This window comes from Leptodactylus fuscus, chromosome 1 (assembly GCF_031893055.1).
Source record: "Leptodactylus fuscus isolate aLepFus1 chromosome 1, aLepFus1.hap2, whole genome shotgun sequence".
Classification (NCBI taxonomy): Eukaryota; Metazoa; Chordata; class Amphibia; order Anura; family Leptodactylidae; genus Leptodactylus; species Leptodactylus fuscus.
This window is the reverse complement of record NC_134265.1, coordinates 34,738,766-34,810,854: the sequence shown is the minus strand read 5'-3', so window position 1 is coordinate 34,810,854 and position 72,089 is coordinate 34,738,766. Positions and strand designations below refer to the sequence as shown.

Below are 72,089 nucleotides of genomic sequence, written 5' to 3'. Positions count from 1 at the left end.
GGCCTAATCTGGAGCAGAGTGCGTGACTGGAGGCCGGTGCAGTGCACCGGCATTCAGTCGCGGCTACTCGACTTTTGGTCCGGAACCTGAGGCGGCCTCTGCCTCAGGTTCTGGACCAAAAAAACCCATGTGAACTTAGCCTTATACCTATAGGGAAACTGCAGGTGTTTCTGTACATATAAGTGACATGCTGCAATTTCCAAAACTGCAACAGTTTTGGAAATTGCAGTGTGTCTGCCGTGTGTGTTTTTCTGCAATGTGTGGATGGGATTGCACTCACTATATACCTACACACTCAGGCCTGGTTCACATCTGCGTTCAGTAATGCATTCGGGAAGTCCGCATGGGGACCCTCCCAAACAGACTACCAAACGCATTAGCAGACGGTGTGCAGTGAAAGCACACATAGACTATAATGGGGCCCATGTGCTTTCCGTGCGGTGTCCGCATAGAACATGCGGACAGAAAAGTACTTTACAATCTACTTTCCTGTCCACATGACTCGTGTGGACACCGCGTGGAAAGCACACGGACCCCCATTATAGTCTATGGGGTCCGCGTACTTTCACTGCACACCGCTTGCTAATGCGTTTGGTAATCCGTTCGGGGGAAGGGGGAGGGGGTTCCCATGCAGACTCCCCAAACAGATCACCGAACGCAGCTGTGAACCAGGCCTTATACATATACTATATATATATATATATACTCACATATATACAATACTATAGCACATATACATTTATATACATTCATATACCATATATAAGTCATATATATACTTGTATGAATACTATATATACACACACACACACATATATACACAAATTATTATAGCATACTGTATATACTCACACATACCTGTATACAAACATACAGTACTCACACAGTATACAAGTCACATACTTTACACAAATGTACATATATACATATTAAACATACAGATTTTACGAAAAGAGTTTACTCACCTATTCCAGCAGTAGTGAACTCAGGAGTCGGCTCCCTGTCCTCCCCACACGCTGCGATGTAAGAGGACTCAGTGTGAGGAGGAGGGGGAGGGGGAGGAAGTCCGTGCCAGCAGCAGGGGGAGACCTCACAGGAGAGCAGCAAAGCAGCTGCAGGTAAGTGAAGGGAGCGACAGTTAGCTGATGCTGAAGAAAGACACGTTGTCCTCCGATGTGTACTTCTTCAGCATCAGCTAATGGGGGCCCCTGTGTGTGGAGGCAGATGCATTGGCCAGGTGCCCGGTTGGGGCCCCTGGCCATCCCGATCGGGCCCCGACCAATGCATCTGCATTGGTAAAAATCAAAACTTTAAGTCAGGGCTCGGGGGCCCACCGGGGGATACCCCGGTACACCGGTGGGCCAGTCCGAGCCTGCTAACATAGGTGGTAACTTTTAGTATTGAGTATGTCTTTGCTCTCTTTTCTTATTTACCTACATGACATTAGTTGGTTCTTTGAGTTTTATTACATGTAATGTATTTAATAAACATTTGTTGTATTAGTCACTGGCGGACCGTCTCCTATTCTCGTTGTTGGACTCTTTTCCTTTTTTTAGGCTTCTATATAATGGGGGCAAAATTGTGCTTCACAAGTATAGAACAAGCCCCTTTTCGTCACATTAGCTGTATTTGATGTGGACACAGGAAAGGGTTAAACCTCTGTCTAGACTGCTCTGGTTAGAGTTGCGAGTGCGCAGTGTTGGTCAATTTAGTGTTGTGTTATAACATGTGTTATGATGTACTTGCGCTGTGCTGCATGATGTACTTTATACTTGCTTTTGTTGCAGGTCATGGCAGGTCAACTTATTGTTGGAACGAGGCAACAACTTGCAAAGTCAGGCAAACTAGGAGAGTCATCCATTCTGCCTCAACAAAGGGATGGACACCTATACTGAAGATGTTAGCCAGTTCCACAAACTGGTGAATCTCAATGCACACCTGGAATGGTGGAGCCCCAAGGCAAACATTTTGACATGCCCCATCCCAAAGACCCTGAATGACCGACAAACCGTCCACCGCATTCCTGCATACACTGTTATGTCCCATAGTGGCCCCTGCACACAGTATTATGCCCCATTGTGGACACCAATGAACAATTATTATACTCTCAGGTCTTTTCAGACCGCAGAGTATAATAAATGGAGACCCAGGGGAAGATGCAAACATAAAAAACACTGTTACTTACCTCTCCCTGACTCTGGCGCACTCCCTGCTGATGTTGGCTGTCTTCAATGATGTATGGGACGTCATGTGAGCAGGGGCTTGCTTTGTGATGCATAAACATGTAAGCCCTGGCCCAAGTGATGTCTGGGACATCACCTATTAGATCTGAAGCCCTCCAGAGCCAGGAGAGGTAAGTATCTGTGTTTTTTATGTTTCCTCACCTCTCCTGGCCCTCTGATCATTATACTCGGGGGTCTGAAAAGACCTCCTGAGTTTAATGATAGCAGGGTTTGTGGGGTTCGCGGGCCTGCATCCTCACTTACTGATCCTTGTTCCTGTTCACAGCTGCCTCCGCAGAAAGGGAAGCGCTGTCGGCCATGGGCAGGAGCCAGGATTTGTAAGTAAATAGGGCCCAGAAGGTAACGGCCTATTAAAAAAAAAAACTGCAGCGGTAGCGGCTGCCATCAGGCCCCCTAATGTCCTGCCCTGTGGCAACCGCTACTGTTACTACCCTGGTAGTTACACTCCTGACACCTGCTTAGTGTTAGCCCGGGACCTGTTGTGACAGACAGCGCATCCCCAGAAGAAGTGCGTCATTCATTGACAACTGGAAGAGATGTGATATACCGTAACATTTGCAGAGTCTGCGGTGTGAAGCCAGGTGTGGGTCCTTTCTCTGCCAGTGAAGCTCCAGGTGACTTATCATAGTGTCTGGTTAGCGGCTCTGTGAATAGGGCCATAGCGTTCCAGCAGAAGACAACCCCATTTGAAAGTAAGTTTGGAACCAAATGCTTGATTCTAGGGGATATTTCTCATGGGTTCATGACATCATAAAAAAACTTAATAGGCGTGTCCACTATGTGAGCTAAGAAGTCCAAAGTTTACATGGGGCTTCCCTCAGTAAAACATTACCTATTTTTTTTGCTCTTTAAGAGATGTAAGTAAAATAATATACCCTAATATTGTCAAGTATAGTATGATATGGCTTAACGACTTCACACTGCAGCTATTTTTAGATTTTTTTTCTCCAAGTCTTCCAGAAGCCATAACTTTTTTTTTTTCCAACCACGGAAGTATATGAGGGCTTCAATCTGTGGGACGGTATGATTACTGCGATACCAAATTTATATATTGTGGGGAAGGCAGCGCCGCACCTCCCATGAGGCTACCTGAAGCGACCGCTTCAGGCGGCGCTATGCCAGGGCCCCAGGGAGGGCGGCATTTTTGCTTACCTAAGCACCGAGCGGTGGATTTGGGAGGCCATTGGAGCAGCGCTGCTCCAGCAGCCTCCCCTCACGCTCAGGCAGAGAGCAGGTCCTCTCTGTGCCTGCTCTCTTCCTGCGAACGCCGCTAAGCCCCGCCCCTTCGCTTAGCCACGCCCCCTCCGCGCCACTACGCCTCTCCGCTCCGCCCCCTCCTCCCCGGGGGGGGGGGCTTTCTGTCGTTCGCCTCGGGCAGCGAAAGGGGCAGGTTCACCCCTGGGGGAAGGTAGCTCGGTAGCAGCAATAGTGCAGACCCAACCAGCAACTAGGTTTATTTTCAAAAATATGGTAAAATAAATAAACCTTGACCTCAGGAACAAAAAATGAGCAAAATAAAATACAGCCTTAACTTTGGCAAAACAGAAAGAAACAAAATCCTGCTCGTCTGAGCTACTAACTAAACAGTGATAATCAGCTAATTATACGTGTGGCTTACTGACACGGCCACACGAACAAACAAATAAGCACAGTCTCACTGGACTCAGAGTGTCAGGAAAGACCCAGGCACCTCCTCTCACTCCCTGGATCTGTGCTGAAGTGCAGGATCTGCAGCCCGTTTCGGGCCCAGTAATAAGCCTAGGACCCACACCTGGGACTGAGGCATACTCAAAATCTGCACTGGACCGCACATAAGTTAAAAATCTGGGGAATATATAGTGAGATTCCAACACTCTGCCTGCCACCTTCTTACACCTTCTCCCCCCCCAAAAAAAATTTGAACACCCTTAACTTTTTATATTTTTTGTGTGAGTATGCATAAGGCATCTTTTTTGTGGGACGAGATGTATTTTTTTTGTTTATACCATTTTTGAAGAATTCCTGTTGTTCTGACCACTTTTTGTCCACATTTTTGGAAACAGCGACAAAAACATTTATTATTATTTTTTTACACTTTTATTGTTAGAACCCTAATCACTAATTTTAATTGACTGCAAAGCTAATGAATTACAATGTATTAAGTAATTCCTAGACTTCTATTGCAGGTTACCTAGCGCAGTCTGTAATAGTTACATAGTTACATAGTAGATGAGGTTGGATAAAGACATTAGTCCATCAAGTCCAACCTATAACCCTACAATCCCCTACAGTGTTGATCCAGGGGAAGGCAAAAACCCCCATGAGGCTCATGCCAATTGCCCTATTTCAGAGGAAAAAAATTCCTTCCCGACTCCAAATCTGGCAGTCAGTATAAAACCCTGAATCAACGTGTCCTTAAAATCTAGAGACCATAACCCATTATATTTTTTTCTTCAAGAAAGGCATCCAGGCCCACTTTGAACTTGTTCAGTGAATCCGCCATCACCACTTCCTGGGGCAGAGACTTCCAGAGCCTCGCTGTTCTTACTGTGAAGAATCCCCTTCTATGTTTCTGGTGAAACCTTCTCTCCTCCATACGTAGTGGATGTCCTCTTGTCACTGTCACTGGCCTAGGAGTAAAAAGATCCTTAAAAAGTTCTTTGTATTGTCCCTTCATGTATTTGTACATTGTTATTAGATCTCCCCGTAGACGTCTTTTCTCTAACCTGAATAACCCCAAGTTTGTTAATCTATCATTGTACTCCAGTCCACCCATTCCCCTAATCATTTTGGTTGCCCGTCTTTGCACTTTTTCCAAGTTCACTTATGTCTTTCTTGTATATCGGGGCCCAAAATTGCGCACAATATTCTAAGTGTGGCCGTAGCAGTGATTTGTATAGAGGCATAACTATGTCCTTGTCATGAGAATCTAGACCTCTTTTGATGCATCCCATGATAGAAATAATAAGGCTGGGAACCTTTAATAGGTTCCATCAAAAACTGACAGCACCAGGAGTGAGATCCACCGAAAAAATGATGCCTTGGTCGACTTTGCTGGAAATGTTAGGAGGATTCAATACCCACAATCAGGTCGGGCACTAGTTATGGGTATTGCCAGTGACAATGGTTGGCCGTTCAGCTCCTTTATATTCACATTCCATTTCAATAACTCCTTTGTGGTGCGGTATATTTTATTTTTGTAATATAATGCTATGTTATTCTCATTAGGAATCTTATACGGTTGTTTTGTTGCTTAAAACTTGTTAAGCTTCATATGAGGAAGTTTTTACAGCTATAGAGACAAGCCATAATCTCATTTACAATCTCTCATTTCGATAACAATCTAACTGAATTCTGTTGCCGCCTGTATTGCGCTAGCTATCAAGTCTGCCCAGAGATAAACCATAAACTGACATTCTATATACTTGGCACTGTGCTAATATTTAAAGTAAACCCATCAGTACAAAACCAAGTTTTAAAAAGAACAAGGAGAAGTGTCCACTAGGGGGCTCCCCTACAGCTTTTGTCACTTGGCTGAACTTAAAGGGGTTATCCACTTTCTAACATTGATGGCCTATTCTATTTGTAGGAGCAACACCTGGGATCCCTGCAGATCAGCTGCTCTAGGACAACGTTGTTCCCAGTAATTCTGCCATAGGAGAGGTCATTAATATTAGAAAATGGATAACACCTTTAAGTAGACATACAAATAATGAGAAATGTGTCTCTTAAGCCAAGCCATGCGGGGATAAACTGGGAGGGAGCTGCCCTGCAGACACTTGATCTCTTGCCCATATGTCATTGAACCTCATGGTATTTTATGTTGTGCATGGTGTGAGAAGGTGAAAGGCAAAGTGCTGGAGTCCCAGATTCCTGACTTATGTGTGGTCCAGTGCGGGTCTGAAATAGGTTTCAGCTCCAGGTATGGGTCATGAGGCTCATTACCGTCCCATAAAAGGTTGCAGAGCCTGCACTTCAGGGCAGATCTAGGAAGTGAGGAGGTGGCTGGGTCTTTCCTGTAACCCTGAGTCTGGTGAAACCAATTTGTGCTTGTGTTTTTCTTGTGGCTGGTAGTAAGCCACGTGTATAGTTAAGTCACTACTTCTGTTTAGTTAGTCGCTCGGACAAGCAGGGATTTGTTTTATTTTTTGCCAGAAGTTAAGGCTGTATTGTTTTGCTCATTTGTGCCTGAAATGAAGGTTTATTTATTTTCTTTCTTTTTTTTTTTTCTAAATGTTTTGTGCCCCTGTCTTGACTGTTTGGGTTTGCACCACTGCTTCTACCGGGCTACCTTCCCCACATATGGTGGAGAATGCAGGCAAACCCAAGTCACACAGTCTTAAAAAGACATGCACCCATTTTTATCTCTCCTATGTCCTGGGTGAAAGCTGCAGGGGAGATTATAAAGGAGACCGTCAGCATGGAGGACTTTGTCAAACAGTTTGGGCAGGTCATCCTACAGCAGCAGCAAATGTTGTCACAGCAGCAAAAAGCCCTGATGGAAGACGAGAGGTGACAGCAGGAAGCTCAGGCACAGCAGCAAAAAGCACTGGTGGAAGCTGAGAAGCGACAGCAGCAAGCACAGCAGCAGGAGCTGAACTTACGGCTTATGGAGAAGCTGACACTGCTCAGCCAGGCTTTGGTCGAACTGAGGACGGCAGTAGAGATTACTGATGTAAGAGAGACCCAGAGAGTATAGACCGCTGCCCGAGCTGAACTTCAGAGTACCCTGCAAAAGATCACATCCACAGATGACGTGGAGGCATATCTTCGGGTCTTTGAGAGAGTTGCCGAGCGAGAAAAGCTGCCAAGAGATCAATGGGCCGATGTAGTAGCACCTTTTCTCACAGGGGAATCTCAGAAGATCTCTGTGAACAGGAGGCTAAAGACTACTTCAAATTGAGAGGTGAGGTCTTGCTGTGAATATGCATAAACATGCCGGGAGAGCGCACCATTGGACTTCCACCCCGATCCCAGTTGAATTATTTGATCTATCTGGTATAGAATGGCTTCAACCTGAGGAGGCCACTCCTGCACAGATGGTGGAGAAAATGGTACTTGACAAATACACCAGATCACTTCCATCTAAGATTCAGCACTAGGTTGGACAAGCAGGACCTACAATGGCTGATCAGTTGGTGTGCTTGATGGAATGGCATTGAGCCACCGAGGAGCTACTGCAGGCGTCTCCAGGATCTACTAACCCCAAGCTGGGTAAGACTGCACCTACTACTGTGGGGATGGGGAAGGTTGTGATGGGAAGATGCTCCGAGGGGGAACAGGCAGCTGGGACTGAAAGTGTTAAGCCCAGGCCTCAGAATGGAGACTCATACTGCCTCAGGTGTTGGTGGTGCTATGAACTGGGTCATGTTGCTGTCCCCTGATGACTCAATCCATTGGCTGCAGCAGTTCCAGGTGGGTGTCTGTGTTTGCCCAACCCACCCTTTGGGCAGAAACTGCAATGGAACCATAGATGTGTACTGTGACTGTAGCACAGCGTGTATTACTGGCTCTCCTGTACTCTGGGTGCCTGTAAACCTGGTGCACCATGATTTGGTCAGCCCTCCACTGTACAATGGACAAACTATTGGAGTCTTGTGTATATACGGTGAAACTAGAGGGTATCCTATTGCAAAGGTCGCGATTAAAACTACCTGTTTGCACCGCCTCTCACAAAGTGGGCATAGTTAAGTCCCTGCTCCATAATGTGATCATAGGGAGGGATTTTCCTCTATTTTGGGATATGGGGAAAAACATAGTTTACCATGTCCTAAAATTGTGAATGCTGATGATATCTTGCCTAAGGTTAACCCTGAACCCTTTAATCCTGTAGGGGTGACCCAAGATGGTAATGATTTTCCTCTGTCTGTATTAGCTGGTGATTCTGAAGGTCGGGAGGGAGTTCCTGAGATGCCGGCGCTTGAGGTCTCCAGTGACAATTTTGGGACTGCTCAAATGAGAGATCCTAATCGGGCTCAAGCCAGAGAATATGTAAAGGTAGTAAATGGTGAACCCCAATATCCAGGGGCAGACAAGGAGTTCCCCTATATGTCCATGATCCAGGACCTACTGTACAGGGTGAACCAAGTATGGGGAGAAATTGCTGAGCAATTGGTGGTGACCCGGCCCTATCAAATGGTAGTTTCAGATTTGTCACATAAGTATGTGTTAGGAGTAGAGATGAGTGAATAGTAATCAAAACTCTAGTTTCGAATACCTCGCTCTCATAGGAATGAATGGAAGCGGCCGAACACCAAGGGGTTAAGCAGCGGCCGCGTGCTGACCGCTTCCCTTCATTCCTATGGAGCGAGGTATTTAAAACAAGAGTTTCGAATACTATTCGCTCATCTCTAGTTAGGCGGACACCTGGGGTACGAAAAGACCAAAGAGCGCACTCTACAGCATTTCTATTGGCCAGGAATTAACCGTTCCTGTGTCACACTGCAGGAGTCCTTTCGTACCCCTACCCATTGTAGAGGTACCATATGAAACAGTGGCCATGTACTTGGTAGGTCCAGTGGTGAAGTCTTCTTCTAGGAGGCATCAATATATTCTAGTGATTATGCTACACGATACCCTGAGGCTGTACCCTTGAGACCTGCATACCTCTGTATATCACCCCCAGACAGATGGCCTAGTGGAGAGGTTCAATAAAACCCTTAAGAAAATGCTAAAGAGGGTGGTTAGGAAAGACGGCAAAGATTGGGATTGCCTACTTCCATATTTAATGTTTGCAATCCGGGAGGTACCTCAGTCCTCCACAGATTTTTCCTCATTTGAGTTGGTGTATAGTAGACACCCATGTGGTCTCCTAGACATAGCTAAGGATACCTGGGAGCAAGAGAAAACTACTTACAGGAGTGTAATTGAACACATTACCCTGATGCAGGACAGATATGCAGCAGTAATGCCTATTATTAAGGAACATATGGAGCAGGCCCAAATGGCCGAGAACCATGGCTAAAACTGAACGGTTAAACTTAGATCCTTTAGTCCAGGTGATTGGGTGTTGGTGCTGGGTCCCACGGTTGAAAGTAAATTTCTGGCCAAATGGCAAGGGCCATATGAAATTATTGAAAGAGTGGGGGAAGTAAACTATAAGGTGTACCACCCGGACAAGAGAAAACCCAATCGAATATACCATATAAATTTACTAAAACCCTGGAAGGACAGGGAAGTGTTGACGTCAGTAGGTACCCCTAGTAAGGTTACTACAGAAGGGGTAAATATTCTTGGGTAGGCTTCACCCAAGGTGCAAATAGCAGAGTCCCTGTCTAAGGCTCAGAAACAGGAGTCAAAAGAGTTGGTACAGAAAAATAATGATGTATTTTCTGAATTGCCTGGACACTACCATGTATCAGACATGACATTGTCACCGCAGGTACAGTTTAATCTAAAACCGTACAGGGTACCTGAAGCTTGTAGACCAGCCATATCCGAGGAAGTCAGAGAAAGGTTGCCACTTGGGGTAACTTAGGAGTCTAAGAATGACTGGTTCACCTGAAATGAATCCCAAAAGTTTCTGATGGCCATCCAAAGAAGATCTGCAGGATTCCTGGGTATCTCGCTGATACAGAACCAAGCTATGCTATAGAGGCCCCATTACTTATTTTGCATTGGGACATGTAAGGGATTTAAGTAAGACAAGGTAGCAATTGAGCAGGTATTGTTCACAGCTCAGTTCAATGGCGTATCCAGCATGGAGGAAACTCCATGGTGGATACACCATTGAACTGAGCTGTGAACAATACCTGCTCAACTGCTACCTTGTCCCCTGTGTTTTTAATTGTATATGAAACTAAGGACACCCCAAAAACATGATCCAGGAGACCCACAGTAGGAGGTCGCCCTGGTGTAAGTCCTACCTTCTTCATTGGTACATTCCCCTCATCATTGTGCCACCTGGATCTGTGGGAGGTCACAATGACAAGGGGTAGAGAAACCAGACACCATTTTAGGTCTTCTCCTTGAAGACATATTCATACAGTTTCCTCTCGGATACTGAATAAAACTATCTTTAAAGATCTGTAAAAAGTCAATGTAATTTACAGTCCTATGAAAAAGTTTGGGCACCCCTATTAATCTTAATCATTTTTAGTTCTAAATATTTTGGTATTTGCAACAGCCATTTCAGTTTGATATATCTAATAACTGATGGACACAGTAATATTTCAGGATTGAAATGAGGTTTATTGTACTAACAGAAAATGTGCAATATGCATTAAACCAAAATTTGACCGGTGCAAAAGTATGGGCACCTCAACAGAAAAGTGACATTAATATTTAGTAGATCCTCCTTTTGCAAAGATAACAGCCTCTAGTCGCTTCCTGTAGCTTTTAATCAGTTCCTGGATCCTGGATAAAGGTATTTTGGACAAACAATTCAAGTTCAGTTAAGTTAGATGGTCGCCGAGCATGGACAGCCCGCTTCAAATCATCCCACAGATGTTCAATGATATTCAGGTCTGGGGACTGGGATGGCCATTCCAGAACATTGTAATTGTTCCTCTGCATGAATGCCTGAGGATTTGGAGCGGTGTTTTGGATCATTGTCTTGCTGAAATATCCATCCCCGGCGTAACTTCAACTTCGTCACTGATTCTTGAACATTATTCTCAAGAATCTGCTGATACTGAGTGGAATCCATGCGACCCTCAACTTTAACAAGATTCCCGATGCCGGCATTGGCCACACAGCCCCAAAGCATGATGGAACCTCCACCAAATTTTACAGTGGGTAGCAAGTGTTTTTCTTGGAATGCTGTTTCTTTTTGGACGCCATGCATAACGCCTTTTTTTTATAACCAAACAACTCAATTTTTGTTTCCAAAATGAAGCTGCCTTGTCCAAATGTGCTTTTTCATACCTCAGGCAACTCTATTTGTGGCGTACGTGCAGAAATGGCTTCTTTCTCATCACTCTCCCATACAGCTTCTCCTTGTGCAAAGTGCGCTGTATAGTTGACCGATGCACAGTGACACCATCTGCAGCAAGATGATGCTGCAGCTCTTTGGAGGTGGTCTGTGGATTGTCCTTGACTTTTCTCACCATTCTTCTTCTCTGCCTCTCTGATATTTTTCTTGGCCTGCCACTTCTGGGCTTAACAAGAACTGTCCCTGTGGTCTTCCATTTCCTTACTATGTTCCTCACAGTGGAAACTGACAGGTTAAATCTCTGAGACAACTTTTTGTATCCTTCCGCTGAACAACTATGTTGAACAATCTTTGTTTTCAGATCATTTGAGAGTTGTTTTGAGTAGCCCATGATGCCACTCTTCAGAGGAGATTCAAATAGTAGAACAACTTGCAATTGGCCACCTTAAATACCTTTTCTCATGATTGGATACACCTGGCTATGAAGTTCAAAGCTCACTGAGGTTACAAAACCAATTTTGTGCTTCAGTAAGTCAGTAAAAAGTAGTTAGGAGTATTCAAATCAATAAAATGATAAGGGTGCCCATACTTTAGCACCGGTCAAATTTTGGTTTAATGCATATTGCGCATTTTCTGTTAGTACAATAAACCTCATTTCAATCCTGAAATATTACTGTGTCCATCAGTTATTAGATATATCAAACTGAAATGGCTGTTGCAAACACCAAAATATTTAGAACTAAAAATGATTAAGATTAATAGGGGTGCCCAAACTTTTTCATAGGACTGTATGATGGTGTCAAATGGGGCCAGTCACATGGTGGGCTGATGGGGCCAGTCACATCTTTCCATCTCTATCGGATTCTTATATTCTATGTATCGGAGCAGTGTCCGGCTGCAGATAAATCATTCATGAACCTATATCGGGTCCATCATCTCATCAGTCTGCAGTCATTAGATTATAGCTTAGTATCTCACACAGGAGAAGTCTTTGACGGAAACGTCTGTGGACTGTTATTGATATGAATTTAGCTCAGTAATATCACATGATATATGATACCATTTGCTATCATACAATTGTCCCATGAGCTGTGTGATTTGTTGGTGTTCAGTCCAGTCGAGACCTCATCAACGTGTATCAACCGAGCTGTGTCTGTGACTTTTATTGAGCGAATACTACTCTTGTAGTGTGGTGTGACCATTGCCCTTTGTCTTCCATCAGTTCTTCTCAGTACTTGCAGACAGTTTTTGGCAGAACTGGGCAGGGAGGTTGTTCCCGCCATCTTGGAGAACTAAGCACAGATCTTCTGTGGATGTAGGCTTGCTCCGATCCGTCTGTCTCTTCATCGCAGACAGACTGGATAATGTTGAGATCAGAGCTATATCTGTGGGGGCCATATCATCACTTCCAGGAGATCTCCTCCAAAGGGGGCTCACACCAAATATTGGTGGGATTTACATTTCTCTGTAGAGCGGCTCCATATTTTATTTTAGACAAATTGTAACAATAGAAAAATAAAATGAACAGAGGTGAACATAGATTTTACAGGGGTATCCCCATTCTAGACATTAATGTCTCATAGATGTAGGTCCCACCCTTGAGACCCTCACCTACCTCATAGTCCACCTCTCCACTCACTATGGGGTATCTTCTGAAAATACCTTAGCGGTCGTGCCAAGTGGTGAGTAGGGTTCAGCCGATCTTGACTTTTCAGGATCGATTTTGAAATCCGATTTCCGATCATTTTTCATTCGAACCCGATCTCGATCCCAATTCCGAACCCAATGCAAGTCAATTGGATTTTTTTACTAATCGGAGATCGGGTTTTTAAAAACAATCCTATTCATTATACAGCATGGAATCTAACAATTGAACACTTTAATTGTTAGAATCCACGCTGTGTAGTGATTTTTTTAAATCACTAAGTAGCCAGAGGATTTTTTTTTAATCCTCTGGCTACTTAGTCTCCCCTGGTGTCCACTTACCTGCAGAGATGGCTGGTCCGGTGCCCGGTGTTCTCGTTCTTCTTCGCCTCGCTGCCCCCTGCCTCCCAGGTTAGGAGAGTGTGGGCGGGTACAGGGTGGGGAGACGTGATGTTTCCCCTCCCAGTACCCGCCCACACTCTCCTAAGCCACAAGCCCAGCCTTCTTCTTAGCTCTTTAAACACTAACCAGCCATCTCTGCAGGTAAGTAGCTACTAGAGATGTTAGCTAGTCTCTCATTAGAATGAATGGACACAGCCGGCGCACAGGGGGTTAAGGCTGTGTGCCAGCTGCTTCCATTCATTCCTATGGAACCGCAGCGAAGCCTTCACACTGAGTATACACTCCGCTTAGAATGAGTGGAGCGTATACTCAGTGTGAAGGCTAACATTCTTAGCTTTTCCCACAATGCTTGGCCAGTAGCAAAGCATTGTGGGAAATAATCACCGATCTCGATTCCACCTAAAAAGATCGTGTTCGGAATTCCGATGGTGATCATGAAATTTTCTCAATCGCCGATCGGAATCCGATCTTTTCCGAACACGATCGCTCAACCCTAGTGGTGAGACCCACATCTATCTGGCATGTATATAACATATACTATAAACATTTTCAAGATGAGAATACCCCTTTATATACAGTACCTGTATTTTCCAATAATAACATAAAAACCTATTGTGTATACAGGAGGTTCTCAGTCTCTGTCTTGGGTCCAGGATCCAACTGATGAGCATATATGATGTAGGTCCTGCCTATAGTTTTCCGTGAATGTGGGTGGGCTAATAGTTCTCCTAGGTATGATACTATATGTTGGTCCAATCTTTCTGGCCTCCGTAGGCACTGTATTACAGGCATATTGTGGACTATACACAATCTAACTGTAGGCCTGTATGTGGACACATGCATGTGGAGGTATAGTAGGACCTTGTGCACCTTTATGGGTGCGCTTAGGTTACTCAGAATACCATAAAGCCATTACGTGCATTACATACATGAGGTTGTACAGGTATGTATAATATCAATTTTATTTTTTAAGATTAGAAATGTGTACAAAAGTAAGATTATGTTCATACAGGGCATCTGCAATGTCTTTCCACAACATATTTCACAATAAGGTAAACAGTGACAATTTTCCAAAAAAACAAACAAACCCCCCCCCCCCCCCCCAAAGAAATACTGTGGTAACAACACATGTGACTATGTCCTTGTGGACCCCAAGGCCTGTTTAGATCTCACCTGCTACTGAAGGTTTATTCTGGACGCTCCATGGTCTGGTCTGGGTGCGGTCTGTGTTCATTCTCGGGTTTTGTCTGTGGTCTATATTTATTATGGAGTTGTTTGGAACTATATTTATTTTGGCTGGGGTCTTAGCTAGGCTCTGTATTTATTCTAGGGTCTTGTCTAGCACTATATTTATTTTGGGTGGGATCTACTTATTCTTGTGTCTTGTCTGAGGTCACTATTTGTTCTGTGGGCTCGTCGGAGTCTCATCTGGAGTCTGTTTATTGTGGGTTCTTATTTGGGTCAGTTTTTATTTTTAGGACTGGGAGGGGTCTGCTCATTTTAGGGTCTGTATTTATTTTAGAGTCTTGTCTGGTGTCTTTTCATATTTAGGGGATTGGTCTGGGGTCTGGATTCATTCTGGGTTTGGTCTGAGGTCCATATATACTCTGGGGCAAGCATGTCAAACTCAGGGTACCCCGAGGGCCAAATGAGTAACAAGAGGTTGTTGCGAGGGCCGCATACAGCAGCTAATGGCTAGGGCCTAGGGGACTGATCACTAATACCATGCATCGCAAAAATCCGGCATTTCTATTGCAGGCTACATAGAGTAGCCTACAATAGAAAGTATAGAATGACAGGCTGGAGCCTCACAAGGCTCCCGGCTGCCATAAAAATGTACGCAGGCCCTGAATCTTGCTCCGGGTGCCTGCGATTGCCGGTAAAATGGCACCTCAATTAAAGCTGGCAGACACCATTATTTTGTTGGAGTGCTGGGGAAGGGTTGGAGTGCTGGGGGAGGGGGGTGCTGGGGAAGGGGGGGCTGGGGGGCTTCTGGATGTCTGGCCCTTCCTTGGGCCTGAGGACTGTTTTTACCCACCTACTTGCAATTCTTGCACTTGGGGGTTAATAGGGGCCCTACAGACTGTAATGCTCCAATTAACCCCCAAGTGAAAGAATTACAAGGTAGGTGAGAAAAAAAACAGTCCTCAAGCCCAAGGAAGGGCCAGACAGACATCAAAAAGCCCCCCTCCCCCAGCACCCCCTCCCCCACCACTTCAACCCCCCCCCCATCATCATAAATCTAGTATTTTCTTCTGCAGAAGCTTACCTGCTTCTGCTCTTCAGCCTGCGCAGCGGTCTTGTGAGACCGCGTAGGACGCAGGCACACGTCGGGTACGGGCCTGATTACGTGGCCACGTCACCCGGCGTGTGGGGAGGAGGGGGCGGAGCAGAGGGAGGAGTGGAGCAGGCAGAGAGCAGGCAGGGAGACCTGCTCTCTGCGAAGGGTGAGGGGCGGCCGCTGGAGTAGCGCTGCGTCCAGCAGGGCCACCCCAATCCACCGCTCACTTTCCTTGTACATCTGCGGCCCGCACAAAAGTCTCAAACTTTGTCTCTAAAGTTTAGAGACAAAGTTTGAGACTTTTGTGCGGGCCGCAGATATGCCTGTAAAGGGCCGCATGCGGCCCCCGGGCCGCATGTTTGACATGCCTGCTCTGGGGTCTTCTCTGAGGTCTGTATTTGGGGTGTTGTCTGGGATCTGTACACATTTCAGTGATTGGTCTGGGGTCTGTATTCATACTGGGGTCTTGTCTGGGTTTTATATTTATTCTGGGATCTTTTATGGGGTCTATTCAGATTTTTTTTCATTGGTCTGGGGTCTGTGAGCACTCTGTAGTCTTATCCCGGTTCTGTATTGATTTTAGGGTCTAAGGTGTCTGAATTTATTTTGGGGTATGTGGTCTATATTCTAGGGTCTGGCCTGGGATCTTTATTAATTTTGGGGTCTGTATTTTATATTAGAGATGAGCGAGTACTATTCGAAATGGCCATTTCGAATAGCATGCACCCATAGGAATGAATGGAAGCGGCCGGCACGCCGGCTGCGTCCATTCATTCCTATGGGTGCGTGCTATTCGAAATGGCCGTTTTGAATAGTACTCGCTCATCTCTAGTCTTTCTATATTTTGAGGACTTTATCTATTCTGTATTTTCGAGACTATCATTACTACGGGATAGGTTTGTGTATTCTAATATTTGATTTCTTGAGTCTGGGGTCCATAAACATGCATGACTTGTGAATACATTAGGGTAGTGATGTTTGGGGGCATGGCTTATGTAAATGGGATAAATTCTGCATCTCCCTGATGTAACTATTGTAAAGTTAATACATATAGCCATTCATTCCATGTGAAGCCCCACAATCCACACCCCTTACTTCTTGCATTGACTTGCCTGGTATTTTTTAGGGTAAATGTGGCAATATTAGGTAAAGCTGATTTATTTGGTCCTGGATTATTGAACCTCTTTTGGGAACATCATAAAATGAAATATTGGTAAATAATTCAGGGCTGATGCTTTATTGTATTCTTGATCCAGGTTACTTTCTCCTCAGTTAGACGAGCATACACAGCGACTCCATTTTGCCTTCCACAAGGTTCAGTTCCAAAAGACACAATTCCTCTTAAGACCCCGTCGCATATTAAGGGGCCACCTGAATCCCCCTATAAAAGTAAAAATCTTAATTTTATTGTCCTCCTGATTTTTGTCCCAGTATATAACTTATGTAAGGTTCACACTACGTTCGGGTTTCTGTCCTTTGGGTCTGCTTGAGAACCCAAAAAATGGAATCCCTATCCGCTTAAAAAGTGTTTACCCATGGAAACCCCCAGACCCCATTTACTATAATGGGGTCCCGGTTTCTGCCAATTAATTTTACAGTGAAATTGGCCGAGAGAAAAGTCCTGCTTGCGGTAGCATACAGCAAACACCTATTCCTCATGAAATAAAAATTCTGGAGCATTTTTCATTCTAAGGGCTAGTTCACATGGGAGGCGGTGGGGCGGATTTTGACACCAAGAGTGACGCGGGGAGCCTCGGGTCAAAACCTGCCTGCCACGACTGTCGTGGTCGCGGCTTCCCCCTCCAGAGTCGGCTCAAATGAATGGGCTGACACCGGAGGTTGCTGCCGCCAGGCGGACACCACGTCTCAACGAGCCGTGGATTCCGCCTGAAGAAAGGGAAGCTCACTTCTTTTTTCCGCTAGCGTCAACAGGCCGCTAGCGGGAAAAAGAATGCTAGCAGTCTCCATAGACCACCATTGTGAGGGGGCAGATTATGACGTGTATTACACGCCATAATCCGCCCCCTCTGTGCCCGTGTGCACGGGCCCTTAACCTGCATTGTGCCATCCCTTTGTTATTCCTCCTAGAAAGTTATGAATGCATTGACAACTGGGTGTTACCATTCCCCTTGCCAGTGGGTCCCTACACAGTCTGACACTATCAGGCTAGGTTTACACCTGCGCCTGGATTCCGTTTGGGGTTTCCATTATCAGGTGTGAACGGACAGTGTGATATTGTGCAGTGGAGCTCCCCCAACTGATAATGCCCTGTTATCAATTTAGGCAGAAAATTCTAGAGTTATAGAACATGCTCCAGAATTGTTACACAGTAATATAAAATCTAATTTTTTCTTAAAACAGGTTAGGGCGGGTTCACACCTGCACCCAGTCTCCGCTTTGTGGGTTTCCGTCTTGTGCGGAGAAACTGCACAGGAGAAGGAAACCAGTCAGTCAGTGTCCGCCCGTGAGCGCCCGTGAGCGTCTTTTGGTCTCCGCGGCGAAACCGGTTTTTTTTAACCGGACACTAAGTCCTGCATGTCCAACTTTGTGTCCGGTTAAAAAAAAAACTTTTCACCGCGGAGAGGCAGAAGACGCTCACAGGCAGACACTTTGCAAACCCATTCAAATGAATGGGTTTGCAAACTGACTGCCGGTTTCCATCTCCTGTCCAGTTTTTCGGGCAGAAGACGGAAACCTGCAAAGCAGAGACCGGGTGCAGATGTGAATCCGCCCTTAGGGTCACCAGAATCAAATGGTGTTTTCCCCTTGTGAGTTGGCACCTCTGTTGCTGGCATATTGCTGTTTTTGTCAAAATGCAAGTGAGCTCTTTGGAGCAACGATGGCATTACCATTGCTCCGAAGAGGTGAATGACAATGCTCTATTAGAAACTCATTTCTTCCACATCTCTCCATACTTACTGTACAGGTGTCTTGCCCTGTGGGCCCCACAATGGTGCACATCATGTTCTCCGTAATGGTCGCTTCGTTTCTCAGACGTTTCTGACATTGTTTTGTGCTTAGGACTGTGACATTTACTTCCATGAGATGGTCAGCATATTTTTTTCCCATCCACCCCCATCCAGCCGCTGCACAAACTGTTCCTTCTTTAGTATCTTCAAAACTCTCTGGCAAAGGCATCTTTTTGACACATTCTCCAAACTCTGCGCTGGTATTCAACTGCAAAAGAGATTAGTAATGATGAACATTTCACATTGTCAGTGGCGCAACTAAAATCTTGTGGGCCTCGCTATAAACTTTTTTCCGGGGCCCCCTACCCCCTTCCTAGAGCAAATTCTTGATAGTAGTGGTTACGGATGCTGCAGCGATATCTCAGATACGTGAAAGGGGTACCACTTTAGTACCCACAACTGCAGTTATCAAGAATACGGTGAATGAACAGCGCAGTGGCTGGCATGTAAACAATACTGGAACAGTATTACTTGCTCCACAGTGGCCCCCACACAGTATTACGTGCTCCACATTGATTCCACACAGTATTACGTGCTCCACATTGATTCCACACAGTATTACGTGCTCCACATTGATTCCACACAGTATTACGTGCTCCGCAATGGCCCCCACACAGTATTATATGCTCACAGTGGCCCCCACACAGTATTATATGCTCACAATAGCTCGACATAGTATTATATGCTCCCAAGAGCTCTTAACTCCTAGAGCCGGTGCTATTATTATACTTTGGGGTCTCCTCAGACACCAGAGTATAATAAGTAGAGGTGCAGAATAAGTGATTAAAAATACTGACCTTACCTCACCTCTCTGGGGCAGCTTTGCTCCATCCTGTGGTCTGCGGCATCCTCTTCGGTGTTACGACTCAAGTCTTGCACACCAGCAGTCACGTGTGGTGTGATAACATCATTATGCCGGCACGCCCCATGTGACTACTGGCGTAACCTCAGTTACTGACAGGAAGAGCCCCGGAGCTGATGCTCAGCCCTGGACAGATGAATATATGTATTTTTTTAAATTTTTATACATCTCCCCTGGGCCAGGGAGGAAATGGCCCAGGGGAGATGTATAGCGGTCAGGAAACAAGGCTTTCTCCGACCACTGTCATGGTGGTCCGGGGCCCTGGCCATTTCCAGCTGGCCGTGGGCCCTGTACCCATCCGGGCCTGGTTACACACCCTGTAACCACAATCTTTACGCCATTGCATAGTATGTGGTGAACCTAGCCTCTCTGCTGCCTGAGGCGAACTATAGAAAGGCACTATAGGCACATAGTATAACACCCCCTTTTTTCCCCATCACAGCTTGCATAGCTATCATCTATTGTTTGTTCTTAGCATTACACATATATACCCTTCCATTTTACTTGTATCTTGCCTCCTGATGAAGAAAGTGCGTGGCGAAATGCGCGGCGGGGTAGTGTTCCTTACATCCGTTTTTAAGTAGTTGAGTCCTGCTGCTATATGTGGTTGTCCCTCATTTATGGGGCACGCTACATAACCATTTACCTTTCACATCTAACATAACATCGGCTGAGGATAAAGGATACAGTTATACAAAGCATAATGAGAATTTTTCATGCCAAGTTTTATAAAAAAAATTAAGAAGTTTTGTTACTTTCATCAGTAGAGCGTCATTCTCGTTGGTATCTTGGTTGTACTTCGGGTACTTGATGAATTCTGTGACATGGAATTTCTGCCTTCCTGTTTCTGCTGCGTCTTCATTACCAGAATCCGCACCCAGAATAACCATGGCTTTACTTTTAGGGCTACATGAAGGAAGGAAAGAAAAGGATTTGACAAACTTGTATTATGGAGGAAAAAGGCAATGGATGTGCTTGCCGCCTCCAACATAACCTGATTTAGATGAACAGGACTCATTTTTAGTTGTAGAACTTTCTGCAACAAAATCTGCTGCATGAGAACCATCCTTCAAGGGATTCAATCATTAAAATTCAATTTTGTGTTCCTAACACGTAGGAATTAGAGATGAGCGAACGGCGTTCGAATTGATATTCAATCTAATATCAGGCCGTTCAAGGTACTGGATTCCAATTGAATATCACGCGGCAAACGCAGTAAAAATTCGTATCCCCTCCCAACTTCCCTGGCGCTTTTTTTGCACCAATAACTGCACAGGGGAGGTGGGACAGGAACTACGACAACGGAGGCATCGAAAAAAAAGTGGAAAAAGTAATTGGCGGCCGAAATTAGGTGACCTCCACTTTATACGAATGGTGGATTTCAGATCCGGGTCATATGAGACTGTGAACTAGACAGGGATAGATCTACAGGCAGGGTTAGCTAGGGATTACTTTTATTTAGGTGGGAATGTTACTCAAACAGCTCTTTGGGGCTCTATCTCGTCAAGATCCCTGTCAGCTTGCGTTATGCGGGAGCTGACTTTTTCTCATAGGAATGCATTGACCAGCGTTGATTGGCTGAATGCCATACAATGTACAGCATTCAGCCAATCAACACTGGTTCTGCCGGGGGAGGCGGAGTCTAAGATCAGTCCACAGCAGTTTCCATTGTGGTCCGATCTCAGATGTAGCAGGGCTGGCCATGCGCTGAGCTTTGCTACACCTGAGATGCAGCAATGCTGACTGACTGAAAATTGCCGTGGGCATGCGCTTTTGGATCTGCCTGAGGCCCAACGACAGAGCCGACTGCGCATGCCTAGAAGTTTGAAGCCAGCGCTGGAAGATGACGCAGGGAGAGGCCGTTCCAGGCGAAGATAGAGGTGGCGCTGTAGAGTTCTCTCATAGCATTGGGGATGCCCCCAGTGCTGTTTGAGCACTGGGGACTGCCCCCAGCGCTGCGAGAGAACTCATTTGCATACAGAAGAAGAACGGGATTTCTACCGACGGCGACGCGGAGAAGACATTTAATGGTAGGAATAGAATAGCTTTTCTTAAGGCTATTCCTACGTATTAGGGAGAAAAAAATAAATTTTAATGATTGAATCCCTTTAAAGGTGTTGTCCGGGATAAAATGATCTTGCTACACTAAGCTAAACACCCTCCCCCTGTCTAATTTCTAACTTACTTGCTTTATCAAAAATGTATATTTACCCAGATCTCCAGGGTGGTCTAGTGACCGCTCCTGGCACATTTTCTGATTTTTACAGTGATGTTCTGTTTCCCTGTTTCCATCATCAATACCACACCTCCACTCCATCATACTTACCTGTCTTCCTGTCCGGATCTTTGGGGCATGAAACATCACTTCCTTCAGAGGAGACGGCTCCTCCTCTCCTCTGACGTCTGCTGATCTACACACAAGCACAATAGAGCCGGAGTGCTGTCATGCCGACATTCTCTATTGCGTAGGCGCCGGCAGAAGTCAAAAGAAGAAAGAGCCAGTGGAATAGAAGAAAGTGATCTCCAGGACAGGAATACAGGTAAGTATGAAAGGGTGGGGAGGTTGGCTGAGTTATTTAGTTAGGAAGAGCTAGTAGTGGAAGGGCTAGCTAGGGAAACAGGGAGGGGGTGTGAGAGGGGGATCTGAGTGAAAAGCAAGCCATCATGGTGGTTGTAGGATAAAAGAACAGGAAGCTACCTATGTAAACAAATGCAGAGGATGCCAGGAGCTCCCAGAGAAACCCAGAAATCACTCACAACACTGCTAAAGGTATTTGAGTGCACTTATTAACCCATTGACATTTTTTTTTTTAATTTTTTGTCCATCTTATAAATGGTATTTTCTGCTAGTTATAATTCTTGTGATATTCCAGAAACATAAACTGATGATGGGTCATCCCAATGCTGGGACACCTTGTTGAAATCTGTAAAAGAAATGGCCCTTTTTCCAGATTAACCGAAGGACATAGATGTGAATGAGCCCATACTCTGCAGCGCCACCACAGGACAAATGAAGCATTGCATAATATCCATTGAAGATAATAGATTGTCTATGTAATGCATGGACTTGCTGAGTCCTCCAAAGCAGTAGACACTTTTTCAATTTTCTCCCTTTTCCAGATATTTGATTTATGTGATGAACAAGGGATTACTCAGAACAGCAGATACTAGAACATGTTTCTTTCTAACCCAAACATTATATTTAGGTCTAACATTATGTTCATTAATTTTTCAAAGAGGTCGGTCTACTTTTTAATGTTATCCTATTAGAGATGAGCGAACACTAAAATGTTCGAGGTTCGAAATTCGATTCGAACAGCCGCTCAATGTTCGTGTGTTCGAATGGGTTTCGAACCCCATTATAGTCTATGGGGAACAGATACTCGTTAAGGGGGAAACCCAAATCCGTGTCTGGAGGGTCACCAAGTCCACTATGACACCCCAGGAAATGATGCCAACACCTCTGGAATGACACTGGGACAGCAGGGGAAGCATGTCTGGGGGCATCTAACACACCAAAGACCCTCTATTACCCCAACATCACAGCCTAACAACTACACACTTTACACACTCAATACCACCTCTCTGACAGTAGGAAAACACCTTGAAACATGTGTATTTGGCACTTGCAGTGAGGAGAGCTTGTCACCAGCAGTGAATTTGGCCCTTGTAGTAAGTTGAGGTTGGCACCAACATTTGTTTTGAAAATCAGGGTGGATTGAGCCTCTAACCAGCAGAGTTTGGGCAAATTCATGGTGGAGGGAGCCTCTAAACACCCCAGTTTGGGCAAATTCATGGTGGAGGGAGCCTCTAAAAACCCCAGTTTGGACCAATTCATGGTGGAGGGAGCCTCTAACCAGCCCAGTTTGGGCAAATTCATGGTGGAGGGAGCCTCTAAAAAACCCAGTTTGGACCAATTCATGGTGGAGGGAGCCTCTAAACAGCCCAGTTTGGGCAAATTCATGGTGGAGGGAGCCTCTAAACAGCCCAGTTTGGACCAATTCATGGTGGAGGGAGCCTCTAAAAAACCCAGTTTGGACCAATTCATGGTGGAGGGAGCCTCTAAACAGCCCAGTTTGGGCAAATTCATGGTGGAGGGAGCCTCTAACCAGCCCAGTTTGGACCAATTAATGGTGGAGGGAGCCTCTAAACAGCCAAGTTTTGGGAAATTCATGGTGGAGGGAGCCTCTAACCAGCCCAGTTTGGACCAATTCATGGTGGAGGGAGCCTCTAACCAGCCCAGTTTGGGCAAATTCATGGTGGAGGGAGCCTCTAAACAGCCCAGTTTAGACCAATTAATGGTGGAGGGAGCCTCTAACCAGCCCAGTTTGGACCAATTCATGATGGAGGGAGCCTCTAACCAGCCCAGTTTGGGCAAATTCATGGTGGAGGGAGCCTCTAAACAGCCCAGTTTGGGCAAATTCATGGTGGAGGGAGCCTCTAAACAGCCCAGTTTGGGCAAATTCATGGTGGAGGGAGCCTCTAAACAGCCCAGTTTGGACCAATTCATGGTGGAGGGAGCCTCTAATAAACCCAGTTTGGACCAATTCATGGTGGAGGGAGCCTCTAAACAGCCCAGTTTGGGCAAATTCATGGTGGAGGGAGCCTCTAACCAGCCCAGTTTGAACCAATTAATGGTGGAGGGAGCCTCTAAACAGCCAAGTTTTGGGAAATTCATGGTGGAGGGAGCCCCTAAAACCCCCAGTTTGGACCAATTCATGGTGGAGGGAGCCTCTAAACAGCCCAGTTTGGGCAAATTCATGGTGGAGGGAGCCTCTAAAAAACCCAGTTTGGACCAATTCATGGTGGAGGGAGCCTCTAACCAGCCCAGTTTGGACCAATTAATGGTGGAGGGAGCCTCTAAACAGCCAAGTTTGGACCAATTCATGGTGGAGGGAGCCTCTAAAAAACCCAGTTTGGACCAATTCATGGTGGAGGGAGCCTCTAACCAGCCCAGTTTGGGCAAATTCATGGTGGAGGGAGCCTCTAACCAGCCCAGTTTGGACCAATTAATGGTGGAGGGAGCCTCTAAACAGCCAAGTTTTGGGAAATTCATGGTGGAGGGAGCCTCTAACCAGCCCAGTTTGGACCAATTAATGGTGGAGGGAGCCTCTAAACAGCCAAGTTTTGGGAAATTCATGGTGGAGGGAGCCCCTAAAAACCCCAGTTTGAACCAATTCATGGTGGAGGGAGCCTCTAAACAGCCCAGTTTGGGCAAATTCATGGTGAAGGGAGCCTCTAACCAGCCCAGTTTGGACCAATTAATGGTGGAGGGAGCCCCTAAAAACCCCAGTTTGGACTAATTCATGGTGGAGGGAGCCTCTAAACAGCCCAGTTTGGGCAAATTCATGGTGGAGGGAGCCTCTAACCAGCCCAGTTTGGACCAATTAATGGTGGAGGGAGCCTCTAAACAGCCAAGTTTTGGGAAATTCATGGTGGAGGGAGCCTCTAACCAGCCCAGTTTGAACCAATTCATGGTGGAGGGAGCCTCTAACCAGCCCAGTTTGGGCAAATTCATGGTGGAGGGAGCCTCTAAAAAACCCAGTTTGGACCAATTCATGGTGGAGGGAGCCTCTAACCAGCCCAGTTTGGGCAAATTCATGGTGGAGGGAGCCTCTAAACAGCCCAGTTTGGGCAAATTCATGGTGGAGGGAGCCTCTAAACAGCCCAGTTTGGACCAATTCATGGTGGAGGGAGCCTCTAATAAACCCAGTTTGGACCAATTCATGGTGGAGGGAGCCTCTAAACAGCCCAGTTTGGGCAAATTCATGGTGGAGGGAGCCTCTAACCAGCCCAGTTTGGGCAAATTCATGGTGGAGGGAGCCTCTAAACAGCCCAGTTTGGACCAATTAATGGTGGAGGGAGCCTCTAACCAGCCCAGTTTGGACCAATTCATGGTGGAGGGAGCCTCTAAACAGCCCAGTTTGGGCAAATTCATGGTGGAGGGAGCCTCTAAAAAACCCAGTTTGGACCAATTCATGGTGGAGGGAGCCTCTAACCAGCCCAGTTTGGACCAATTAATGGTGGAGGGAGCCTCTAAACAGCCAAGTTTGGACCAATTCATGGTGGAGGGAGCCTCTAAAAAACCCAGTTTGGACCAATTCATGGTGGAGGGAGCCTCTAACCAGCCCAGTTTGGGCAAATTCATGGTGGAGGGAGCCTCTAAACAGCCCAGTTTGGGCAAATTCATGGTGGAGGGAGCCTCTAACCAGCCCAGTTTGGACCAATTAATGGTGGAGGGAGCCTCTAAACAGCCAAGTTTTGGGAAATTCATGGTGGAGGGAGCCTCTAACCAGCCCAGTTTGGACCAATTAATGGTGGAGGGAGCCTCTAAACAGCCAAGTTTTGGGAAATTCATGGTGGAGGGAGCCCCTAAAAACCCCAGTTTGGACCAATTCATGGTGGAGGGAGCCTCTAAACAGCCCAGTTTGGGCAAATTCATGGTGAAGGGAGCCTCTAACCAGCCCAGTTTGGACCAATTAATGGTGGAGGGAGCCCCTAAAAACCCCAGTTTGGACTAATTCATGGTGGAGGGAGCCTCTAAACAGCCCAGTTTGGGCAAATTCATGGTGGAGGGAGCCTCTAACCAGCCCAGTTTGGACCAATTAATGGTGGAGGGAGCCTCTAAACAGCCAAGTTTTGGGAAATTCATGGTGGAGGGAGCCTCTAACCAGCCCAGTTTGAACCAATTCATGGTGGAGGGAGACTCTAACCAGCCCAGTTTGGGCAAATTCATGGTGGAGGGAGCCTCTAAAAAACCCAGTTTGGACCAATTCATGGTGGAGGGAGCCTCTAACCAGCCCAGTTTGGGCAAATTCATGGTGGAGGGAGCCTCTAAACAGCCCAGTTTGGGCAAATTCATGGTGGAGGGAGCCTCTAAACAGCCCAGTTTGGACCAATTCATGGTGGAGGGAGCCTCTAAACAGCCCAGTTTGGACCAATTAATGGTGGAGGGAGCCTCTAAACAGCCAAGTTTTGGGAAATTCATGGTGGAGGGAGCCTCTAAACAGCCCAGTTTGGGCAAATTCATGGTGGAGGGAGCCTCTAACCAGCCCAGTTTGGACCAATTAATGGTGGAGGGAGCCTCTAAACAGCCAAGTTTTGGGAAATTCATGGTGGAGGGAGCCTCTAACCAGCCCAGTTTGGACCAATTCATGGTGGAGGGAGCCTCTAAAAAACCCAGTTTGGACCAATTCATGGTGGAGGGAGCCTCTAAACAGCCCAGTTTGGGTAAATTCATGGTGGAGGGAGCCTCTAACCAGCCCAGTTTGGACCAATTAATGGTGGAGGGAGCCTCTAAACAGCCAAGTTTTGGGAAATTCATGGTGGAGGGAGCCCCTAAAAACCCCAGTTTGGACCAATTCATGGTGGAGGGAGCCTCTAAACAGCCAAGTTTTGGGAAATTCATGGTGGAGGGAGCCTCTAACCAGCCCTGTTTGGACCAATTAATGGTGGAGGGAGCCTCTAAACAGCCAAGTTTTGGGAAATTCATGGTGGAGGGAGCCTCTAACCAGCCCAGTTTGGACCAATTAATGGTGGAGGGAGCCTCTAAACAGCCAAGTTTTGGGAAATTCATGGTGGAGGGAGCCCCTAAAAACCCCAGTTTGGACCAATTCATGGTGGAGGGAGCCTCTAAACAGCCCAGTTTGGGCAAATTCATGGTGAAGGGAGCCTCTAACCAGCCCAGTTTGGACCAATTAATGGTGGAGGGAGCCCCTAAAAACCCCAGTTTGGACTAATTCATGGTGGAGGGAGCCTCTAAACAGCCCAGTTTGGGCAAATTCATGGTGGAGGGAGCCTCTAACCAGCCCAGTTTGGACCAATTAATGGTGGAGGGAGCCTCTAAACAGCCAAGTTTTGGGAAATTCATGGTGGAGGGAGTCTCTAACCAGCCCAGTTTGAACCAATTCATGGTGGAGGGAGCCTCTAACCAGCCCAGTTTGGGCAAATTCATGGTGGAGGGAGCCTCTAAAAAACCCAGTTTGGACCAATTCATGGTGGAGGGAGCCTCTAACCAGCCCAGTTTGGGCAAATTCATGGTGGAGGGAGCCTCTAAACAGCCCAGTTTGGGCAAATTCATGGTGGAGGGAGCCTCTAAACAGCCCAGTTTGGACCAATTCATGGTGGAGGGAGCCTCTAATAATCCCAGTTTGGACCAATTCATGGTGGAGGGAGCCTCTAAACAGCCCAGTTTGGGCAAATTCATGGTGGAGGGAGCCTCTAACCAGCCCAGTTTGGACCAATTAATGGTGGAGGGAGCCTCTAAACAGCCAAGTTTTGGGAAATTCATGGTGGAGGGAGCCCCTAAAAACCCCAGTTTGGACCAATTCATGGTGGAGGGAGCCTCTAAACAGCCCAGTTTGGGCAAATTCATGGTGGAGGGAGCCTCTAAAAAACCCAGTTTGGACCAATTCATGGTGGAGGGAGCCTCTAACCAGCCCAGTTTGGACCAATTAATGGTGGAGGGAGCCTCTAAACAGCCAAGTTTGGACCAATTCATGGTGGAGGGAGCCTCTAAACAGCCCAGTTTGGGCAAATTCATGGTGGAGGGAGCCTCTAACCAGCCCAGTTTGGACCAATTAATGGTGGAGGGAGCCTCTAAACAGCCAAGTTTTGGGAAATTCATGGTGGAGGGAGCCTCTAACCAGCCCAGTTTGGACCAATTAATGGTGGAGGGAGCCTCTAAACAGCCAAGTTTTGGGAAATTCATGGTGGAGGGAGCCCCTAAAAACCCCAGTTTGGACCAATTCATGGTGGAGGGAGCCTCTAAACAGCCCAGTTTGGGCAAATTCATGGTGAAGGGAGCCTCTAACCAGCCCAGTTTGGACCAATTAATGGTGGAGGGAGCCCCTAAAAACCCCAGTTTGGACTAATTCATGGTGGAGGGAGCCTCTAAACAGCCCAGTTTGGGCAAATTCATGGTGGAGGGAGCCTCTAACCAGCCCAGTTTGGACCAATTAATGGTGGAGGGAGCCTCTAAACAGCCAAGTTTTGGGAAATTCATGGTGGACGGAGCCTCTAACCAGCCCAGTTTGAACCAATTCATGGTGGAGGGAGACTCTAACCAGCCCAGTTTGGGCAAATTCATGGTGGAGGGAGCCTCTAAAAAACCCTGTTTGGACCAATTCATGGTGGAGGGAGCCTCTAACCAGCCCAGTTTGGGCAAATTCATGGTGGAGGGAGCCTCTAAACAGCCCAGTTTGGGCAAATTCATGGTGGAGGGAGCCTCTAAACAGCCCAGTTTGGACCAATTCATGGTGGAGGGAGCCTCTAAACAGCCCAGTGTGGACCAATTAATGGTGGAGGGAGCCTCTAAACAGCCAAGTTTTGGGAAATTCATGGTGGAGGGAGCCTCTAAACAGCCCAGTTTGGGCAAATTCATGGTGGAGGGAGCCTCTAACCAGCCCAGTTTGGACCAATTAATGGTGGAGGGAGCCTCTAAAAAACCCAGTTTGGACCAATTCATGGTGGAGGGAGCCTCTAAACAGCCCAGTTTGGGTAAATTCATGGTGGAGGGAGCCTCTAACCAGCCCAGTTTGGACCAATTAATGGTGGAGGGAGCCTCTAAACAGCCAAGTTTTGGGAAATTCATGGTGGAGGGAGCCCCTAAAAACCCCAGTTTGGATCAATTCATGGTGGAGGGAGCCTCTAAACAGCCCAGTTTGGGCAAATTCATGGTGGAGGGAGCCTCTAAACAGCCAAGTTTTGGGAAATTCATGGTGGAGGGAGCCCCTAAAAACCCCAGTTTGGACCAATTCATGGTGGAGGGAGCCTCTAAACAGCCTAGTTTGGGCAAATTCATGGTGGAGGGAGCCTCTAACCAGCCCAGTTTGGACCAATTAATGGTGGAGGGAGCCTCTAAACAGCCAAGTTTTGGGAAATTCATGGTGGAGGGAGCCCCTAAAAACCCCAGTTTGGACCAATTCATGGTGGAGGGAGCCTCTAAACAGCCCAGTTTGGGCAAATTCATGGTGGAGGGAGCCTCTAACCAGCCCAGTTTGGACCAATTAATGGTGGAGGGAGCCTCTAAACAGCCAAGTTTTGGGAAATTCATGGTGGAGGGAGCCCCTAAAACCCCCAGTTTGGACCAATTCATGGTGGAGGGAGCCTTTAACCAGCCCAGTTTTGGCAAATTCATGGTGGAGGGAGCCTCTAACTAGCCCAGTTTGGACCAATTAATGGTGGAGGGAGCCTCTAAACAGCCAAGTTTTGGGAAATTCATGGTGGAGGGAGCCCCTAAAAACCCCAGTTTGGACCAATTCATGGTGGAGGGAGCCTCTAACCAGCCCAGTTTGGGCAAATTCATGGTGGAGGGAGCCTCTAAACAGCCCAGTTTGGACCAATTAATGGTGGAGGGAGCCTCTAACCAGCCCAGTTTGGACCAATTCATGGTGGAGCGAGCCTCTAACCAGCCCAGTTTGGGTAAATTCATGGTGGAGGGAGCCTCTAACCAGCCCAGTTTGGGCAAATTCATGGTGGAGGGAGCCTCTAAAAAACCCAGTTTGGACCAATTCATGGTGGAGGGAGCCTCTAACCAGCCCAGTTTGGGCAAATTCATGGTGGAGGGAGCCTCTAAACAGCCCAGTTTGGGCAAATTCATGGTGGAGGGAGCCTCTAAACAGCCCAGTTTGGACCAATTCATGGTGGAGGGAGCCTCTAAAAAACCCAGTTTGGACCAATTCATGGTGGAGGGAGCCTCTAAACAGCCCAGTTTGGGCAAATTCATGGTGGAGGGAGCCTCTAACCAGCCCAGTTTGGACCAATTAATGGTGGAGGGAGCCTCTAAACAGCCAAGTTTTGGGAAATTCATGGTGGAGGGAGCCCCTAAAAACCCCAGTTTGGACCAATTCATGGTGGAGGGAGCCTCTAAACAGCCCAGTTTGGGCCAATTCATGGTGGAGGGAGCCTCTAACCAGCCCAGTTTGGACCAATTAATGGTGGAGGGAGCCTCTAAACAGCCCAGTTTGGGCAAATTCATGGTGGAGGGAGCCTCTAACCAGCCCAGTTTGGACCAATTAATGGTGGAGGGAGCCTCTAAACAGCCAAGTTTTGGGAAATTCATGGTGGAGGGAGCCCCTAAAAACCCCAGTTTGGACCAATTCATGGTGGAGGGAGCCTCTAAACAGCCCAGTTTGGGCAAATTCATGGTGGAGGGAGCCTCTAACCAGCCCAGTTTGGACCAATTAATGGTGGAGGGAGCCTCTAAACAGCCAAGTTTTGGGAAATTCATGGTGGAGGGAGCCCCTAAAAACCCCAGTTTGGACCAATTCATGGTGGAGGGAGCCTCTTAACAGCCCAGTTTGGGCAAATTCATGGTGGAGGGAGCCTCTAACCAGCCCAGTTTGGACCAATTAATGGTGGAGGGAGCCTCTAAACAGCCAAGTTTTGGGAAATTCATGGTGGAGGGAGCCCCTAAAAACCCCAGTTTGGACCAATTCATGGTGGAGGGAGCCTCTAACCAGCCCAGTTTGGGCAAATTCATGGTGGAGGGAGCCTCTAAACAGCCCAGTTTGGACCAATTAATGGTGGAGGGAGCCTCTAACCAGCCCAGTTTGGACCAATTCATGGTGGAGGGAGCCTCTAACCAGCCCAGTTTGGGCAAATTCATGGTGGAGGGAGCCTCTAAAAAACCCAGTTTGGACCAATTCATGGTGGAGGGAGCCTCTAACCAGCCCAGTTTGGGCAAATTCATGGTGGAGGGAGCCTCTAAACAGCCCAGTTTGGGCAAATTCATGATGGAGGGAGCCTCTAAACAGCCCAGTTTGGACCAATTCATGGTGGAGGGAGCCTCTAAAAAACCCAGTTTGGACCAATTCATGGTGGAGGGAGCCTCTAAACAGCCCAGTTTGGGCAAATTCATGGTGGAGGGAGCCTCTAACCAGCCCAGTTTGGACCAATTAATGGTGGAGGGAGCCTCTAAACAGCCAAGTTTTGGGAAATTCATGGTGGAGGGAGCCTCTAACCAGCCCAGTTTGGACCAATTCATGGTGGAGGGAGCCTCTAACCAGCCCAGTTTGGGCAAATTCATGGTGGAGGGAGCCTCTAAAAAACCCAGTTTGGACCAATTCATGGTGGAGGGAGCCTCTAACCAGCCCAGTTTGGACCATTTCATGGTGGAGGGAGCCTCTAAACAGCCAAGTTTGGACCAATTCATGGTGGAGGGAGCCTCTAAAAAACCCAGTTTGGACCAATTCATGGTGGAGGGAGCCTCTAACCAGCCCAGTTTGGGCAAATTCATGGTGGAGGGAGCCTCTAAACGGCCCAGTTTGGGCAAATTCATGGTGGAGGGAGCCTCTAACCAGCCCAGTTTGGACCAATTAATGGTGGAGGGAGCCTCTAAACAGCCAAGTTTTGGGAAATTCATGGTGGAGGGAGCCTCTAACCAGCCCAGTTTGGACCAATTCATGGTGGAGGGAGCCTCTAACCAGCCCAGTTTGGGCAAATTCATGGTGGAGGGAGCCTCTAAAAAACCCAGTTTGGACCAATTCATGGTGGAGGGAGCCTCTAACCAGCCCAGTTTGGACCAATTAATGGTGGAGGGAGCCTCTAAACAGCCAAGTTTGGACCAATTCATGGTGGAGGGAGCCTCTAAAAAACCCAGTTTGGACCAATTCATGGTGGAGGGAGCCTCTAACCAGCCCAGTTTGGGCAAATTCATGGTGGAGGGAGCCTCTAAACAGCCCAGTTTGGGCAAATTCATGGTGGAGGGAGCCTCTAACCAGCCCAGTTTGGACCAATTAATGGTGGAGGGAGCCTCTAAACAGCCAAGTTTTGGGAAATTCATGGTGGAGGGAGCCTCTAACCAGCCCAGTTTGGACCAATTAATGGTGGAGGGAGCCTCTAAACAGCCAAGTTTTGGGAAATTCATGGTGGAGGGAGCCTCTAACCAGCCCAGTTTGGACCAATTCATGGTGGAGGGAGCCTCTAACCAGCCCAGTTTGGGCAAATTCATGGTGGAGGGAGCCTCTAAAAAACCCAGTTTGGACCAATTCATGGTGGAGGGAGCCTCTAACCAGCCCAGTTTGGGCAAATTCATGGTGGAGGGAGCCTCTAAACAGCCCAGTTTGGGCAAATTCATGGTGGAGGGAGCCTCTAAACAGCCCAGTTTGGACCAATTCATGGTGGAGGGAGCCTCTAAACAGCCCAGTTTGGACCAATTAATGGTGGAGGGAGCCTCTAAACAGCCAAGTTTTGGGAAATTCATGGTGGAGGGAACCTCTAAACAGCCCAGTTTGGGCAAATTCATGGTGGAGGGAGCCTCTAACCAGCCCAGTTTGGACCAATTAATGGTGGAGGGAGCCTCTAAACAGCCAAGTTTTGGGAAATTCATGGTGGAGGGAGCCTCTAAACAGCCCAGTTTGGACCAATTCATGGTGGAGGGAGCCTCTAAAAAACCCAGTTTGGACCAATTCATGGTGGAGGGAGCCTCTAAACAGCCCAGTTTGGGCAAATTCATGGTGGAGGGAGCCTCTAACCAGCCCAGTTTGGACCAATTAATGGTGGAGGGAGCCGCTAAACAGCCCAGTTTGGACCAATTCATGGTGGAGGGAGCCTCTAACCAGCAGAGTTGGTGGAAATCAGGGTGGAGGGAGCCTCTAACCAGCAGAGTTGGGGGAAATCAGGGTGGAGGGAGCCTAGTATTAGCAGAATTGTGCAACGCTTATGGTGGATGAGTATGAGGATGCGGAGGAATTGGAGAGGTTGAGTACAGACATGGAGTTTCATGTTGGGGTGCTTTACACAGGTGGGCACAAAAATGACGGCTCTACCCAGTGGTGGTTCATTTTTATCAAAGTGAGCCGGTCGGCACTCTCAGCTGACAGACGGGTGCGCTTGTCAGTGATGATGCCACCGGCTGCACTGAACACCCTCTCAGATAGGACGCTGGCGGCAGGACAGGACAGCACCTCCAAGGCATATAGGGCAAGTTCAAGCCACAGGTCCAACTTCGACACCCAATACGTGTAGGGCGCAGAGGGGTCGGAGAGGACAGGGCTGTGGTCGGAAAGGTATTCCCGCAACATGCGCCTATACTTCTCACGCCTTTTGACACTAGGACCCTCCGTGGCGGCACTTTGGCGAGGGGGTGCCATCAAGGTGTCCCAGACCTTAGACAGTGTGCCCCTCGTTTGTGTGGACCGGTGAGAACTTGGTTGCCTACTGGAGGAACTGCCCTCCCTGCCGCCAACGTCACATGCTGGAAACATCTCCATCATATTCTGCACCAATTGCCTGTGGCAAGCATTGATGCGATTGGCCCTCCCCTCTACCGGAATAAAAGACGAGATGTTGTTTTTATACCGGGGGTCAAGGATAGCAAAGATCCAGTACTGGTTGTCCTCCATGATTTTGACAATACGCTTGTCGGTTGTAAAGCACCCCAACATGAACTCAGCCATGTCTGCCACAGTGTTAGTTGGCATGACTCCTCTGGCCCCACCGGAAAGTTCAATCTCCATTTCCTCCTCATCCTCCATGTCTACCCATCCGCGCTGCAACAATGGGACGATTCGAAGTTGCCCGGAAGCCTCCTGTATCACCATCACATCATCGGACAACTCTTCTTCCTCCTCCTCCTCCTCCATTAAACGCAGTGAAGCGGACAGATGTGTGGACCTACTCTCCAGCTGTGACGGATCGGATGCTATCCCTAACTCCTCTGTGTGATCTGAGTTATCCCTGATGTCAATCAGGGATTCTCTCAGAACACACAAGAGCGGGATTGTAAGGCTCACCATCGCATCCTCAGAGCTCACCCTCCTTGTGGACTCCTCAAAGACCTGTAGGATGTCACAAAGGTCTCTCATCCATGGCCACTCATGGATGTGAAACTGAGGCAGCTGACTTTGTGGCACCCTAGGGTTTTGTAGCTGGTATTCCATCAAAGGTCTCTGCTGCTCAACCACTCTATTCAACATCTGAAATGTTGAGTTCCAGCGTGTGGGGACGTTGCACAAAAGCCGGTGTTGTGGCACATGCAGGCGTTGCTGGAGAGATTTTAAGCTAGCAGCGGCTACTGTCGACTTGCGAAAGTGGGCGCACATGCGCCGCACTTTCACCAGTAGCTCTGGAACATTGGGGTAGCTCTTTAGGAAACGTTGCACCACTAGGTTGAAGACGTGGGCCAGGCATGGAACATGTTGGAGTCCGGCAAGCTCCAGAGCTGCTACCAGGTTCCGGCCGTTATCACAAACGACCATGCCTGGGCCCAGGTGCAGCGGCTCAAACCATATTGCCGTCTCATCGAGGAGGGCATCCCTCACCTCGGAGGCAGTGTGCTGTCTGTCCCCCAAGCTGATCAGCTTCAGCACAGCCTGCTGACGTCTACCAACGCCAGTGCTGCAACGTTTCCAACTCGTAGCTGGGGTCAATCTAACAGCGGAGGAGGAGGCGGTGGCGGAGGAGGAGGCGGTGGCGGAGGAGGAGGCGGTAGAGGAGGAGGAGGAGGGGGGTGTTCTTCTCGTGTCCCTGCCAGGAATGTTAGGCGGGGAGACGAGGTACACCGGGCCAGTTTGGGAAGCAGTCCCAGCCTCAACTACATTCACCCAGTGTGCCGTCAGTGAAATGTAGCGTCCCTGTCCGCATGCACTTGTCCACGCGTCGGTGGTCAAGTGGACCTTTGTGCAAAGCGCGGAACTAAGGGCCCGCCTGATGTTGAGTGACACGTGCTGGTGCAAGGCGGGGACGGCACACCGGGAGAAGTAGTGACGGCTAGGGACGGCATAGCGAGGTGCCGCAGTTGCCATCAGGTCCAGGAAGGCGGGAGTTTCAACAAGCCGGAACGCCAACATCTCCTGGGCCAGCAGTTTAGCGATGTTGGCGTTCAAGGCTTGCGCGTGTGGGTGGTTAGCAGTGTATTTCTGCCGCCGCTCCAATGTCTGAGAGATGGTGGGTTGTTGTAAAGAAGCGCCTGATGGTGCCTTTGATGGTGCAGGAGAAGGAGATAAGACAGGAACAGGGGAGGATGAGGGAGAAGTCAACAAAGTGGCGGAGGCAGATGAAGTGGTGTCCTGGCTCGTCCTCTGGAGTGCATCGCCAGCACAGTCAGCAGTGGCAGTGGCAGAGGCAGAGGCAGTGGCAGAGGCAGTGGCAGTGGCGTGAACGGCAGGCGGCCTTTGTCCTGCCGTTGCTGCCTGCCACTGATTCCAGTGCTTGGATTCCAAATGACGGCGCATTGAAGTGGTGGACAGGTTGCTCTTCTCAGAGCCCCTAATCAATTTCGAGAGGCAAATTGTGCAGACAACACTATATCTGTCCTCGGCGCATTCCTTGAAAAAACTCCACACCTTCGAGAAACGTGCCCTCGAGGTGGGAGTTTTTCGGGGCTGGGTACGAACTGGAACATCTTGGGAGATTCCGGGTGTGGCCTGGCTTCGCCTAAGCTGCTGACCTCTGCCTCTGCCTCTAGCTACCCTTTTTGGTGCTGCACCTGCCTCAACATCCACACTACTTTCCCCGCTTGACATCCCCCCTGTCCAGGTCGGGTCAGTGTCCTCATCATCCACCACTTCCTCTTCCAACTCCTGTCTCATCTCCTCCTCCCGCACAATGCGCCGGTCAACTGGATGCCCTGACGGCAACTGCGTCACATCATCGTCGATGAGGGTGGGTTGCTGGTCATCCACCACCAAATCGAACGGAGATGGAGGAGACTCTAGTGTTTGAGCATCTGGACACAGATGCTCCTCTGTTAGGTTCGTGGAATCGTGACGTGGAGAGGCAGGTTGAGGGACAATGAAAGGAGCGGAGAACAGCTCTGGGGAGCAGGGACAGTTTGGGTTATTGTTCTGTAAAGCTTCGGAATTTTGGGAGGAAGGAAGACAAGACTGTTGGGTAATAGGAGGAGAGGAGGCAGAGTCTGACTGGCTGCTGGACAATGTGCTGTAAGCGTTCTCTGACAGCCATTGCAAGACCTGTTCCTGGTTCTCGGGCCTACTAAGGTTTGTACCCTGCAGTTTAGTTAATGTGGCAAGCAACCCTGGCACTGTGGAGTGGCGCAATGCTTGCTGCCCCACAGGAGTAGGCACGGGACGCCCTGTGGCTTCACTGCTACCTTGCTCCCCAGAACCATTCCCCCGACCTCGCCCACGGCCTCGTCCACGTCCCTTTCCGGGAGCCTTGCGCATTTTGAATTCCTAGTTAGAAATTGGCACTGTATACCAGTAGTAAAAATTGTGGGTGCACGTAACCCCAATATATTCTTTGAATTACCAGTCAGAAACTGGCACTATATGGCAGTAGCAAGAAATGAGGGTATTTGTATTCCCAATATATTCTTTGAATTCCCAGTCAGACAATGGCACTGTATACCAGTAGTAAAAATTGTGGGTGCACGTAACCCCAATATATTCTTTGAATTACCAGTCAGAAACTGGCTCTATATGGCAGTAGCAAGAAATGAGGGTATTTATAACCCCAATATATTCTTTGAATTCCCAGTCAGACAATGGCACTGTATACCAGTAGTAAAAATTGTGGGTGCACGTAACCCCAATATATTCTTTGAATTACCAGTCAGAAACTGGCACTATATGGCAGTAGCAAGAAATGAGGGTATTTGTATTCCCAATATATTCTTTGAATTCCCAGTCAGACAATGGCACTGCATACCAGTAGTAAAAATTGTGGGTGCACGTAACCCCAATATATTCTTTGAATTCCCAGTCAGAAACTGGCACTATATGGCAGTAGCAAGAAATGAGGGTATTTGTATTCCCAATATACTCTTTGAATTCCCAGTCAGACAATGGCACTGTATACCAGTAGTAAAAATTGTGGGTGCACGTAACCCCAATATATTCTTTGAATTACCAGTCAGAAACTGGCACTATATGGCAGTAGCAAGAAATGAGGGTATTTGTATTCCCAATATATTCTTTGAATTCCCAGTCAGACAATGGCACTGTATACCAGTAGTAAAAATTGTGGGTGCACGTAACCCCAATATATTCTTTGAATTACCAGTCAGACAATGGCACTATATACCAGTAGCAAGAAATGAGGGTATTTATAACCCCAATATATTCTTTGAATTCCCAGTCAGACAATGGCACTATATGGCAGTAGCAAAAATAGTGGGTGTATATAGCCCCAATTCTATTGCTAGGGGACTTGCAGGGTATTTCTGGGGTGAAGGTGGGGGGGCACACCGTTGGAACGGGTATCGGGGGTATATATCGGGTATACGGGAATACACTGACAGTGTATTCCATTCAGGATCCTGGGAAAGCTGGGTTGCGGCGATTGAGCCCGTCAGTGCCACGTTACACTGACAAGCTTCTCCCTGGAATTTAGCTCTTACAAGAGCTGTTGTGGTTGTCTTCTCCTTCCTATCCTAGCCTGTCCCTGCCTACCCAGAATCTAACCCCTAGCTAGCTGGACGGAAACCTCCGTCCTCGGTGAATTGCAAGCTCAGAATGACGCGAACCTGGGCGGCGCTGTTCTTTTAAATTAGAGGTCACATGTTTTCGGCAGCCAATGGGTTTTGCCTACTTTTTTCAACGTCACCGGTGTCGTAGTTCCTGTCCCACCTACCCTGCGCTGTTATTGGAGCAAAAAAGGCGCCAGGGAAGGTGGGAGGGGAATCGAGTAATGGCGCACTTTACCACGCGGTGTTCGATTCGATTCGAACATGCCGAACAGCCTAATATCCGATCGAACATGAGTTCGATAGAACACTGTTCGCTCATCTCTATATCCTATATCAACAAGGTAAGGATAACATGCTGATGGGAGGAGATCTTACTGCTGCAACCCCTGTCCCCTGTCTGCCTCATTCACTATCTATGGGACTGTTGGCAATGGCTAAGCACTGAATTCAACATGTTGCTCGGGATTAGTGTGGATGCCAGTGGTCAGTCCCACACCGATCAGCATGTGCTATCTCTCCACCACCCCTGCCTCGGTTTACATGTGGCTGCATCAATCATTGCTATACTACGGACATTGTGGCTCAGTCACGGGAACTATGACGCCAGTAACATAGCAAATGACCACTTGGCAAATGATAAGCTATCTGCTTGTACAGTGACGGGGACGTCCATCAAACCTGCTTTAGATTGCTGGGGAAAATAAGGGGTGACTACTGATTCTTGTTGCTTATTTTAGGGCATTTGCACCTGGCTATTATTTATTTTATATATTGGATAATCCTCTTTTGCATATTTTAAGTATTCTGATCTCCATTTTTTTTCTGATACTTATAACGGCCTACATGAACGCAGGGTTAAATGTGTTCTTGCCATTAAGAATTTGCCGTTTACTGTTTTATGTACAGTATGAACGCAGGTTGAATTTTGTCATTTATCTCCAGGTTTGTGCAATAGGGGACACTCGGACATTATTGTCAGGGGACTATTCTGTAAGGAATTGTAGAAAGCAGACAGACTCTTTAAAGGGAATGTGTTACCAAAAAATGACACATTTTTAAAACCAAGTTTTTATGTTAAATATTTTTCAAGAATTTTTTTTTCTAAATTTTCCATGTCACTATTTATTAAAAAAAGAAAAGAAAAATATATTTGTGAGCGTATATATATATATATATATATATATATATATATATATATATGTATATATGTATATATATATATAGTATAAAATTCAATTCCCACTCTTACCACTAAGCCTAATAACAAACTGACACTTGCCAATTCTTTTGGGGTTTTCTTTGCAGGAGTCGTCTCATTTACATCACAGATAATAGATCACATCACTGACCCATCATTGTATCCACTCCTGACAACAGATGATGTCACGGGCTATCTCCCCCTTACATACTTAGAACATGTCTAGAAAAATCTCCCATCAAATCAATGAGTCGGCTCCAGGCTATTGTTGGCTATGGCCATGAATGTGCTGTAAAGCAGATCACTAAATGCCGTACCTCCCAACTTTCAGAGAACAGAAAAAGGGACAGTATGAACCGAATTAAGCCCTACCCACTTTCACTTTGATGCCGCCCATTTCCATCCATTTCTCTTTGTGCCCGACATAGTATAATCCACCTAGAGTAACCCTAACTTGATATACCCCACATTACAATATCCTCCTCCAATTGCACCCACAGTATAAAGTCCTTCTCCTGGTGCACCCACAGCATAATGTCCCCCTCCATCTGCCCTAATAGTATAATGTCCCCCTCCATCTGCCCTAATAGTATAATGTCCCACTCCATCTGCCCTAATAGTATAATGTCCCCCTCCATCTGCCCTAATAGTATAATGTCCCCCTCCATCTGCCCTAATAGTATAATGTCCCCCTCCAGCTGCCCCCACTGTCTTGACTTGTTTCGACTTGATATACTTACAATTCACAATGGGCCGCAGTCAGCACCCAGTTTGAGTCGATCAAAGTTCCTCCACAAAGGTAGTCTATAATTTCGGTTTTGATTCTTATGTAAGCCATATAAGGTCTGGAATGAGGTTCAGCGACACGGCCATTTATGATATCTGAACCTGTGTGCGATAAGGTAGCCATATATTATAATGGGCACAACCGTGGTGAGTGATGGGTGACTCCAAGTATAAAACAACGTTTTGGAAATAAATTTTGCAGGCGAATATAAGAGATTTTTAAAAAATATAAAACATATATACAAGTATTGGAACAGAATTATGAAGAGATGGGGCAAAAAAAAAAAAAAAAAGCCCCAAAAAGTTGCAATATTTTTGCTTAAAGAGGACCTTTCATGGTTTGGGGCACAGGCAGTTCTATATACTGCTGGAAAGCCGATAGTGCGCTGAATTCCATCTACGGTACCAACTACGGTACCAGCACCGCTAGCGCTTTACCCAGGGCACAGATCGGGAAAGCCAACTGTGCTCTGAATTCAGCGCAGTGTCGGCTTTCCAGCAGTATATAGAACTGCCTGTGCCCCAAACCATGAAAGGTCCTCTTTAACCCCTTCCCGACATGCGCCGTAATAGTACGGCGCGTGTCGGGTCTGTAACTATGGCGACCGCCCGGGAGCCGGGCGGCCGTCATAGCCGCCGGGTGTCTACTGCTTTAAGCAGTAGACAACCAGCTCTAATGCCTCCGATCGGTCCCCGGACCGATCGGAGGCATTAACCCCTCCGGCGCTGCTGTCAAAGGCGCCGGAGGCGCCATTTTCCCGGCGGCGCATGAGCGCCGCCATTTTGGCAAGGATCGCCGGCTCCTGGAGCATGCTCCAGGGCCGACGTCATGTTGCAGTGACAGCCGGGAGCCTTGTTAAAGGCTCCCAGCCGGTCTGCAAATTCTCTCTTTTGCAGACTGGTGTATACAGCCTGCAAAAGAGATGATGCTTTTTTGCAATGCATTGCAATGCATTAGCATTGTAATGCATTGCATTAGTGATCAGACCCCCTGGGGTTCAACACCCCTAGGGGGTCTAATAAATGCAAAAAAAAAATAAAAAAAAAGTAAAAAAAAATATAAAAAAATATAAAAAGTATTAAAAGTTCAAATCACCCCCCTTTCCCTAGAACAAATATAAAAGTAGTTAAAAACTGTGAAACATATACATGTTAGGTATCCCCGCGTCCGAAATCGCCCGCTCTACAAATCTATAAAAATATTTTTCCTGTTCGGTAAACGCTGTAGCAGGAAAAATAGTAAAAAGTGCCAAACCGCCGTTTTTTCACTGTTTTAATTCTGATAAAAATTTGAATAAAAAGTGATCAAAGCAATAACATTTCCCGAAAATGGTAGAACTAAAAAGTACACCCGGCCCCGCAAAAAAAGACGCCCTATGCATCCCCGTACACCTATGTATAAAAAAGTTACAGCCGTCGGAATATGGCGACTTTTAGAAAAAAAAAATTTTAACACCGTTTTGGAATTTTTTTTAGGGGTCAAAATGTAAATAAAACCATATAAATTTGGTATCCCTGGAACCGTACCGAAACACAGAATATAGGGGACAGGTCATTTTGGCTGCACAGTGAACGCCGTAAAACCAAAGCCCGTAAGAAAGTCGCAGAAATGCATTTTTTCTTCAAATCCACCCCATTCTGAATTTTTTTTCCTGCTTCCCAGTACATTATATAGAATAATTAATGGTGGCATCATGAAGAAAAAATTGTCCCGCAAAAATTAAGACCTCATATGACTCTGGGAGCGGAGAAATAAAAAAGTTATGGGGTTTAGAAGGAGGGGAGTCAAAAACGAAAAATGAAAATCAAAAAATGCCATCGGCGGGAAGGGGTTAAAGACACAAATTACATAAAAAAAAATGTGTGCCAGACAACGGGTGATTTTTTTCAGCCAAATTCAGGAGTCACTACAAAAGGAATGAGAAAATTAAGGAAAGCTCTAACAATTCTCCCTTCTGCTCAAAAAACTACAGTAAAATCTACAACATTTCTGCAATGTGTGCTCTAAGCCTAAGGTCACATTCACATGACCCGTGTGTTGGCTGGATTTACCAGCCTGAACGGTGTTCCGGAAAAAGGACTCCTAGTAGTAGAGTTGGCTATGATGTTAGGAGTCCCTGCATCTTAGCGACCTACTGTCCTGTACTGTAATCATACCAGACAAGATGCAGGGACTCCTCACATAGATAACTATACTGCTAGGAGTCCTTGGTAAATCTGGTACATATACGGACCAAATTTCATGGCTGAATCTTAGTCGTGTCAATGCGACCTAACACCACCTCTACACCGGCGTCCTACTGGATTGCGATAGACTGGTCAGTGTTATCATATATACCCTGATGTTATAACATGATACAGTTTCCAGGGCATCACCATTATATCACAATCAGATATTGGTTTGCTGATAGACCGCAAGTCCCTTGCATTGCCCGGCCGACCGATGCGATAGGTGGTGTGAGATGGCACCTAAAGTTCTAAATCTTACATCTCTTACCTTCAGAGATCAGCAGACAAGCTGCAGAGAAAATCAGGATGTGGAAAGTTTTCATGTCTGTTACAGTCTATGTGATGTATCGGGCTGGAAATCTTTAAATACTGTAAGCTCCAAAAACATTTTATCTGACCGATCTACCGCAGATACATTGACTGAGCCAGAAATGGAAAATCATCTCAAAAGCAATGCACATGGTGGTTTTTAGCAACACGACGCATTTTGTGTCAGACACTTAACCACTAATTCTCATGTCCTTACATGTCTGTAGACATGCAAAATACCAAAGGTTATAGGTGCAGGACCACATTGTATTAGCTCTTCACGGACCATACACTTTTATACACTTGACTGTTGCCTATATACGTATAGGTTCTCCACTCTTAACCTGACCAATCTACCACATACACAGTGACTGAGCCAGAAATGGAAAATGTTGGTTTTAGTAGCACAACGCATTTTGTGTCAGACACTTAACCACTAATCCTTATGTCCTTACGTGTCTCTAGACATGTAAGATACCAAAGCTTATAGGTGTAGGACCACATTGTATTAGCTCTTCACGGACCATACACTTTTATACCCTTGACTGTTGACTATATACGTATAGGTTCTCCACTGATATCCTTATCAGGATGTATATGTCCTTGTAGTGTTAGGTAGCTATACGAAATTGTGCAGATACAGAAGTGGGGAACCATCTGTTACAATAGCCGGGCCGCCTATAGAACTGATGGCGAACCTATGACATGCATGTCAAAGACGACACGCAAAGGCATTTTGGATGACACACATTCTCTGACCCAAATGACAGACGCAGGGGTACACAGAGGCAATGGCCTCAGATGGCATCTCATGGAATAAATTGGGGCACAGCATTTTTTTAATTGACAGCTACTTGTGTTATTGCAATAGATAGCAGCTGATCATTTTTACTCACCTGTCTGCCATCCGCTGCCTCCTCTACACTGGTGCTACACTTATGTCATGAAGCTGAAGAACGCTGGGAGGCACCCAAGATAAGCTAGTTGTTTTTTTTTAACGAATTTTGACCCATCATTAGAGATGAGCGAGTACTGTTCGGATCAGCCGATCCGAACAGCACGCTTGCATAGAAATGAATGGACGTAGCCGGCACGCGGGGGGTTAAGCGGCCGGCCGCCGTCAAAGCGGAAGTACCAGGTGCATCCATTCATTTCTATGGAGCGTGCTGTTCGGATCGGCTGATCCGAACAGCACTCGCTCATCTCTACCCAGCATCAGTGACCTATAGGGAAGACAGGGACAGTTTATTACCGTTCTTGCCTTTCTGATTGCCGTGTACACCGGCCCAATGAGCCTGTGGAGCCGGAACTGCATGAGCTGCTGGGGGGTCCTGCTAGAGGACCCAGATCAGGTCTGCAATAAGTAATAGGCTACATTTCTTCTATAACTGGGGCTAATGTATCAGCCTGTTACAGAGAAAATAATAATGAATAAACAAAAATAAAAAAATTAAATAAGTAAAAAAGGTAATAGGTTAAAGGTGTATTATGACTTTATGGGGGGCACAATGTGTAAAAAATAAATCACTAAAAAGACATTTAAGGGGGCGTTCACACTACCGTTGTTGTCCGTTATGAAGGTGTCCGTTTAAAAGAAAAAAAACGGACACCTATCATAACGGACATTAACGGACACTAACTGATGCTAACTGATGTTAATCTGTCCGTTTTTTTAACTGATCCATTTAATGGATCAGTTAAAAAAAACGGACGCATTAGTATCAGTTAGCATCAGTTAGTGTCCGTTTTTTATACTGTCCGTTTTTTCTTTTTTGCTGTTTATGCTTTCTGAGCATGTGCAGAAAATAAACGGACAGAAAATAACGGACTGACTGTGACTGATGGTCATCAGTTACTGTCCGTTATATGTCCGTTGCCCATAGACCTCAATGTTAAAAAAAAAACGGACACTTTCTGTCCGTTTTTTCAAACGGACAAAAAAATCCTGCATGTGTGATTTCTCTGTCCGCTTGAAAAAACGGACATGGTTGTTAACGGACCCTTAAGGACACAAACGGACAACAGATGAAATCCCATTGAAATGAATGGATATTGTAACGGACACAGCTAGTGTCCGTTGCTAAAATCTTGAACGGACAGTAGCAACGGACACTGCAATCGGACACCAACGGTAGTGTGAACGCCCCCTAAAAAAATTAAAAAACAAAAACAAAAAATTACAGTACCATGTCCACATCGCAGGTTCTAGCCCTGCCTCTGGCGACACAATAATAAGTGTCACCTATGCAATAAGCGCTGTATACACAGCTATGGATGCTGCCGGGATCAGACTCTGTTATTGCTGCTGGGTCCTAGGTGACGCATATCAGCTCTTTTATGGGCAAGAGGATGTATTCCTCCTGTCACTGGGGCTAAGATATCATATTGGGAGAGGGGGACACTATGGGACATTATACGGTGAGAAGGGGTCACTATGGGACATTATACTGTGTTTAGGGGTCAATATACTGTACGGAGGGGCTTATATATATATATATATATATATATATATATACACTCACCGGCCACTTTATTAGGTACACCTGTCCAACTGCTCGTTAACACTTAATTTCTAATCAGCCAATCACATGGTGGAAACTCAGTGCATTTAGGCATGTAGACATGGTCAAGACAATCTCCTGCAGTTCAAACCGAGCATCAGTATGGGGAAGAAAGGTGATTTGAGTGCCTTTGAACGTGGCATGGTTGTTGGTGCCAGAAGGGCTGGTCTGAGTATTTCAGAAACTGCTGATCTACTGGGATTTTCACGCACAACCATCTCTAGGGTTTACAGAGAATGGTCCGAAAAAGAAAAAACATCCAGTGAGCGGCAGTTCTGTGGGTGGAAATGCGTTGTTGATGCCAGAGGTCAGAGGAGAATGGCCAGACTGGTTCGAGCTGATAGAAAGGCAACAGTGACTCAAATAGCCACCCGTTACAACCAAGGTAGCCAGAAGAGCATCTCTGAACGCACAGTACGTCGAACTTTGAGGCAGATGGGCTACAGCAGCAGAAGACCACACCGGGTGCCACTCCTTTCAGCTAAGAACAGGAAACTGAGGCTACAATTTGCACAAGCTCATCGAAATTGGACAATTGAAGATTGGAAAAACGTTGCCTGGTCTGATGAGTCTCGATTTCTGCTGCGACATTCGGATGGTAGGGTCAGAATTTGGCGTCAACAACATGAAAGCATGGATCCATCCTGCCTTGTATCAACGGTTCAGGCTGGTGGTGGCGGTGTCATGGTGTGGGGAATATTTTCTTGGCACTCTTTGGGCCCCTTGGTACCAATTGAGCATCGTTGCAACGCCAAAGCCTACCTGAGTATTGTTGCTGACCATGTCCATCCCTTTATGACCACAATGTACCCAACATCTGATGGCTACTTTCAGCAGGATAATGCAATGCCATGTCATAAAGCTGGAATCATCTCAGACTGGTTTCTTGAACATGACAATGAGTTCACTGTACTCCAATGGCCTCCACAGTCACCAGATCTCAATCCAATAGAGCATCTTTGGGATGTGGTGGAACGGGAGATTCGCATCATGGATGTGCAGCCGACAAATCTGCGGCAACTGTGTGATGCCATCATGTCAATATGGACCAAAATCTCTGAGGAATGCTTCCAGCACCTTGTTGAATCTATGCCACGAAGAATTGAGGCAGTTCTGAAGGCAAAAGGGGGTCCAACCAGTTACTAGCATGGTGTACCTAATAAAGTGGCCGGTGAGTGTATATATATTTATATATATATATATATATATATATATATATATATATATATATATATATATGTATTTAAAAAAAGGAATGAAGACAACCGTACAGAAGAGCAGCGTCACTTCCCAGGGGGCATACAGTACAATGCCCAGAGAATAGTAGGCAACATATAAATGAATATATACTCCCCCCCACCCCTATAAGTTTCTACAAATAAGACACAGTGTAATAACTGTCTAATATTCAATATTTGGTGTGACCTAAGATCTTTGGAGTCCTGGAAGTGATGACATGACCCCCTCACATATAGCTCTGATCTCAACATCATCCAGTCTGTCTGGGATGACATGAAGACCCAGAAGGATTGGAGCAAGTCTACATCCAGAACTAAGTGATATATATGAATTCTATACATCTTGCATCTTTATTTTTGGACGTGTGGTACTGTACATCTCATTATTTGCTTGGGGCTAACTTTTATATATTTTTATGCCTTTTTTTTTAATTAAAAGTTACACTTTGATGAAGAAACCCTGGAGGTTCTCTGTGTAGAAAGTGCTGAGCTGTATTTTAGCAATGAACCAACTGACTGCTTTCAGAACACATTTGGGTGTGGGAGATTGTTAGGATTTTTATCTTCTAATTTAGGTTATATCAAGAATCAAGAATGTGAAGATCGATAAAATGAATCTGTCGTGACCGCCCTAGATAAGTACTGTACTCCTAAATCACTCACATCAACTTACTTTGACATAAACAGATTTGTTTTGCACATACTGACATTAGATCTTATCTTATCTAATGCAAGGAAACTGCTCAAAACCTTATAAGACTTTTCACACGGATCTTATTTGTCAGCACAATATTACTTACATTTCTCAAAAATAAACCCACATGCGAGAACTGAGTTGCTAGAATATACTGTATTTCCTAAAATCAGTCCAAAAATGGTCAAAAATTGCTAGAATCACTGTAAAAATGGCCTTGGACACGACACATCCCCAAATGGTTCCCGACATCACGAGGGAAACACGGATTGTATAGCTTGTATTTCAATCCTGTAAGGCTAAGTTCATGCTACCGTTATTACAGTCCGTTGCTGTCATCTGTCATAGGATGACTGCAACGGACATGAATGGTAGTAGATTAACCAACACAGTCGGCGCCCCCTCTTTCTGTGTTCATTCCCTTTGATTATAATGTAAAAAACATGATAAACGCTTTCGATCGTCATGTTTCTTTACTTTGGTAACTTTTGCATTGAGGTCTTTTTCTTCCATCAAAAAAGTGAAAAACAACAGATGAAAGTTTCTGCCATGTTTTTGTTTTCTACACGGGGATGAATGCAGGCAGACACCAAAAGGAGGGGGCTTCGTCTGCATCCGTCGTTTAATGTCATTACTCCCATCCTGTGATGAATGAGAGCAACGGACATTAAATAACGGCAGTGTGAACCCACCCTTACTTTCTGTAAGATGTAATGTCCCGTTACTGCTCGTCCAATTCCCTTTAATAGTCCTTGCAGACCGAGATGCTATGGACATTTGCATATAAGGTAAAGAGGTTCCTCCCCCTTCCTTCCTATATAGTTAACAGTATTTCTATTTCACCAGAGCCAGCACACCTGGGGGTCTATTAATGCGCCATCTTGTGGATGTTTTGTGAACTGCACCTGCCTATACTTTCCATTGCAATTTATGTCCGTGATTACATCATCCTAGTATGCTAATGTAAGGAGCGTCCAGTATGATCAGGTGACCTTCAGAACCAATCAAGCTTCCTTGATTGGCCTGGAGGGGGAGTTGAGTTACAGCCTCTTTAGAGAGTGGGGGTTGGAAACCCTGTGGTCTTTTGTTCCTTTGTGTGAACAGATCTACACATGTGGAGTTGAAAATGGCAGCCAAGCATCCGGGCACTTCAACGAGAGATGTCTTTTCCTCTGTACTCAAGATTCTCATCAGAGAGTGTTTTCCTCTGAAGCTCCAAGTTTGCAAGTACTAAAGTATGCTGACATGCTATCCATCTCATCTGGGACCTCACATGTATCTCTATTCAAGTAAGTCTTTGGGACAAATCTATATTTAAGGAGCCCATAGCTAGTCTGACAGAATTTGAGGGTCTCCCGCTGTCAACACCCCTATTTCCTCTTCTACATACGTGTACCCAGTTTGTTGAGGGCTAACCCCCTGGATACAGGCCATCACAGTATTGTATGTGAAGAATTACTCCATATGTACATTTGTATTACCTCGTCCTGCTAGTAAAAGAGCAATGGCTACCCCCGAGACATGGTTGTCTGTTGTCATTGTCAGGTACCAAGTGGGGGTGGGTAGTCGAGGACATCAAAAAGGAGTTTTTGTGCACATTTGGGACCTAGGGCCTCTCTACAAGTCGGCCACATCTGACATATTACCCGTGATATCAGCCCTGGTCCTCCTGAGTGTTACAAAGATACGCGGACCCCGATGACCGACAGCTGCTATCTTTACCTTCCAATGAACAGCTTGTCTTTTTCGCCAGCAGATATTTTAAGGGACTATCACTTGACTGGGAGAAGCAGGCCCCGGCCATATTGAACAACCTCAATGTTGGAACTGAACTGATGTGCTCAGTGCAGCCGAGCTGTGTTTGGGTTGTTTAAGCAACCAATACATGGACTGTTTTTACCAGTCTGAACATCGTTGTGTGAAATGGTTCTTAAGGAGCAAGAAAATCTCTGGTTTTGTGTACAATCTGTAGAGAATCAGCATACGTAAACCCTCTAGGCCAGTCAGATCCTAGAGGATCCCATAAAAAATAAATCTTGAATGAACAATACAGTAAAAAAACCTCATCTAAAACTTTTATTAGTATCAATATAGAAAAGATCACCAAGCCATTAGCTAAACACCCACATACACATAATATTAATCCATGCTCGTGCAAGGTACAACATATTTGACATGTGGTAAGACCTTCCTCATAACTCCTCACATACCTTTTTAACAGATGGGTTACAAGAACCATCTTACTTGTCCTAGTTAGATAGGCCACGAAAGTAGAGATGAGCGAATAGAATTCAATCGAATAGTAGTATTCGATCAAAAACTTCAATTTGCATAGTTATTGGTGTACTCAGTCGAATACCACGCGGAAAGACGGGAAATATTTGTTTCCCCTCCAACCTCCCCTGGCGCCTTTTTTTTTTTTTTAACACCAATGTCTATGGAGGGGAGGTATTCGATCGAATATACTCGCTTATCTCTACACGAAAGTTTCACGTCCAAGATGCAGAGGTGCCAGACATGAGTTGAACCCTAAGTGACCCACAGAAATAGCTCCCACCATTACAAGGACAGTCTCCTGATAAAAAATAAGAATGATGTGTACTATTGGTCCCACCTTGGTCAGTTCAGTGCAACATCCTCAAATGCAACTCTTAGGCTGGGTTCACATGGCGATTTTTTGGACTGGATTTTGACGCAGAGGACGCCTCTCAAAAAATGGCTATCCATGACTGGATGCTGGTGCAGAGGACGACCTCTGCACATCCCTATCTTCATCCTCTTACCACACAACTGGCACCAGCGCACAGAACCCCTTAATTCTTATACCTATCTTCCTTGCTCCTGTCCCTGCTACACCTCACCCTCCACTGGCATTGGCATCTCGTGTTTCTAAGTACTAGGTTCAGGAAATGGGTACCCGCTATATTTGAGATCTGAAGAAGGAGTGCGTGTCTGCTTCGCTAAACCCTGAAACGCGTTGTCTGTTTGAAATAAAGCCTGGTTTAATACATTCTGAGGCATTGATCAGTTTTATCTAAGAGGAGCGCATCATAGAAGTTCCCCCTCCACTCCGGTGCACTGTGGATTGCTCATTCCATACGTAATAAATTAGATTATATCCGCAATCTTTTCATTTCTAACAAAAGTCACGACCTACTAATCGCCAAAGCCAAGCGGTACTACTCTGTTCTCTTCCTCCTTGACTTCTCCTCTGCCTTCAACACAGTCAACCACTACCTGTTGTTACGAACGTTCTCATCCCTTTGCATCACAGACTTGGCCCTCTCCTGGATCTCCTCATATTTCACCAACCACACCACATTCAGCGTCTCCCACTCACACGCCACCTCCTCACCGTGTCCTCTTTCTATAGGTGTCCCCCAAGGCTCTGTCCTAACACCCCTCCATCTACACCCTCAGCCTATGGCAGAAAACCAGTGTAAATTATGATAAATCTGGACAGGGCAAAGTAAGCGGCATGACCATTTTATAGCTAGTATATCAGTAGTAATAGGGGGCCCCTAGAGATAATTCCACTGGTGGGCCCTAGACATCCCAGTCCGACACTGAACAATGGGACCCCTTTCATTTGGTTGTTAGGCTATACACTCACCGGCCACTTTATTAGGTACACCATGCTAGTAACGGGTTGGACCCCCTTTTGCCTTCAGAACTGCCTCAATTCTTTGTGGCATAGATTCAACAAGGTGCTGGAAGCATTCCTCAGAGATTTTGGTCCATATTGACATGATGGCATCACACAGTTGCCGCAGATTTGTCGGCTGCACATCCATGATGCGAATCTCCCGTTCCACCACATCCCAAAGATGCTCTATTGGATTGAGATCTGGTGACTGTGGAGGCCATTGGAGTACAGTGAACTCATTGTCATGTTCAAGAAACCAGTCTGAGATGATTCCAGCTTTATGACATGGCATTGCATTATCCTGCTGAAAGTAGCCATCAGATGTTGGGTACATTGTGGTCATAAAGGGATGGACATGGTCAGCAACAATACTCAGGTAGGCTTTGGCATTGCAACGATGCTCAATTGGTACCAAGGGGCCCAAAGAGTGCCAAGAAAATATTCCCCACACCATGACACCCCCACCACCAGCCTGAACCGTTGATACAAGGCAGGATGGATCCATGCTTTCATGTTGTTGACGCCAAATTCTGACCCTACCATCCAAATGTCGCAGCAGAAATCGAGACTCATCAGACCAGGCAACGTTTTTCCAATCTTCAATTGTCCAATTTCGATGAGCTTGTGCAAATTGTAGCCTCAGTTTCCTGTTCTTAGCTGAAAGGAGTGGCACCCGGTGTGGTCTTCTGCTGCTGTAACCCATCTGCCTCAAAGTTCGACGTACTGTGCGGCGTTCAGAGATGCTCTTCTGGCTACCTTGGTTGTAACGGGTGGCTATTTGAGTCACTGTTGCCTTTCTATCAGCTCGAACCAGTCTGGCCATTCTCCTCTGACCTCTGGCATCAACAACGCATTTGCGCCCACAGAACTGCCGCTCACTGGATGTTTTTTCTTTTTCGGACCATTCTCTGTAAACCCTAGAGATGGTTGTGCGTGAAAATCCCAGTAGATCAGCAGTTTCTGAAATACTCAGACCAGCCCTTCTGGCACCAACAACCATGCCACGTTCAAAGGCACTCAAATCACCTTTCTTCCCCATACTGATGCTCGGTTTGAACTGCAGGAGATTGTCTTGACCATGTCTACATGCCTAAATGCACTGAGTTTCCACCATGTGATTGGCTGATTAGAAATTAAGTGTTAACGAGCAGTTGGACAGGTGTACCTAATAAAGTGGCCGGTGAGTGTATATGCAAGCGAAAGATCCAGAATCAGAAAATAATATTAGTGAAGTTGCATTTGCATGTTCAGTTCCTGAAGATAAACCACAGAATGAGTGAAAGAACCTCAGATAGACAGATCTACTTATCGCCTGTCTGATTTCACCAACGCAACGAAAAAAGGCAAACAACACTGTAACAACAAAATCTGCAATATAAGAAGAGTTTAAAGGGAGTCTGACAGGTCCAAAATACCTCCTAAACTTATAATAGTGCTATGTAGGGGCCCTTTATAAGGACTAGAAATATAGACAAGGGGCCCCAAACTGATGGAGCAATGCAGAGAAAGTCATCTTTTTAATGGAAATGGATTCACATGAAGTGGGCGTAGCCTATGTTGTGACGTTGTTCACCAAAAAGTGGTCCAAATTTTGGCACATTTTTCTGGCGTAGCTTAGATAGTCTAAGAATACAATAAATTTATTAAACAGCATCAGACGTGTTGATAACTGGCACAGTTTAAGGCACAGTTTAAGACAATGTATAGACCAGGGGTCTCAAACTCAACTCAGCATGTGGGCCGCAGAGCAAGATCCCAGCCAGTCGGCGGGCCGCACCGTGGCAAATTTAGCTCCACCCACTTTTATGTTGACTCCGCCCATTCATTTTTCATGTGCCCCCACACTGTATAATCCTCCTACAGTCACCCGTAAACTATATGTCCCCCCTCCATCTTTCCCCCAGTTACATATACACCCTTCATCTGCCCCCAGATTCATGTCCCCCCATCTCTGCCCTCAGATTCATGTCCCCCCATCTCTGCCCCCAGATTCATGTCCCCCCATCTCTGCCCCCAGATTCATGTCCCCCCATCTCTGCCCCCAGATTCATGTCCCCCCATCTCTGCCCCCAGATTCATGTCCCTCCATTTCTGCCCCCAGTTTCATGTCCCCCCCATCTCTGCCCCCAGATTCATGTCCCTCCATTTCTGCCCCAGTGTCATGCCGTTCTCCCCCCTCCCTTCGTATGCCCCCAGTGTCATGAGCCCCTTCATTCCACCTCAATGTTTAAAGAGGACCTTTCACCATTTTTCCCACAGGCAGTTCTATATACTGCCGGAAAGCTGACAGTGCGCTGAGTTCAGCACACTGTCGGCTTTCCCGATGTGGGCCCAGTGTGAAGAGCTTACGGTCCGGTACCGTAGCTCTTCTATGGTCAGAAGAGCGTCTCTGACACTCAGTCAGAGACGTCCTTCTTCACAGCACAGCCAATCGCGCTGTACTGTGAGAGCCGGGAGGAACGCCCCCTCCCTCCCTGATAATGCTTGTCTATGGACGAGTACTGCGAGCAGAGGGAGGGGGTGTTCCTCCCGGCTCTCACAGCACAGCGAGATTGGCTGTGCTGTGAAGAAGGACGTCTCTGACTAAGTGTCAGAGACGCTCTTCTGACCATAGAAGAGCTATGGTACCGGGCCGTAAGCTCTTCACACTGGGCCCACATCGGGAAAGCCGACAGTGTGCTGAACTCAGCGCACTGTCAGCTTTCCGGCAGTATATAGAACTGCCTGTGGGCAAAATGGTGAAACGTCCGGATTCAACTTGGATCCGGCGTCCCTAGGCTTGTGCGGGCCGCACAAAATTGTTCGGGGGGGCGCATGCGGCCCGCGGGCCGCGAGTTTGAGACCCCTGGTATAGACTATGTATGTAAAGCTAGATTCACACGCCACACAACAGTAAATTCTATTAAAGTAAATGGGGCTATTCACATGACCATTATTTTCACAGTCCGTTGTGACAGAACATCAAAACACAGTACGTGTTCTATTTTTGTCCATTTTCATGGATCCCTCCATACAAAATGTATAAAAATAGGTGTACCTGGGGAAGAAGACCGCCGTAAAAAATTTACGTTTTTCATTGCAGTTGCAACTTACACTTACCACATCTCCTTTACGTGAAGCCACATCAAAAAAGTGTCTGCAACGCGTCTAAAACACTTAATAAATTTGGTACACAGCATGTTAAACAGTTTATTCGTGCAGATTATGTCAGAATTCTGATGCATTTTTTTGATAAATCTCCCTCGCTGTGTATTACCCGTATGCATTATCTCCTAACCATCCTAGATTCAGCGGGACAGTCCCTGATTTCTGGTGCTGTCCCAGGCATTGGAAGGCACGTCCCAGCTTTGAAGCAGGCACAGGCAAGACACCAGCAGCAGAGGCCAGAGTGGTCTCTGAGGATAAGGGGCAAGGCTTATTTGTGCATTTTTAAGTGGGGGCAACATGGAAGGGTCATTATTTTTACTGTGGGACCACAATAAGGGGGAGTACAACTCTTGTGTCATTGATGCCTTGGGGGGACGCAGCCAGTTATGGTCAGTCAGCGGCCTTAGTGGTCACCTGTGATGAGAATTTACGCCGGAACAAGCCCCAGTGTCACAGACAACAGCCTGTGACACTAGAGCTCCGAGGACAGATGAGTAAGGTTTTTTGTTTTTTTCACCTTTCCTGGATTCCTGACAAAAAGCTGTTATTCCTGGATAAGGCTCTGCATTTTTTTTGGCAAAATTCAAAAACTCATAACTTTTTTTTCCATTTTTAAGTCAACTTAACTGGTAGAGCACTTGAATTTTTTGGGATGCATTATATATTCCAATGGCATCTTTCCCCGATGCCTATAACTTATTGACTATTTTTTTCTAACCCTTCCTGAGAGGGATGAAAAGAAAAAATATAAATGTTCACACTGTTTTTTACATTATAAATTTTTCACCATGCATCATAGACAATAAATAACACACTTTTATTCTATTGGTCAGTATGATTACGGTGATACCAAACCTACATACATTTTTTCGTGCTTTATTCACTTTGCTCAATATTCCTTTTTGAAATAATTCATTTGGTTTATTTTGTAATAACTTTTTTTTTTCTTTTTTCTTTTTTTTTTTCGTTTTCATCAATGGAGTTGGTTGAAGGCTTGTTTTATGTGAGATGAGCTTTACTTTTTATTGATGTCATTTATGGGGTACATAAAACTTTTAATTTTCAGTTTCAGATATTTTGGGTGTTGTTTTTCGCTGAGTAGGTGACTTATACTGCCCTCTTCTGGCAGCTACCAAAAAAATCTAGTAATGTCTCATTGAATCATGATGACATTCTGAGATGTCTTGGAATCATAGACTTGGGTCATAGTGGTATCATACACTTTTTTCTAGGGGTGACCCAAGTCTGAAAAAGTTGGGAAACACTGCTTTAAATATTAGAAATGCTACTTATTTCTGTCCACGTGGTGTGAAAATACCCATATACAGTGGGTTGCAAAAATATCCATACCCTTTGAACTTTTTGACATTTGGTCACCTTACAACCACAAGCTTAAATGTATTTTCTTGATATTTTTAGTGATAACCAACACAAAGTAGCAGATAATTGTGAAGTGGAAGGAAAATGATGGCTTTCTAAATATTATTCAAATAAAAATCTGAAAAGTGTGACGTGCAAAAGTATTCAGCCCACTGTACTCTGATACACCTAAATTAAATCCAGTGTACACCATTGCTTTCAGTAGTCACTTAATGGGTTAATAGAGTCTGGCTGTGTGTATTGTAGTCTCAGTATAAATACACCTGCTCCATACCTCCCAACTTTTGAAGAACCGAAAGAGGGACAAATTTAGCCCCGCCCACTTTGTGTTGACTCCGCCCACTCTCATTAAGTTTTCATGTGCCCGCACACTGTATAATCCTCCTACAGTCACCCGTAAATTATATGTCCCCCCTCTATCTCTCCCTCAGTTTCATATACACCCTTCATCTGCCCCCAGTTTCATGTCCCCCCTCCATCTCTGTCCCCAGATTCATGTCCCCTCCATCTCTGCCCCCAGATTCATATCCCCTCCATTTCTGCCCCCAGATTCATGTCCCCTTCATCTCTGCCCCCAGATTCATGTCCCCACATCTCTGCCCCCAGATTCATGTCCCCACATCTCTGCCCCCAGATTCATGTCCCCACATCTCTGCCCCCAGATTCATGTCCCTCCATCTCTCCCCCCAGATTCATGTCCCCTCCATCTCTGCCCCCAGATTCATGTCCCCTCCATCTCTGCCCCCAGATTCATGTCCCCTCCATCTCTGCCCCCAAATTCATGTCCCCACATCTCTGCCCCCAGATTCATGTCCCCTCCATCTCTGCCCCCAGATTCACGTCCCCTCCATCATGCCCCCAGATTCATGTCCCCACATCTCTGTCCCCAGATTCATGTCCCCACATCTCTGCCCCCAGATTCCTGTCCCCACATCTCTGCCCCCAGATTCATGTCCCCACATCTCTGCCCCCAGATTCCTGTCCCCACATCTCTGCCCCCAGATTCATGTCCCCACATCTCTGCCCCCAGATTCATGTCCCCTCCATCTCTGCCCCCAGATTCATGTCTCCTCCATCTCTGCCCCCAGATTCATGTCTCCACATCTCTGCCCCAGATTCATGTCCCCTCCATCTCTGCCCCCAGATTCATGTCCCCTCCATCATGCCCCCAGATTCATGTCCCCACATCTCTGCCCCCAGATTCCTGTCCCCACATCTCTGCCCCCAGATTCATGTCCCCAAATCTCTGCCCCCAGATTCATGTCCCCTCCATCTCTGCCCTCAGATTCATGTCCCCCCATCTCTGGCCCCAGATTCATGTCCCTACATCTCTGCCCCCAGTGTCATGCCGTCCTCTCCTTCATCTGCCCCCAGTTTCACGTTCCACCTCCACATTATACTTACCTTCTCCTGGTTCCCCCGCTGCTCTCTGCGCGCCTCTCTCTCTCACTGGCGCACAGTTGTAGACGCGATGTGACGTCATCACATCGCGTCTACAAGCTAGTAGGCGGCGTTCAGCGGCAAAGCAAGGAGCTGACCTGTTTCAGCTCCTTGCTTCAGCCGCGTATGTGTTCAACTCAGATCTGCGTCCTCTGGACGCAGATCTGAGTTGAAATCGGACATACCTCCCTCCAACCGGGACCACGGGACATGTCACCGGAATTGTGACTGTCCCGCGGAAATCGGGACGGTTGGGAGGTATGCTGCTCTGTGAAGGCCTCAGTGGTTTGTTAGAGAACACTAGTGAACAAACAACATCATGAAGATTGATGAAAGAAAGGCATAAGAAGAGTCGTTTGCAGTTTATCACAAGCCATATAGGAGACACAACAAACATGTGGAAGAAGGTGCTCTGGTCAGATGTGACCAAATGGGAACTTTTTGGCCTAAATGCAAAGCAATATGTGTGGCAGAAAAGTAACCCTGCTCATCCCCCTGAACTCCCTATCCCCAATGTGACACATAGGGGGCAGCATCATACTGGGGGAGGCTTTTCTTCTGCAGGACAGGAAAGCTGGTCGGAGGTGATGGAAAGATGAATGGAGCTAAATACAGAACAATCCTGGAAGAAAACCTGTTGGAGGCTGCAAAAGACTTCAGACTGGGAAGGAGATTCACCTTCCAGCAAGACAATGACCCTAAACCTACAGCCAGAGCTACAGAGGAATGGTTTATATCACAAAATATTCATGTGTTAGAATGGCCCAGTCACAGTCCAGACAAGTGGCGTAACTAGCAATGGCGGGGCTCCATGGCGAACTTTTGGCATGGGCCCCCCCGAACACCCCTCTCTCCCCCGCATTGCATTCCTGCACACACTATTATACCCCATATTGGCCCCTGCACACAGTATTATGCCCCATAGTGGACACCCATGAACAATTATTATACTCTGGGGTCTTTTCAGACTCCAGAGTATAATAATCAGAGACCCAGGGGCGGGGATACCAACATAAAAAAACACTTTTAATAAACTGTGAACAGCATTCGGCCAATCAACGCTGGTTCTGCCAGAGGCTCGTCTGTGACGAGCTCAGTCTAAGATCGGACCACAATGGAGACTGCTGTGGTACGATCTTATACTCCGCCTCCTCACAGACGAGCCTCTGGCAGAACCAGCGTTGATTGGCCGAATGCTGTACACTGTATAGCATTCAGCCAGTCAACGCTGGTCAATGTATTCCTATGAATACATAGTCAGCTCCCGCATAACCACAAGCTCTCCCGACTAGCAAAGACGAGCCTGCTGCATAACCAGCGTTGATTCGTTGAATGCTATACACTGTATAGCATTTGGTCAATCAACGCTGATTCTGAATTGAATCTTTACTGCGAATAGCGAGTAGTATTCGAATGAGTATGAGTATTTCGAATATCGTAGTATTCTATCGAATATCTACTCAATCGAATACTACTTGCTCATCTTTATTAATTACCTCTCTCTGGCTCCGCTGCACTCCTTGGTGGTGTCAGCCATCTTCAATGACTTCCGGAACGTCACATGACCCGGGACGCAGGCCCCGGTCATGTCACGTCAGGGACGTCACACAACTAGGCCTGAAGCCTGTCTGGAGCCCGGAGAGGTGAGTAACAGTTTTTTATGTTTCCTCACCAACCCTGGGCCTCCGATCATTATACTCGGGGGTCTTTTCAGAGTATAATAATAGTGTTTTGGGGGCCCGCAATGATACTTTCTGATCCTGGCAGTGGCCCGTTACCGTCTGGAGTAGCTCCAGCCAATAACGGCTTATTAAAAAAAAATGCTGCGGTAGCGGCTGTCGCCAGGCACCGAATGTCCCGGGCCCTGCGGCAGCTGCTACCCCGGTAGTTACGCCCTTGGTCCAGACCTAAATCCTATTGTGAAAATGAAAATCACTGTTGACAGACGTCTCCATCCAATCTGGCTGCAAAGAAGAAGACTGGGCAGAAATCTCATCTCCTGATGTGCAAAGCTGGTAGAGACAGAGCCCAAAAGACTTGAAGCTGGAACTGCAGCAAAAGGCAACTCTACAAAGTATTGATATAGGGGGGCTGAAGACTTTTGCACATCATACTTTTGAAATTTTAATTTGATTAAAATTTTGATAACTCAGTATCATTTTCCTTCTATTTCACAATTATCGGTTACTTTGAGTTAGTCTGTCACTTAACATCTCAATAAAATATATTTAAGTTTGTGGTTGTAAGGCGACAAATTGTGAAAAATACAAGTATGAACACTTTTGCAAGTCACTGTATTAGTCATTGCTTTAAGGGGAACAGCAAGGGTGAATCAACAGAGACCACAAAGTTTTATCAATTAAATTATAATTCTAAGGAAATATGAATTTAGAATTTAGAAGTAAGTACCAGGAATACAATCCTGTATCTAATGGGAGCCTGTCTGGATCCAGATATAAACCCACCTGCAGCACTTTATAAGGCCTTTAGTTACGCCGGCTGATACTGAAAGCTGCAAAAAACGTAGTTTTGTTTGGCCACGAACCACATTGAATTTCCCCGGAACTGTTGTGGAAAGAATATGACAGCACCAATTTTGGACAAGACACAGAGCGGGCATCCAATCTCCTCCAAATTACAAAGACATCTATGTCAACATGTAGGGAAAAAAACACTTTATGGAGTAACTTGAGGCTAAGGTGCACGTACGTAGTGAAACGCAGCTAAAAAAAACTCCGTAGAAAAAAACTGCAAAAAATAAAGTTTTTGCTGTATTTTTCTCTGTGATTTTTCTACCCCTATTAAATATATAGGCAAAATGCTTGCAGCTAAAATTAACCTACTGCGTTGTTCAAATACACACACGTTTCCAAAACCCAGCTTTTCCGCAGATCTTTTTTTCTGCAATGCACGGATGAGATGAATTAAATCCATTTTATTTTGCTGGTCCTGTAAAATGCAGAGTTTTTTTGGCCACCAAGTTGGCCTAACTGGCGCAGTCTTCAGGGCCTTCTTGAAGCCTGTGATTGTGGGGGTCAGTCTTATGTGTCTTGGTAAGGAGTTCCAGAGTATGGGGGATGCACGGGAGGAGACGGTTGTGTGAGGAGCGGATGAGAGCAGAGCGGAGTAGGAGGTCATTGGAGGATCTGAGGTTACGTGTGGGCAGGTAGCGGGAGATTAGTTCAGAGATATATGGAGGGGACAGGTTGTGGATGGCTTTGTATGTTAGTGTTAGTAGAATGATGAATTCCCTTGATATTTTTAAGTAAAACTACCATAAAGCCAATGGTGGGCACAAGTAACGAATATAAAAAAAATGGGGCCCAGGAATGTTTTTCACATCTTTTAATATTTGCATACATGTTGTCAGACACTGAGTCTTACATTCAGTATTGAAATGAATTTTTATTTTATTTGTTCTGGTGATCTTTATCATTGAGTATACTGTGGATCCAGGAGAGGATGTTGTTGCTCAGACGGGTGAAGACATTGGTGGTGTGCGGAGTTCCACATGGTTGGTACCCAAAAGAACTGATTCCTCTAAAAACTCCTCCACATATCAAAGGACTTCCAGAATCGCCCTGAAGAGAACACACAGTCGTATATGAACCAATGATTTTACTAAAGAAAACGCAGTTAGCAATTTCCCCACTCATGACTGTATTATGGCGCTAATAGGGCACCCATTGATATCACTGGGCCTACACTGTACCCTCTTAGGCATATGGAATAAATGTTGATAGAGTGGATAGATATATTGTATATTTTATTAGATGTATAGTACGTGGTTAGACTCTCTTAAGAGAGCATATTTATGTAGCACCGTGGCATATGGAGGCGCACACATACCACTCTCACGTGCCACCATATAGTCCACAAGCACCCTGTTCTGAAATGTGAAAACTAGAGGTTATCCACTTTCTAATATTGGTGGCCTATCCTAAAGCTATATACACACAACAGTAAATAAAGGTCATGTCCTACTTTTGCCCATTTTCACGAACCCCTCCATACACTCAAGTGTATGAAGAATCCTCGAGGAACGTGTGCCCCTCGAGTGCAAGACGACCATGAAAAATTAAACATTATAGCTGCTTTGCAGCTCGGTCAAGTGAATGTAGCCTTAGGATAGACCATCAATATTAGAGCTGGAGGGGATGTCCAATAGTAGTCTCCCAGAACGCTGCTCACTGGCTGTACAAAGTGTAGCGACAACTTTAGGTACTGCAGCTCTGTCCTGTAGACTTCAATTGGACAGACTTACAAATCATGAGCATCGCGACTCCCAGAAGTTTGGCTACCACAAGATCTCATATCATATCAGCTGTCAGACCCTCTAAGATCTAATATTGGATAGGCCATCAATATTGAAAAGTGGGAAGCCCCTTTAATAAATGTCCTCCATTATGACTAAGACAATGGTCTCATCCAATGGAAATCTGATCCATCGGTCAGTAAAATTATCAGAAGTCTGGTAGATTCTTTTGGAACCAGAGACAATAATAATGGGGACTGGCGCAGTGATGCAATGGACACTGGTTTGGTCTTCCACTGCACCCATTGGTTGTAGTCCTCCATACCATTAGCTACCACAATTTCCTTCATGGTGGCCTTTACCTTGCATGTGTCTTTTTTGTCCTCTCCAACAGAGGTGCATATCATATTATCTGTAATGACATATTTGTGCCTCCACTGTTTCTTGCATTGCTCTCTATCAAAAATACTGATGTCGACTTCTCTCAGTGTGTCAGAGAATTTGGTGGATTCAGTCTGTCCCCATCCTGCTACTTGGCAAATGGTTTTTGCTGCGACATCTTCCCCATCTTCGGGAAGCGGCAAAATGTTCACAGCAGTGCCAAGCTGAGCGTCCTGATCCAACTGAATAAAGGAGTGAAAATCATGTTAAATAAACGGCAATAAAAAATAATCACCACACATAATCACATGGCGTACCCCCTGGCGTACATGTACCACAAGTTTAGAACCACTGCCCTAGGGGCCCCAAGCACCTTCATGTGTGAGGAAGCATACAGAAGGACTATAGAGTCCCCTAAGCACCTTCATGTGTGAGGAGATGTACAGAGGTAGCATAGAGGCCTGAGGCACCTCCATGTGTGAGAAGGCATACAGAGGTATTGCAGTGGCCTCAGGCACCTCCATGTGTGAGGAGGCATACAGAGGTATTGCAGTGGCCTCAGGCACCTCCATGTGTGAGAATGGATGCAGAGGTAGTATAGAGGCCTGAGGCACCTCCATGTGTGAGGAGATGTACAGAGGTATTGCAGTGGCCTCCGGCACCTCCATGTGTGAGAATGGATGCAGAGGTAGTATAGAGGCCTGAGGCACCTCCATGTGTGAGGAGATGTACAGAGGTATTGCAGTGGCCTCCGGCACCTCCATGTGTGAGAATGGATGCAGAGGTAGTATAGAGGCCTGAGGCACCTCCATGTGTGAGGAGATGTACAGAGGTATTGCAGTGGCCTCAGGCACCTCCATGTGTGAGGAGGCATACAGAGGTATTGCAGTGGCCTCAGGCACCTCCATGTGTGAGAATGGATGCAGAGGTAGTATAGAGGCCTGAGGCACCTCCATGTGTGAGGAGGCATACGACTGTTATACCCCAAACCATCCATCCCACCCCACCTCCCCATATAGCCGTCACCAACTAAGAGGAAGACGAGACTCCACGGACTGTTATACCCCAAACCAACCCCCCACCCCCCATACCCACCACTCACCCACCCGAATCCAACTCCCCCCCCCCACACTTTACTAGCTTTGGCAATGCCAAATATCTATTCGGACGTGCCAATAAAACTTGTTTGATTTGATTTGATACAGAGGTACCACAGAGGCCTCAGGCACCTCCATATATGAGACGGGATGCAGAGGTCCTGCTGATGCCTCAAATGCCTCCATGTGTGAGGAGACTTACAGAGGTAGCCTAGAGTCCTCATGCACCTCTATATAGAGAAGGTATGACAGAGGCCTCAGGCACCTCTATATTGAGGAGGCATAAAGAAGTACTGCTGAGGCCTCATGCACCTCTATGAGGTCTCCATACATGAAGGAATACTTGCTGTAGCTGGTTAGTTGAAGTTTTCACAAGTAAATATCATAATGGTCACAGCAGAAGACTCTCACCTTAAGCAGCTTAATGTCGAAACGCTTTCTTGATCTGTTATACAGTGGGGGATGGAACGATTCAATAACCTTTAGTATCTGTTTCTCATTTTCATTTTCTTGTAAGGAATGGGCTCCAAGAATAACCTTAGTTACATCCACTTCCCTAAGAAATATAAGAGACAAACATTTTACACTCTTTATTCTTTTATATATCTATACTAGCTAGTTTTATATTAATACTGATTATTGTGTTAGTATTGTAACCTCATGAGGAAGTATAGATGTAGCAGATGGTGGAGACAGATTATATCTATGTGAGTTGTAGAATATAATATTCAATACATGTGATCTCAGAAGAAGCTTAGAGAGATAGATAGATAGATAGATAGATAGATAGATAGATAGATAGATACAGACAGTCAGATAGATAGATAGATAGATAGATAGATAGATAGATAGATAGATAGATAGATAGATAGATACTGTAGATTGATAGACAGATAGATATGAGAAGAATAGATAAGATGAGGACAGATAGATTGATTGATAGATAGATAGATAGAAAGATATGAGAGAAATAGATAAGATGAGGACAAATAGATAGTTATATAGATAGTAAAGGAAACCTGTCTGCAGCCAGCATGTTATAGAGCAGGAGGAGCTGAGTAGATTGATATATAATACATGGGAAAATATTTTATACTAGCAGTACCTGCGACTTCGTCCTCAGAACCCTGACCCCCTGTGTGACCCACCTGTAGCGCCGCGCAGGCTTGTTCCTTTGCCTTGTGTCCGCAGCGGGCCCTTCCTACACCTGGGGGCCCATGGACCCCTGGGGCCCCACCCTGGCACCCGCCACCCCCCTTTCTCCCTACCCACTCCCCCATGTGCTCGCTCCTTCCTCCTACCCCGTGCCCCTTTGCCCTCCAGGCACGTGCCCCCTCCCCGCCATGCCCCCTTCCCCCCGTGTTACCTACCCCATGCCCCTTTTTTCCCCTCACCCCATGCCCCCTTCCCCCGTCTTACCTACGCCGTGCCCCCTTTCCCCCCCCAAGCCCTGCTGACCGTGTGGCCCCTTTCCCCCTACCAACCTGTGGGCCCGGCCTCACTACACCCCGGGCTTCCCAGGCACCGACGTTATAGGGGTGCCTGTGCAAGCCATGTGGCCCCATGCCATCTGTGGGGGGAGTGGCGGCCCTGTTCCCGTGCCCCTCCCAGGGGCCTCCGGGTGTACCTGCCCAGGCCCCCCTTTCCCACGTCCCCCACTGGACCGGCAACCTCCTCACCCCCAACACCCCATCCGTGTTCCTTGTCAAAGTCCCCCAACTCACCTGTCATCACAGGCCTTCTCCCATGGGCAAATGAGAGGGTAGACTGGCCTGCCAACATCCCTGACGGACTTGTAGTGTCCCGAGAGACCACAGCCACTGCGGGACAGCTGGCCAAGCTGGCGTTCCAGAGCAGGGCGCAGGCGACCCCCTGCCCGGCCGCAGCAGAGCACTGCGGGCCCGTGGTGAGGCCACACAGGCGGGGCAGCGTATGCACTTGTCGCTGCCCCAGAATACGGGCGCTTGTTCAGGACGCTCCGTACCTCTGAGAGACGCCATGTTCTTGTGGACGGTGGGCGGCTGATAGCTCCGCCCACAAAGAGAAGCAGCACCCAACCAGGTGAGCTCCTGAAAGGGCTGGGATGACGTCATCCCAGGTCCTACAGCGTCCCAGGTCCTGCAGCAAATTCAACAGTGAAAAGCATCGGTCAGGGGAGTGAATTGCGGTGGTGTACGGGAATTCCATGTAGCCTATCGTTCAATCCGGGACCCAAAGTATGTATGTGCGCAATTTCAGACCAATCCGTTTGCCCGTGTAGGTGTGATTGAGGAACAAACATCCAAACACACAAACCCACAAACATCCAAATACACAAACTTTCACCTTTAATATTAGTAGGATAATTTACTGCTTAGATGATCTACTATTTCTATGACTAGGACTCCAGGGGGCGCTCTCACTGCACTGGACTCCTCGGCATAGAAAGAGCAAAGATTTCAGTCAATAAGTTTCAACTTATATTAAATCTTGTTGTGCAAACTATAAATCAATCCATTCAGCTTTTTTCTATATACAACATAGAGCAATAGTTCAGATGGATGAATGGATGGAAGGATGGATGGATGGAGGGAGTGAGGGAGGGATGTATGGAAGAAGGGAAGGATTTAGGAAGGAAGGAAGGAATCACATGAGCCAACTGAAGAGAAGGGTCCTTTGACTTTTCAGATAGAAAGTAATAGTTAAATAGTGTAATACTAACATTATATACAGTACGGTGCAAAAACTATTAACCCTTCTGTTTTTCCAAGTGTTCCTGCTTTGTAGCATTTTCCACACTTGCCTAAAACTTTTTGCACAGTATTGTATATTGGAGGAATAGGTAGATAATGAAAAAATAGAACAATACTAGAAAATATGATGTACGGTACTTACGTTGTACAGTGGGCTGCAGTTAACACCCAGTTGGGTTTGATGAGACTTCCAGCACACGCTGTCACATTCTCCTGGACAGTAGCTATGAAGGCCATGTAGGGCCTTGAATGTGGTGCCACTTCATCTCCATTTATTATTTTCATCCGGGCCCCTATAAGAGGATAACTAGTCTTTATTTGTAATGGGCTAGGAACCTGCCCTTCGTTGTTGTGGCCCAAGTTCAGGGCAGTCAAGTTTCTCCATACTCCGGTCGTGGGAAGCACATGGTCAGTCGCCAGTCGGGTTATCAGCAGTATTTCACTTCAGGCAGTTTTGCAGCACAGTAGGAGTTAAAAGCAGTTCCTTGGACACAGTATGTGATAACAACAGTTTCTTAAGTGCAATACAAGTTATAGCAGATTCTCATGGTCTAGTGGTTTGCCCAGCAACCTTCTGGCAGCTTTGGAGAAAACCCCCGTGGCCACTAATAGCAGTGACCCCATCCACACAAGTGTCACGTTCAACTTCCTTCTCAAAATACACGCCAAGGTTTGCGAAGCTAGCTTTCATTTGTGGCACTAGCTTTGTATCCCCAGACTGGCGGGTGATCGGAAACGGAACTCTGGACAGAAGACCTGAAATGCGCGGGGAGTTCCCTTTCTTGCCCAGTATGACTACGAGGCATATGACCTTAGCATGCAAATACAACACCACACGCTGCGCAGCCAATAGGCAAAATCTGCTTGGAAGAAACATTGCGTGATTTTTTAACAGTATATTACAGTATATATTTTTAACAGTATATGCACACTTGACCGAATGAGGATTATTTACCATTCGTCCCTTTTTTTGGCCATACTCTTCGCAGATGCACCTTTTTCTAGACTCGTTTTACTGTGGTCCCTATTTATGATGTAAGCGCACCTGCTTGTTAAATGTTGTGCACATGTTAGTTTAGATGTGCCTTTTTGGCCATGTGCATTTTACCCCTTTTTTGTTCAAAAAGTTGTAATTGCTAAAAAATTGCGTAATTGCCCATTTTTAATGCTTTCTAACATGATGGGCTCTTTTACGCTGCCCATGGACTGGAGGGCATTTGTGCATTTCTTGCCCCTTTTTTAGTCAAAATACAATGTGCAAAGGATCTCTGTGTGGGGCTGAGAAAGACCTTTATAAAGGCGCAATTACGCCAAATGTATAAATGTGCTCCATTTTGAGTGGAGACCAAGTTATAATCTCCAGCCTAAGACCAAACTTGTGGAAGGCGGTGGCTTCAAGCACCAAATTCCTTCATTATATTATATGGCTCTAACTTCTGCCTGCCACTTCAGAATTGGATCCAGAGAAATATGAAATATGTGTGAATAATAAAAAAAATTAATGGGATAAAAAATTCCACCCATCATATCGCTTGCGCTGTAATAGAGACAAATAGCTGCAATTTTGCGTCTAAGTGATTAGGTATTTGATATGGTAATCGCTAAATTTATATTGGTTTTTTGGAATATGCTTCTATAGACGACATTGTATGAGTTATTATTTTCCAGCGGTATGTGTAAGTTTTGGGCACTCAATACTCTAGAGCAACCAATATAAAGCTTATAAAAACAAAAATAAAAAATTGCGCTACTACCATGCCCACATCACTGACGTTAGCCCCATCCAAGCGACACAAAAGTACGGGTCTCCCATATAAAAATCGCTGGAACTTTATTTATTTATTTTTTAAATAACTGAAAAAATTTGCAAAACAGACTAATTTCCCTCCTTTTTCACTCAGAAATTAAAAAAATAAAAAACATACAAAAATAAAAACGACAATGAAAAAGAAAAGCCCCATGTATCACTGAAAAAGACACAGCATTGGAATAACTAGAATAAAAAAGTTATAAAAAAAACAAACATATGAGCCGGTCTATGTTCCTAAGGTAAATATATATGTAAAATAAATATTCTATACATATTAAAAATTCCCTTGATGCAAACACTACAATCGATGTAATAATTACCGTATACAATGTATTTAAAAAAACTCATTCACTTACCATCACAGACCACAATGGCGGCTGCAAGAAAGACGTGGAACAGACACATCATGATGTATATCAACCCCTTTGTTATAGGAACTTAAGGCAAAATTTTTACCACTGGTATATTCTGAATGTAAATTGTATACTGGACCCCCTATTTATAAACTGTAAAGCTCGGTTCCTGTAAAATACTTACATCATCTCTGTTACACGTGGCACAGCTGCCTTATCTGAGATAAGATATGGAGGCAGAAGTTGCTTTTAAGTAATAGTCACTACAACTATTCAGGTGTAAAAGTTTTAACTAGAATACAGAATTATGTAACGAAAATGATTTATAATGCAATTTTCATATTATCAGAATTCTGATGAAAACTGTCCAAACATAGAGCTGGAATATTAGGTCACAATTCCCTAATAGGCGCCATCTAAACAGTGCCTAATACAGCTCCCTATCAGAGACAATGTGCTACAAAGTAGCTCAAAGCTAGAGATGGATGAACCTCATGGGAGGTTCCAGTTCTTTGTGGGCTGAACTTGTGGTCTCTTGTGGTATGTGGTCTCTTCAGGCCCAGTCTCCTTTTGTCCTCTCTGGCAGATGAAATCTGCAAGGTAAGTATTAGGGTTTGCTATTTTTACTCACCTCCAACGGGCCTCCACTTATTGTACTCTGGGGTCTGATAAAATCTAGAGTATAATAATGTTTCATGGGTGATGAATCCCAATACTTTGGAGTTAGGGTTGAACTCAAAACTTTTGGAAAATTTGTGCTGAATCTGGTTCTTCCCTACACAGAACTAACAATACATTTACCTCTCCAACTCTCTTACTCTGTTCATTCTGTGTGAAAGAAAGGACAAAACCAGTTCTTAAAGCAAAGCCCCAATTATTCAACAACATTCCATGAATGACATTTTTCCTTTTCCATTTATTAGGCTACTCTCCTCCTTCTCTGCAATCAGTCTGCATATTTATCTAGAAAGTGGCATAACTAAAGTCTTGTGGTCCCGGGACAAACTTTGACCTAGCAGTCTAAGGGACCAGTGGAGGTCCAACAGCCAGGGCCCCTTCTGATCAAGTGTTTGAAGGTACAAACAGTAGCCCCCACACAGTAAAATATGCTCCACAATGGCCCCCACATAGTATAATATGCTCCTCAGTGGGCCCCGACACAGTATAATGTGCTCCACAGTGGCCCCACACAGAATAATATGCTCCACAGTGGCCCCCCACAGTATAATATGCTCCACAGTTGCCCCCCACAGTATAATATGCTCCACAGTGGCCCCCCCCACAGTATAATATGCTCCTCAGTGGCCCCCACACAGTATAATATGCTCCACAATGGCCCCCACACAGTATAATATGCTCCACAGAGGCCCTCACACAGAATAATACATTCCACAGTGGCCCCCCCACACAAAATAATACAGTGCACAATGGCTCCCACACAGTATAATATGCTCCACGGTGGTCCCCCCCCCACATTGTAGTACACTCCACAATGGTTCCCATAAAGTATAATACGCTCCATAGTGGCCCACACACAGTATAATATGCTCCCTACAATGGCCCCACATAGTATAAAATGCTCCCCAAAGTCGAGTGGTGACCCCTGTGGCTGAAAGTGCCCTGATGAGGAATGTGGGGACCATCAGAAGCCCAGGAGAGGAGAGGTGAGTTTGTGTTTTCTTATTCACCTTCCCTGGGCAGGCTACCATAGGAAAGGTTCCCAGCAGCATGTACAGACCTCACATAACACCAGGCCACTTTGCATTAAGGAGATGTATAGCAGTCACTGAACCAGGCTTTCCAGGCTAACATATTGCTATGGTCTTGGTCGCACCCCCTGCCAACACGATTATAGCAGTGTTAGAAGAGTTCCCACACTCACAGTGTAGCAGAGTTTAGCAGCTGCAGTTATATCTCCTCTACATAGATTTGTTAGTAAAGAGTAACTCTCTGATAACTGGGAACGAATAGATTTAATAAGATATCTTAGACTGTTTCTGATATTCACCTGTACTATTCATTTAGGAAATGTTTCATAGTTGGAGATCCACTTTAAAGGGTTTTTCAATCCTAAAATGGTGCCACAGTCAAGTAATGGCCTTTCCTTTGTTGCTCCTTAGTAACTCTTTGTTACTGAAAAGGTAAGTTATAAGTTTTTAAAACCTTACATAAATGTACCTTTACTAGTGGCAGGGAGCAGCTTCATCTAGTTGTGTAGTCATTGCACTAAATTATACCCTTTACAGCATGACTGACATGTCCCTTACTGTCTGACCTCCGACTTAATAAATAATAGCGCCATACAATAATAACACAATATGTGAATAAAAAGTACACAACCATAATACCGTAAGTCAGTAACAGAAATGGCCAAACCTACCAAAATTCGTTTCAGGTTTGGGTGGCTCAGGTCTCCTAATTCGTTTCGGATCAAACAAGTTCGGATAGAACTGGAATCGAAATTATTATATTGTGGGGTTGCTTTGGACCACCGAGTATAATAGGGGAGGTGTAAAAAGTTAAAAACATTTATAGTCACCTTCCCTCACCTCTTTTTGGCCTCCTTGTAGCAGCTGAAACTCGGTCATGTGAGTGTAACCAATGTATAGAAGTTGACCTTAATACACACGACACACACATTGGCAGGAGGAAGTTTGCAGGTGAACACTAACTCTTACAGTCGGCAGGTGTGCGGTGAAAGCAGAACACCAGTGAATACAGAGAGCTGGCATTGCAAAATGGAGCCTATTATCACTATCACCACATTGGATTTCACTAACATTACTGTTACATAAGGTAGTATCAGTATCAGTGCACAGAGGCCATCATGGGCTACACAAGGTGATATTGCACAAAAAAGGGGAAGAAGGTTGTGAAAATAACTGTCAGGACCTTGTTTTGTTTAATAAAATTTTGTGTTTTTCTCTTGGGTTTTGATCCGGTGGTCTGGGGTCTTATGGTGGTTTCCTTGCCATTGGGCCAACTGCGATCAGCCTTTTGAGTATACCTGAGGTTCTATGGATCGAACCTCAGGTGTGGGTCATTTCCATTATCCTATGGGACTATCCTGGGGCTTTTATTAGGAGGAGGGCTGGCCTCACCAGTTGCCGGTTTTTGTGGTTACCACTTAGAACTTGTGGCTCAGGGAGGAGGATTGTTTGATAGGTTTGCAACTGACTAGGAGGTGGTGTGAGTGTTGCCTTGTGTGTGAGTCTGGTTTGTCCCTTCACACTTCTACTCTACCCTGTCCTTCAGTTCTGTTTGCTTGGCACTATCTGGTTGTTTGAGGTTTGGGTTCCAGTTTGTTTTGCCCCAGTCCTGTGTTAACCATTTCCTCACCTCTCCACTGTCCCTCTCCTCATTCTCTTGTGTATTGTGTTGTGCTGCATGTCTGTTGTCCAGCACACCCCATCCTGTTTGTAGTCTGCAGCTGCACCTTGGTATCTTTACGGGTGACCACCTTAGTATCCCCAGTCCCTAACTCTCTTGTAGCTCTCGCCCTATCTGTCGTGTTAGAGAGCCAGGAGTTGTCAGGGACAAGGCTAGCTTGGGAACAGCTGACCACCACCCGCAGGCAGGGCCTAGCTAGCCGCCGTAGTGTCAGGGATAGTCTCCTTCCCCTGTTCCCTTAGCGGTGCAATCTGCAGTCCAGATTTTGGGTCTGGACATAGACACGAACGTAACAATAACTTCCTTTCATTGCATCTCGCACCTTCTGCTTTTGGAAAGTGTTTAAAGCTGTAAGATGGGTCAAAAGTCACAAAAGTGCACCATAATTTGCTGCATTTCTATATCAAAAGTGGCAAAAAGTCTTTGATAAATTCCCCCCGTAGAAGTTAATGATGCAATTCAGTCCTTTACCACTTGATGGAGTATAGGAGCTAGATAGTTTATTTAGACGGCTCAGGAAATGCGTTGGCGAGCTGAAGTGTAAAGTTAAAGAGGATCTGTCACTAAGTAGAGAATGCAAAATAAAATATATTGTTTGATTCTTGCCGTTTTCCTGATCAGTTTGGGGTTTTTCTATTTAAAATCCGTCCACCCTTTCAAAAGATACGGCCCCTAGGAAAAAAAAATATCAGAAATAAAGTACTTGGAGCACTGGCAATAATTGTAAAGCCAAAGGTCTCCTATACTAAAGTCATATAGCACAAAGCATAGTACAGAATAGCTGCCATCAGATGCCATCAGGTGTCCCATAGTGTCCCCTCCATAAAGTATAATGACCCCTCCATGCAATATAATGTTTCAAAGGGTCCCCTCCACAAAGTATAATGTCTCATAGTGGCCCCTCTATATACTTTAATGTCCCGTAGTGGCCCCTCCTCACAGTATAATGTCCCATAGTGGTCCCTCCAAACAGTATCATCACATAGTGGTCCCTCCACACAAAATAATGTTCCATAGTGACCCTCCATATTCTATAATGTCCCATACTGACCCCTCTAAACAGTATAATGTCCCATAGTGGCCCCTCCATACAGTATAATGTCCCATAGTGACCCTCCATATACTATAATGTCCCATACTGACCCCTCTAAACAATATAATGTTCCATAGTGGCCCCATCATATACTATAATGTCCCATACTGACCCCTCTAAACAGTATAATGTTCCATAGTGGCCCCATCATATACTATAATGTCCCATAGCTGTCAAGCCACATAGTATAATGTCATTGGGAGTTAAAGAAAAGAATTCAATTTCAGCAGAATCTGTTGAGCAGAACCTATTGAAGGATGCAAAGAGTTGGAGTTGGTGGAAGTAGTGAAAGGTCTTCTTTAAGAAGCTGGATCCTCTTAATCATTCTGGTGCACCTTGTGTAAGTGGAGGAATAGATTAAGACTGGCATTAAAAACTCCAACCTTAATAAATTCTCTGCACTCTATCAAACTGAGCTCCAGTTGTGCAGCCTTGTGCTTAATCACCTGCAGCCATGTTCTTCCCCTGCCCTCCACTCCACATTCCTGCATCCATGCTTGGGGGTTGGTATTCATATTTAATGCCCCTGACTCCTGCCAATGTGCACCAGATCACCAGATTTCATGAGGAACCTTTTGTTATCACTTTGGGACGGAGCAATAACATACAATAGGTTACTGTTTACTGTGTATTCCTGTTTCTTCTTGTACATACCTTGCTTAGGGTTAGCATTTGTATTCCGTGTCTGCATGGACACCCCTCGGATGGAATACAATCGCAATTGTAAA

At 46.0% G+C, this 72,089-nt stretch overlaps 2 protein-coding genes across 2 annotated transcripts; both read right to left on the bottom strand.

Moving 5' to 3' along the window:
* Nucleotides 1–16,629: 16,629 nt before the first annotated feature.
* On the bottom strand, nt 16,630–42,189 carry LOC142198471 (granzyme A-like). Its single transcript, XM_075269510.1, has 5 exons — nt 42,104–42,189; nt 39,561–39,708; nt 20,008–20,158; nt 18,341–18,598; nt 16,630–16,802 (listed from the first exon to the last, which is right to left on the bottom strand). The coding sequence occupies exons 1-5, from the start codon at nt 42,156–42,158 to the stop codon at nt 16,644–16,646; spliced, it is 771 nt and encodes a 256-aa protein (XP_075125611.1). The 5' UTR covers nt 42,159–42,189; the 3' UTR covers nt 16,630–16,643.
* A 17,471-nt stretch (nt 42,190–59,660) lies between these two features.
* LOC142189555 (granzyme A-like) lies at nt 59,661–66,930 on the bottom strand. The gene is made up of 5 exons (XM_075262167.1): nt 66,882–66,930; nt 64,858–65,008; nt 62,395–62,539; nt 60,868–61,128; nt 59,661–59,831 (listed from the first exon to the last, which is right to left on the bottom strand). The coding sequence occupies exons 1-5, from the start codon at nt 66,928–66,930 to the stop codon at nt 59,661–59,663; spliced, it is 777 nt and encodes a 258-aa protein (XP_075118268.1).
* Between the last annotated feature and the right edge of the window lie 5,159 nt (nt 66,931–72,089).

Bases quoted from the DNA above. Each gene is read 5' to 3' on its own strand.
- LOC142198471 (XM_075269510.1), bottom strand. From the start codon at position 42,158: ATGAAAACTTTCCACATCCTGATTTTCTCTGCAGCTTGTCTGCTGATC. The intron at 18,599-20,007 runs GTAACAAAACTT...TCTCTTTTGCAG, and splicing joins ATGACGCTCTACTGATGAAA to TTGAATACCAGCGCAGAGTT. The intron at 16,803-18,340 runs GTAAGTATGGAG...TTACTTTTATAG, and splicing joins CAGGGCAAGACACCTGTACA to GGGGATTCAGGTGGCCCCTT.
- LOC142189555 (XM_075262167.1), bottom strand. From the start codon at position 66,930: ATGTGTCTGTTCCACGTCTTTCTTGCAGCCGCCATTGTGGTCTGTGAT. The intron at 65,009-66,881 runs GTAAGTGAATGA...ATCCTCTTATAG, and splicing joins CGCCATTGTGGTCTGTGATG to GGGCCCGGATGAAAATAATA. The intron at 61,129-62,394 runs GTGAGAGTCTTC...TCCTTTATTCAG, and splicing joins TCGACATTAAGCTGCTTAAG to TTGGATCAGGACGCTCAGCT.